The sequence below is a fragment of the Cornus florida genome, unplaced genomic scaffold (assembly GCF_030987335.1).
Source record: "Cornus florida cultivar Cherokee Brave unplaced genomic scaffold, ASM3098733v1 CherokeeBrave_3.0.0_Hap2_Chr07, whole genome shotgun sequence".
NCBI classification, from domain to species: Eukaryota; Viridiplantae; Streptophyta; class Magnoliopsida; order Cornales; family Cornaceae; genus Cornus; species Cornus florida.
The window spans coordinates 33,173,573-33,245,661 of record NW_026775577.1 but is presented as its reverse complement, the minus strand read 5'-3'; the positions used below and the strand labels follow the sequence as shown (position 1 = coordinate 33,245,661).

At 33.2% G+C, this 72,089-nt stretch overlaps 4 protein-coding genes and 2 pseudogenes across 5 annotated transcripts in view; 4 read left to right on the top strand and 2 right to left on the bottom strand.

The window, feature by feature from the left end:
• Positions 1 to 4,420, top strand: part of LOC132266970 (acyl-CoA-binding domain-containing protein 3-like) — a 5,476-nt gene extending 1,056 nt beyond the window's left edge. Inside the window, exons 1-5 of one of the 2 annotated variants that reach the window (XM_059768007.1) lie at positions 1 to 14; positions 1,356 to 1,461; positions 1,556 to 1,632; positions 1,752 to 1,827; positions 3,966 to 4,420. The exon at positions 1 to 14 is cut by the window's left edge and continues 1,056 nt beyond it. In XM_059768007.1, coding sequence (XP_059623990.1) covers positions 1 to 14; positions 1,356 to 1,461; positions 1,556 to 1,632; positions 1,752 to 1,827; positions 3,966 to 3,974 — 282 coding nt within the window. In that variant the 3' untranslated portion in view covers positions 3,975 to 4,420. Of the gene's footprint in view, positions 15 to 1,355; positions 1,462 to 1,555; positions 1,633 to 1,751; positions 1,838 to 3,965 lie in introns of both variants that reach the window. The other variant, XM_059768006.1, reaches the window with a different exon arrangement.
• Positions 4,421 to 7,347: 2,927 nt separating this feature from the next.
• LOC132316549 (protein FAR1-RELATED SEQUENCE 5-like) lies at positions 7,348 to 7,815 on the top strand. The gene has a single exon (XM_059815024.1). It carries the CDS (start codon positions 7,348 to 7,350, stop codon positions 7,813 to 7,815), a length of 468 nt encoding a protein of 155 aa, XP_059671007.1.
• Positions 7,816 to 9,809: 1,994 nt separating this feature from the next.
• Positions 9,810 to 11,347, top strand: LOC132316547 (protein FAR-RED IMPAIRED RESPONSE 1-like). Its single transcript, XM_059815023.1, has 3 exons — positions 9,810 to 10,292; positions 10,400 to 10,518; positions 10,630 to 11,347. Exons 1-3 carry the CDS (start codon positions 9,810 to 9,812, stop codon positions 11,345 to 11,347), a joined length of 1,320 nt encoding a protein of 439 aa, XP_059671006.1.
• Positions 11,348 to 49,198: 37,851 nt separating this feature from the next.
• LOC132267706 (U2 spliceosomal RNA) lies at positions 49,199 to 49,338 on the bottom strand (annotated as a pseudogene).
• Positions 49,339 to 50,145: 807 nt separating this feature from the next.
• On the bottom strand, positions 50,146 to 60,721 carry LOC132266969 (probable prolyl 4-hydroxylase 9; annotated as a pseudogene).
• Positions 60,722 to 70,025: 9,304 nt separating this feature from the next.
• LOC132316546 (uncharacterized) lies at positions 70,026 to 71,736 on the top strand. Its single transcript, XM_059815022.1, has 4 exons — positions 70,026 to 70,205; positions 70,291 to 70,631; positions 70,767 to 71,455; positions 71,576 to 71,736. Exons 1-4 carry the CDS (start codon positions 70,026 to 70,028, stop codon positions 71,734 to 71,736), a joined length of 1,371 nt encoding a protein of 456 aa, XP_059671005.1.
• The last annotated feature ends 353 nt before the right edge of the window (positions 71,737 to 72,089 follow it).

The window sequence follows — 72,089 nt, the reverse complement described above, 5'->3', positions numbered from 1 at the left end:
GCTCGTGCAAAGTGGTAGTAAGCTTCTCCTAAGATCTTTTTAGTATTAAGAATTATAAATAATCCACCAATGCATAGCCAAATGGTGTCTCCTCCTCCTCCCACATGAGAGTTGAGGGTTTGAGCCCCATTGGGACAATAGTGCGAGTGTGTGTCTTAGTTAGAAGAAGAAGAATCACAAACAATCAATTTATTTGCTAATTATGCTTACCAACTCTTACATTGAATGCAGAGAGTTCATGGGGGCATTAATTTTGTATGGTTGAATTAATAGAATGTCCATGCGAAGATAATATTAAATAACCACTACAAATCTAATCATGAAGGGGTAAAGGTGCTGGATTTGATTAAAACTTATAGAATTTTAATTCTGATAAGCTATTAAACTTGTAGAATTATGCATCACTGATTCAATGACTCCTGGGATTTGGATGAGCAAGCTCAAAAATTAAATTTGATCACTAATGAGGTCCATCATGGTCGTATAATCTTTGGCCTCACTAGTTAACTAGTTTGAAGATAGAGATGGATCCTATCTTGCAGGCAGAGCATTGAATGAACTAGACCTGTTGAATTTGTAGAGTTATAGATAACTAAATATTCATTAGCAAGAAAATGAGTTTGAATTTTTAAATTAACAAGTAGTTTGTGTTTGTATACACTATTAGACCAGAAAAATTAGTTTTATTTTATTTGTTTCATTTGTGACAACTGACAAGTAGTTTGCACTCTCTATACCACCATGATCAATTATGAAGTCTTAATTGATCCGTCTCTATACCACCGTGATCTTCGATGCCAATTGAATTGTAGATGGTTTCTATCCTCCCTGTGTTCTTTTGCTCTATTTGCCTCTTGTAAATGAGTGGAGGGGAAGAGAATGTTTAAAAGTAGTTTCTTTCTTAAGCTTTATAAAGCATTTTTATTCAGTTTTCCCAGTTCTATTCTGTAACCATCAGAGGTGTAAGAGTCAATCCTGTTCATTGTTTTTCCAGTTTTCAAATTCTTCTTCTTCCTAATGTTTCTATTGGTTATATGTCAACTTATATTTCTATTTTGAATGGAGGCCAACTGTTAGAGGAGTTTCAGTCTTCAAATACTTGTGGGTGAATTCAGGACATATTGTTTGTTCTCTCCCTCCCTCCCCCATCCCCCATTTTAGCTGCTCAAATATCTTAAGGTGTTAGCTTAAGCTTTATGGTATGACCAAAATAGACTTTGTCTATGCACTACATTAGGTCTAATTCTAAATTAGGTTAAGGGATACATATAGTTTGGCTGTTAGTTTCCATAACAGTGCTGACTGCTGAGAGATACTTTGTATAACTAATGAGGTCTGTGGTTATGTTGTGCTAGGAATGCTTGGCAACGTCTAGGGAATATGAGCCCTGAGGTGGCTATGGAGCAGTATGTTACCCTTCTTTCGGGGAAGATTCCTGGGTGGCTGGGAGATGATGCTTATGTAAGTATTTGTGTCTCAGATATGCAGGCCGCCTTACTTCTTCACTACCATAGAAAACATGGTGATTATGTTTCTCAAGTAACTCTTGCCACAGGGAGGCGAACAGGTTTTTTCAGATGTAAAAGCTTCTAGGACCAGTTTGCAGAAGCAACCTGATACTGAAAAAGAGAGGTAGATACTTAAAATTTTCCTCATTCTTGGTTTGACTATTGTTGATGATTTTGAGGTTTGCTTTTTCTCTGTCCACTTCTTTATTCATTATTGTTTCTTTCTCTCACTTATTCCTGCAGGAAGTTAGATGACTTGAAGCTTTTTGCTGAAGAATGTGGTGTCATTATGGTCGAGAGTTCGAACTCTAAAAGCAGGGTATGGATGTGTATAGTCCTTTAGTCATTCATGTTCTCTGATGAGATTTACTTTCTTACTGTCTTCCATATGACATGGATGCTGTTTGACATCTTTGCAATTCGGAAAGAAAAGATTATGACCATGATTTGCAATGCTAGTTATCCATGTGCTAGAAGCTGTTGAAAATGATTATTGCTGTTCCATCAGGAAAACAATGTAGGAACAACCGAGCAAATTTATGGATAGATCAGTCACTCAATAGGTTAAATAGGTGGACTGGTAGCATCTTCATTGATTATTGTCCACGACTCTCTCGATATTACCGATAATTTAACATTTTATAGTTTCAATGAAATTGCTTCAGGTAGGTCTGATACATCCGTGACCATTATGGCTTAAAACTCAGATTCTAGTTTTAGCGAAAATCTGCATCAAAACCAGTCTTTCAGTTCTGAAACGCAAAATGTAGTAAAATTGACATAAAAAAATGGATTTCTTTGTTGTATTTAATTATTATCAATTGTTTTTGTATCTTGTCTTCCATCCATTTTATTTGGTCATGACTCGTCTCAGTGGTTCTGTCGCCTGGCTGTCTCTTTCTCTTATTTCCTTTACTTTTTGTTTTCTTTCTTTCCTTCTTTGTATTTCGTCACTTTTACAATAGTTTGCACCAATGCCAATTTCTTGTGGGACACTAATAGCATCATCCAAACTGTGTCAAGATTTAAGATAGCAGATAACTGCAGGAAAATAATAATAGATTTTTGCTCCTCTGTGAGGTCTGTATAAAATTGAATTCACTTTGTAGTGATAATAGTGAATATATATTTGATTGAGGGAACTCGGGATTTTTTATTGAAATTGTTTCAATGACTTGCTCTCATGTAAAATATATTAAAATGTGGTGCTTCTAATTCCATTTATCCATGACTTGATGAAAAATACTAATAGACGAAGAAAAAAAAAATAAAAAATAAAAAACATTACTTATTATTAATCTGCCTTCATGGGTTCTGGGACCTAACGTTTTTGTTTTACTTTTAAGTACAGTAGCTGATTTCATACTCGAACACATCCTCACGCTTGTTGGTCCAAACTTTTATCAGTGCACCACACTTGTTTGATTAGGATTATATCTTTGCATATATAATTAATTAGCTCTTAGCACATGATGTGAGTTCTCTTTCCAGCCTCCATGAATGCTGTCTGTCAGGCTTCCATGACTCCTCCCTCCTCTAGTAGCAGTCACTGCCTGTCCCATGTTGGGCTTGGTGCATTCATATTAATCTGTGGTTTTGTATCTTCTCTATTTTTAACATGATTTGTGCCTCTGATCCATATGAGGCAATAAATAATTAAATTAAGATTTATACTCCTCTGAGTAGGCTATTATCTAAGCTCTACTTGTGAGTAGGCATGGGAAGTTGTGCCAAAGTGGTGGGCTCAGAAAATATGGTCAGAAGCAAATAGTCTTTCTCCCATTCTTTGTAAAACACAACTTGATGAAGCCTTTCTCATGGGCTTAGTTGCTCATAACCAAATTGTCTTGAACAATTGTTCGGAAGACAATGGTTTGGAAGAACCAACGAACAGACCAATTTTTTTGGATTCATCTTGTAAATAGGTTGTGCAGTTTTAGGACCATACTGACAAACCCACATTCTGAATTACCTCCATAAAGCTGCTCTCTCTCCCTCTCACACGCGCGCACTTGAACTGTAATATTAATCTCCAGATTCCAATTTTTCAACTGTTTCAAATTATGTTTTTGTTTTGTGTCTTATCAACGGTCTTCTTCTTGTGAAATAGAGAAGTTGATAGCAGACCTGAGGCTATCCTCTTTTTTCCTTTCGCGCGCGTGTGTGTGTGACTATGTGTATGGTTCGGGTGGGGGATTCTTAAGTGATATTTTTCAATGCTACTTCTATATTAATGCAATTTGACACTTCAAATTATCTCACTGGTACCTTCTACACAACAGAATTGCTCCCCAAGTAATTTTCTATTGCTGACAATGTCGAATCAGGCCTAGTTGTTAATTTCTACTCTTTTTCCCCTTCCATTTGTTCTTTTCATCATTCCTGATGCCTTATTTTTGTTGGTTTAATATCAAATTGACTGTTATTTAATGTAATTTGGTTTGGTTTAACACGCAGGACAAATAATTAAAACATTTCTATGCCGGTTGCTCCTCATGACCATCACAGCATCATTCTACCTCACCCAGCTGTAAACTGCATCATTTCGCCCCATGACCACAGATTAGGAACTTATTAGGAGATTGCTTCAAGGATTCAGAAGCTTCTGTTCTGGATATAGCAAAGTCTGCAATATGATGGTGTGTGTAAATAAAGAACTAATCGTATGTCTATGGTATATATAAGCATATTTACCGGATTTATTGCCCTGGTTTTTACACGGTTTAGTAATTGTATTTACTCATTAGGATTGGGCTGGTTTTTGATTTTGTTTATAGTCCTTGGAATGCAACGAAATTATGTGGTAGTTTGAAATCATGAATGCCTGATATTAGGATTTGTCTGTTGCATCTTGCAATAGTTCACTGATAAGAGTAAAAATTATTTTGAGTGGGTGATTGTCGAGCTCGTAATCTTTTGGCCACAAGTCCAATTGCCATAGCTGAGTCCACAGTGCAATTATTGTCTGCTTTGCATCCTTTCCGTTTGTTATTTATTGAGATTGCATTAGTTCTTGAAATGCAATAGAATTGTCTAATTTAAAATTTAATGTCAAACACGTTTACCGATAATATGAGACGTTATGGGATTGCATTAGTTCTTAAAATGCAATGAAATTGTCTAATTTAAAATTTAATGTCAAACACGTTTACCGATAATATGAAACGTCACAATCACATCTCCCTTCTCTTGGGATTCATCATCCCCCTCGTGGCTTGTGAAATAAGAGATTGGCATGTCACATTTGGTCTATAACACTTGCACCAGAATCCTCTTTTGTGGAACAGGAGAATCTGTTCCCTCCGGTTTTCATTGTAGCAGTGGTAAAAAGGGCCAAACAGTACTTTGGGTAAAAAAAGTACACAGAGACACATACGAACAATACACATACAAAAAATTATACATACATACATACATACACGAAATTTTTTCTATTGAAACTCATATTGAAGCGGCAAATTGGAAAATCCAAAACAGATTTAGCGCCTCTTCTAATCTTCTTTCTTCTTCTTCTCTCCCAATTTTTCCTCCTTCTTTCCAAATTTACAATTTCTTTCCAAAGGTTTTATTGAACATCGGCGGAGAAGAGGAAGGCACAATTACGAATCGGACCTTCTAAATTTCTAATCTTGTTTCTTCTTCTTCTCTCCCAATTTTTCTTTCTTCTTTCCAAATTTACAATTTCTTTCCAAACATTTCATTGAATGTCCGAGAAGAGGAAGGTACAGTGACGAAGGTATGTTTCTAATCTGCTTTCTTTTTCTCTCCCTAAATATAGAATGAAATAAATTCGTCTTTCCAAAAAAGTCCCAGCTTTCCTTAATTTTGTTCTTTCCAAAATTACAATTTGTTTGGAAAGGTTTGATTGAACATGGGATAGAGGAACCTTCAGTGTTGGAGAAGAGGAAGCTACAGTAACGAAGGTATGTTCTTAATCTGCTTTCTTCTTCTCTCCCTAAATATAGAATGAAATAAATTGTCTTCCCAAAAAAGTCCCAGCTTTCCTTAATTTTGTTCTTTCAAAAATTACAATTTGTTTGGAAAGGTTTGATTGAACGTGGGGAAGAGGAACCTTCAGTGTCGTGTGTTTGGCAATTCTTGAACTGTTATTAAACTGTGAAAAATTAGATGAGAAATTGTGAAAATTATATGATTAAATTGTGTAAAAGTTGTGATATTCAGTATTAGAAGTTATGTTACGTTTTAAACTTTAATTTAAGATGTTAGAATAAAATATCCATTGTATTCCTGTAATGCAGTGTTTTATTCGTGATAAATACTACAATATATTTGGGATATTCTTTATAATAAGAAATGGAGCTTTTTCATTTCCAATTTAATATGTTAGAATAAATTTTTCATTGTATGAAATGTTAGTTCCCATTGACAGTTATGATTGTTCATTATAAATAACTTAACTTGGTTGTAATGTTTCTCAAAATAAGCCCAAGACCTTCCCATCATTTCCCACTAACTAATGCTCCCACATTTCATCATTGTCAGTTAGACAAGTGGGAAAAGTAAAGAAACAAATAAACAATGAAGTAAAAAAAAAAATACCTCTTGACTAAATTAGTATATTTCAATATCTTAGAAAGTCTGATATATATATCAATAAAAGAGTGAAGGAGAATTAATGCAGATTCTTTTCACCACAACGTTCTGTTCTTGTTATTGTAATAGTGAATTGGATTTGAATAGTTGGCTTGTTCACGTCCTTTTGACCCTTTATATCTATCTTTCCCTGTTTCTTCATCTTTGGGAAGAAGTGGTCAGTGGGTTTTGAATTACAAACTCACTGTGTCACAGTGTGTGTGTATGTGTGAGAGAGACAGAGACAGAGAGAATGGGTTGTCTGGGACTTTAAGTTGCAAAGAAGGCAATGTGGCTCTATCTTTTCTGTCATGGGTTTTAATCGTTGAGAGAGATGGGGGCATTATGCTTGCTACTCCAATACATTTGTCTATGTCTTTGGGTATGTATCTTTCTTTAAAATAAGAGAAATAAAATTTTTATTTTATTTTTTTTCTTCTGATTATTCATTAATAATAATGCTATCTGGAGTGTTTTTCTTTAATCATGATCTTTGGATTCCTTTTCTTATTTTACTTAATTTACTCTGTTACTATCTGTGTGGTAGCTTTCATGATGTTCTCTAGTTATTTTTATTATTAGTATTATTCTTATTATTTTTTATGTATTTAGTTTTGGGTTAAAATTTATTATCTTTTTTGTTTTAAGCTGTTGGTAAAGTTATCTTTGGCTAATAACATGTGCACTTTCTACAAATGTTTTAGTTTTTTCCTATTCTCTCTTTAATATTTGTTTGTTGTTGGTTTGTCTTTGTTTGAATTTCTCAAATTAGTTGGGATGTTGTTTGGTTGCATGATTAGCTGCATCACACTACTACTCTTGGTTGCATGACATGGAAATGTTTTTCCAATTCGTATTGTTGTTTCTTCTTATACCCCTAACTTAACATGGTTGTAGTGTTTCTCAAAATAAGCCCAAAGAAGTTTGCAAGTTCATATTTGATTTGGAAAAAGTGAAATGAATAATTGAACACAGTTGTAATTTTTATGAAAATAGAAGGTCCAAAAAGGTTGGAAGTGCATGTTTGACTTGGAAAAAGATAAATAAATCATTTATTTTGTTATTTGTAGCAAAATTAAAATATGTGCAGTTGAGAAAGTTGGTTCCCTGCCCTGATACATTATACTATCTTGAATAATGGTAGTAGGTCAGAAAATATTTCCAATTAATAATCCATACCTGCAACACAGCCCTTCGTTCAAATGTATTTTTTATATATTGTAGGTTTCTGATTTTAATTATTAGAATGGAAGAGGTATTAAATAGCATCGAAGACACCACATATACAGAAAACGCTCCTATTGCAAGGGCAGGTGTCGTAGAATGGAAACCAAGAATAGGTATGAAGTTTGAAACTGAGAAAGAGGCATATGATTTCTGTAATTCATATGCCGGTCGAGTCGGTTTTAGTATCCACAAAGAGTATTTTAATAAGAGCAAGAAGACTGGTAAACTGTCATTGAGATTGTTAACATGCTGCAAGGAGGGTTTCAGGGGTGACGACATTCGGGACAGTAATACAAAGACTCCCAGGGCCGAAACACGAACTGGTTGCCCTGCTCAAATGCTTATACAAGTTTCCAAGTATACGCATAAGTTGGAAGTTACAAAATTTGTTGAAAGCCACAACCATCCATTGATGATTGATGAATGCATGCACATGCTGCAATCCCAGCGTAGAATTAGCCGTGTTCAGTGTTGTCGGTTTCCTTGATGGAGTCGCCACAACCAACAAAGCTTGAAGAGTTGTGAATTTAGGAGGTGGCCAAGTTTTACATTTATAGAAAGCCACTACTACCTTTCTCTATATAAAATATAGATAGGGCGAGTAGGGATCGTCCCAAGGGATTTGATGGTGTATCGAATTGTGAAACTATGGTAATTAGGGTTAGTAGGTCGAGTGATCACACAATTGATTGGTTGGTTGATTAAGCTAAATTGAATTCAACTAAATAAAATAATATGAAGTAAACAAGAGAGAGAGAGATCTTGGGGTGTAGAGATCACCACCAAGCAATACTTTTCTATACTACTAACAAGCGATAAATTGAGGGTAATGGATGTGTTGCAATATGATAAGGGTGTGTGTGCATTAGGTTGATTCAATTGGCAAGGATGACAAATCAAGCAAGTATTGTCTAAACATCATGTGAAGAGCACAATATATTTAAACAATAGAGCATATATTGTCTAAACAACATGGGGATAGCACAATAGATCAAAACAAGTCATTAATCCTTCATTAAGCTCACAATCCACATACAACACAATATTAGAGGAATATGCCATTTGGACTTACAAGCATGGAACATCAAACATCAAGAGTAGATTGTCCTCCCATCTAACATTACACTACCACTACACTAAATCTACACTACTAGCATGAAAATAAAGCTATCTAGACTAGGGGAGAGGCACAAACCATCAAGAATAGACATAAATCATCAAATGAACCAAAATAGCATTCATTAAGCATATCATCTTGATAATCTCTAGATCTATAGCATCAATACACATAGACATGCATCAAAAACACTAAATCTAGAGATAAGCACATGAATATCCTACTCTAGCATACATAGACATATGGATAGAATAGAATAGTCAATTGGAAGCATTAAACCATACAAACCATGAAATAATCAAGATTTATATATACATGAATATCAAGATGTATCATACAACACTAATCCCTCAATAATACACAAGATTAGAGTATAGAAAGCATGCTTGGGGCTAACTCTAGCCCCAAGAGGATGTCTAGCCACTCATGGTAGTGATGATCCAACCCTCAAGGGCTAACTCCATGGCTGCTCCTTGTTGGTGAAGATCTCCTCCAAAGGTTGCTCTAGCTTCCTCCCTTCTTCCTCTCCAAGAATAGCCTCCAAGATGATTTTCAATGTGTGACAAGAGACTCTCCCTCAAAAAGTGTATCATATTCCTTATATAGGTAGGTCAAATACACCCCATGATGAGCTGTGGTTATGCAAGGCATATTCTCCAATGATTGGATGAAGAACGGAATAAATGAGCTGGACTTTAACTTTTTCTCGCTGGAGGAAGTTCGATCGATCTAACCTTAACTTGGATCGATCGAAAATGGGTTCGATCGATCGAACTGCATCTTGGATCGATCGAAGTGGTCTGACTCCTCCGGATAATGACAAGGCTATGATATTTTCAAGATATTTATGGGGAAAAAGACAAAAGTGGTTGGTAGGCGTACAGCTGTGGATAAGATCAATCATTTGAATAGGACAAAATAGGGTTCGATCGATCGAAGGTTATGTTCGATCGATCGAACTTGGAATTTCAACAAAGGCCAAGGTTGGATCTATCGAGAAGTACTGTGATCGATCATAGATGTTCGATCGATCGAACTCTAAGTTGGATCGATCGAACTTTTCAGTTGCACAACTTGATTCCTTTTTGCTCCTTTCTTTCTCCACTTTGCTCCCTCCTTTGGTTTATCTCAGGATTGCTTCAATTAAGCTCTTATTTGGCTGAGTTAGCTCAATTTTGGGATTAGTGCCTGAAAATATAAATAACACGTAATAAGTCTAAAGCGGCAAAGTAAGATAGATAAAGGTACTAGAATGCTTAAGCTTAACGGGTTTAAATGCGCACTTTTCAGTGCTCATCATTCAGGCCATTGATTTGGAATTGGCTTCTGATTCAGGAATAAGCCCTCGCAATTCATATGAGTTGATGGGAAGGCAAGCTGGTGGAAAACAATCAGTCGGGTACATGAAGTTGGATTTACTAAACCATATAAGGACCCGAAGACAAACTGAGCTCGAATATGGAGAGGCAGCATGGCTAATGAATTATTTTGAGACTCAGTCTTGTGAAGATCCATCTTTCTTTTATGCATTCCAATTGGATAGTGATCAAATGATCACTAACATATTCTGTGCTGATTCAAAAATGATAGTTGATTATTGCAATTTTGGAGATGTTGTACGTTTTGACACAGCATACAAAGTTGTACATGGCAACCATCCATTTGGAAGTTTCTTGGGGTTGAATCATCACCGGGAGACCGCTGTGTTTGGAGCAGCGTTCATGTATGACGAGACTGCAAAGTCGTTTATGTGGTTGTTTGAAACATTTTTGAAAGCAATGTCCGGTAAAGCGCTAAAGACGATCTTCACTGATCAAGATGATGCAATGGGAAAGGCATTGACGCAGGTGATTTTAATTCAGATCTCCACTATTTGCAATTCCAAATTTTAATTGTGTAGTTGGGCGTGGTACATGTTTTTACATAGTTATATTACAGAAAATAGTGTTTGCAGGTGATGCCAGGGACAAAACATTATCTGTGTGTTTGCCACCTAATGCAAAATGCACAGAAGCATCTAGGGTTGTTGTTTAGACGTGCGCAAGGCTTTAAGAAGGTGTTATCAAAATTAATGTTTGAAATTGAGGAGAAGGAAGAATTTACCAGGGAATGAAATTTAATGATAACGGAAAATGGTGTTGTTGGTAACACATGGCTTACAAATCTCTTTGCTTTGAAATATAGATGGGCCATGGCATTTATTAAACATACCTGGTACGCGGGTATCCACAGCACACAACTGAGTGAGAGCTTCAACGGTTGCTTGAAGGCGTACTTATCCAGGCAAGTGATTCTTCTAGATTTCTTCACACACTTTGAAAGGCTGTTGTCCGATAAGCGTTACAAAGAGTATGTAGCCGAGTATGGGTTGCTCCACAATCTACCTCAACTGAAAATAAACTGTAACATATTAATAAAGGCGGCAAACCTATACACAAAGGTTATATTTAATATTTTCCGGGAGGAGTTTTTAGCAGCTGCTGCTAGTCAGATGATCATTGGTTGCAGTCCCATCGATGGCAACGGAGGTTGTGTTTATAAAGTCATTGGTGAGGATCGAATGCAACGCGACGTGAGGAGGACAGCAGAAGATGAATTGTTATGTTCTTGTTGTAAATTTGAAAGGGAGGATATTATGTGTAGGCATAGTTTGAAAATCCTAAAGGACTCCATGTTCGCCAATACATTGCCTCGTCGATATATATTTAAAAGGTGGAGTAAAACTGCAAGAGATGGCAGCTTGGAGGAAAATCTTTTCGATGAAGTGATTGCCGAAGCTGATCCAAAAATTGAGGTTAGGAGACGGCACGGGGTACTTTGTTGTATTCTGACTGAAATTTTGTCCATTGTATCGGAGGATAAGGACGGATACAATGATTTATTAGTGAAAGCCATGGAGTAGAAAAAAATTGCCCAATCAAGTTGTAGGCGTAGGTTTATTGAGAGGAATGGAATTTATACTGGTGGTAAAGGCAAAAACCAATATGTCGGCACGAACAGAAATACTGACAAAATCCCCAATGGTCTCAAGTGTAAAGATACACGGAAAGGAAAATTTAAGAGGTTAAAACCGACCATGGAGCTAAAGAGTCGCAATAAGACGAAATCAATGAAACAAACAGTTCAGCTTCAGGTACTTTTATCCCCTTACTGTTGTCCAAGTAGTTTCATAAGGAATACCAGTTCTGTGTATTAAATTATGCATACGTAATAATTCTCATAATTGTGTTGTAGAATTGTAATGAAGCCCTTCAATCAGGAGAGGCAGGTGGCAGTAGTCATAGTGGAACAATCCCCTACTACGTGTTAGTGAATGTGAGTATTGTTGCATAACTATTTTCAGCACGTTGCTTAACATTTGTTTTATGTTATCCCCCCCACCCCTAAATGATAGGTATGTATTGAATATAAACAAATAATACATGGAGAGAAATGATGGCATACCCTCATGAAAACAAAATATAGTCCTAGAAATGTTTCCCTCTCAAACACCTAAACTATTAAGCAATGGAAAGTTACAAAATGTCTTGGAGATGAACTCCCATCACATCTAAAACCTCCCATAAATTACATTTATCTAGATCCTTAGCTACTCTTGCAATCTTATCATGCAATCTGTTTGAACTTGTTTATAACTTAGGTAACACCTTGCTGCCAATGCAAAGGGTTGTTGTTGGAAGAATTCCTGACTAATAACTGGTCTTTGCATAACTAAGACTGAATGAATAGACGATGTAGCTTTACCCCCAGTCCAACATAAGGCAGCCCAATCCACCTTTTCAATTTTCTCTGTCGCAGCTTCCCATGCTGCTTAACATGTTCATTATGGTTAGAAGTTAATATATGGTCAAATGCTTTACAACATTTAGGGCTGTGAAATTCCAGTTGAATTTCTCAGTGAAGAAAGTTATGTGACGCCACCACAACGTGTAATGCATTACAGAAGGTTTTCGCAACCGCCTACTGAACTAACTACTCCATTAAATAACCAGGCAAGTTTGCTGTTAAGGTGGAACCAACATATAAATTGCAATATACAAAGTTGCATAATTCTTTAATTGAATGTTTATAATATATCCTGAAAAATATATAATGTTGCAAACCTTTGTTGCTGATTCATGCAATTCCAATACCAATTATTCACATGATGATTGCTTCACTGATGGTTTCAGAAGTAATAAGGTACGTAGTTGTCCTCATCTACACAATTCGTACCAGTTTAATTTTTTATTGAATTTTATTCTTTGTTGTCGTGGTATCTAATTTGATTGCATTTTGTGGCATGATCATTTTGAAAGATAGCAGATTTAAACAATTGCGAATCGAGTGTGAGGCGAACATCCCAAATGCCAATTGAAGAGATGGACCGACCAATTGAACGACTCTTTCATAGTTGACAATCATTTCTACTTGTATTTCACATTGTTTTAACTTATTTTGTTTATTTAACTCTGCTTAATTGTTGTTGGGTTTTATAACAATATGGGGAGGGGGGGCCGGGGGGGGGGGGGGTGTTGGGCAAATTTGTATAATTTTCTGTATTATGATAATGCATAATAAGTGGTTTTCATCATTTCTTATGAAATATTAACTCTTGACTTATGAGTGTGACTCAAGTATTTGAATTGATGGAAATGCATTGAAAATATTTGCAAGGGCCAAATTAATAGAATACAAATGCAACAATATTGTGATCCACTTATGCAAATACATATGTAGCATCTATCCTATTACTTATACACATATATTCCTTATAATTTATGACAAACATCCAAATAATTTTCTAATATAAGTCTGAACAGATCAATTTATGCAAATACATATGTTTTATTTATGGTTATATTTTTTTAGCTAATTTCGTTACCAGTTTATAGAAATCATCCAAATTAATTTGTAAGACAATTTCCAAACCCTAAACGAAAATCATCCAAATATAAGTCTCAATAGATCAATTTATGCAACTACATATGTTTTATTTATCGTTATACTTTTATAGCTAATTTCGTTACCATTTTATGTAAATCATCCCAATTAATTGGTAAGACAATTTCTAAGCCCAAAACGAAATTCATCCAAATATAATTCTGTATAGATCAATTTATGCAAATACATATGTTTTGATTATCGTAATATTTTTATAGATAATTTCGTTAGAATTTTATAGAAATCATCACAATTAATTTGTAAGAGAATTTCCAAGCCCCAAACGAAATTCATCCAAAAATAAGTCTCAACAGATCTTTATGCAAATACATATGTTTTGTTTATCGTTATATTTTTATATATAATTTCGTCAGCATTTTATAGAAATCATCCCAATTAATTTGTAAGACAAATTTCCAAGCCCCAAACGAAATTCATCCAAATATAACTCTCAACAGATCAATTTATGCAAATACATATGTTTTATTTATCGTTATATTTTTATACATAATTTCGTTACCATTTTATAGAAATCATCCCAATTAATTTGTAAGACAATTTCCAAGCCCCAAACGAAATTCATCCAAATATAACTCTCAGTAGATCAATTTATGCAAATACATATGTTTTATTTATCGTAATATTTTTATACATAATTTCATTACCATTTTATAGAAATCATCCTAATTAATTTATAAGATAATTTTCAAGCCCCAAACGAAATTCATCCAAATATAACTCTCAACAAATCAATTTATGCAAGTACATATGTTTTATTTATCGTTATCTTTTTATATATAATTTCGTTAAAATTTTATAAAAATCATCCCAATTAATTTGTAAGACAATTTCCAAGCCCCAAACGAAATTCATCCAAATATAACTCTCAACAGATCAATTTATGCAAATACATATGTTTTATTTATCGTAATATTTTTATACATAATTTCGTTAGAATTTTATATAAATCATCCTAATTAATTTGTAAGACAATTTTCAAGCCCCAAACGAAATTCATCCAAAAATAAGTCTCAACAAATCAATTTATGCAAATACATATGTTTTGTTTATCGTTATATTTTTATATATAATTTCGTTACCATTTTATAGAAATCATCTCAATTAATTTGTAAGACAATTTCCCAGCCCCAAACGAAATTCATCCAAATATAACTCTCAACAGATCAATTTATGCAAATACATATGTTTTATTTATCGTTATTTTTTTATACATAATTTCGTTAACATTTTATATAAATCATCCCAATTAATTTGTAAGACAATTTCCAAGCCCCAAACGAAAATCATCCAATTATAAGTCTCAACAAATCAATTTATGCAAATACATATGTTTTATTTATCGTTATACTTTTATAGCTAATTTCGTTACCATTTTATGTAAATCATTCCAATTAATTTGTAAGACAATTTCCAAGCCCCAAACGAAATTCATCCAAATATAATTCTGAATAGATCAATTTATGCAAATACATATGTTTTACTAATCGTTATATTTTTATATATAATTTCATTAAAATTTTATAGAAATCATCCCAATTAATTTATAAGACAATTTCCAAGCCCTAAACGAAATTCATCCAAAAATAAGTCTCAACAGATCAATTTATTCAAATACATATATTTTATTTATCGTTATATTTTTATATATAATTTCGTTACCATTTTATAAAAATCATCCCAATTAATTTGTAAGACAATTTTCAAGCCCCAAACGAAATTCATCCAAATATAACTCTCAACAGATCAATTTATGCAAATATATATGTTTTATTTATCGTTATATATTTATACATAATTTCGTTACCATTTTATAGAAATCATCCCAATTAATTTGTAAGACAATTTCCAAGCCCCAAATGAAATTCATTCAAATATAACTCTCAACAGATCACTTTATGCAAATACATATGTTTTATTTATCGTTATATTTTTATACATAATTTCGTTACCATTTTATAGAAATCATCCCAATTAATTTGTAAGACAAATTCCAAGCCCCAAACGAAATTCATCAAAATATAAGTCTCAACAGATCAATTATACAAATACATATTTTCTATTTATTGTTATATTTTTATACATAATATCCTTAGTAGTTTATTTGTCGTCTTTATATTTCGATTTATTTTTTTGGTAATTATTTTTCCAAAGTAAGTAATTTTTCTCTTATTCTCATGAATTGAACCATTTTCTTTCTAACGTGCTTTCTACCTAGTTTCATGGACTGAACAATAATTCACGTCCTAATAAAGTAGTTGTCCTAGTTAGTTAATTCACGTATGATACGCAAATTAAACGCGTACGTACGAATTTTGATAAAATACTTCCGTTTGTCGATCAGAGTTGAAAGATACGGTAAAATACGCGTTTATTTGCATCACCCCATATTTAACGCGTTTATTCATTTATTTGTTTTGGTTGGTCCGTTTAATTCGTAACCTAATTATTATTATTTTTCGTTTACGAACTTCACGTTTCTAATAGCGTATTTTTCTGAAACACAAATTATTGTCTTTTCTACTCTCTTTTGCTTGGTATAGCCATTATTTTTGAAACCATCAAAATAATGTTATTTATTGTGCAAACTATTGTCTTTTCTACCCTCTTTTGCTTGGTATAGCTATTATCTTTCAAGCCATCAAAATAATGTTATTATGAATGCAATCTCTTATTGATGTTTGTTTTGTATGCGTAGGTTTTGTAATTATTTTTATTCTATTTATTTGTCATCAAATACATATTTTACTTGTAATTATTTTTATGGTAATTATTTTTCCATAGTAATTAGTTTTTCTCCTCTTCTCATGAATTGAACCACAAGTATTCTAACCTGATTTGAACCTAGTTTCATGGACTGAACTGAATGTCACGTGGGAATAATTTACTCAAAACTGAATTACTGTCAAACTTCATTTATTTCATCCAAACAAATTAATTGCATTTAAGAAACGTCCTCCCTCCATGCCAGATTGCACTTAATTTTTTAAATGCAACTTACTCTTCTCACACCAAACAAATTAACATGGTAATAATATGTGGTCCACATTCACCTGGTTTTTACTATAAATAGCACGATCATGGACCTAAAACCACCAGAGCTTCCAAATATGTCATCAAGGCATCACGCCCAAAGTAGTTTTGCCTCACGAGGTCCCCGCAGAGGAAGAAGAGAGAACCCTCCTCTTCCTCTAGTGAACCCTCCTCGTCCTCCTCCTCCTCCTCCTCCTCCAACACCCGTTCATTTTGCCCCCGATCCAGAGTACTTACTCGTGAGGGTCAATAACCTATCGATAGAAGTGAATCAGCTATGGCGATTATGTCGCGCCATGAGACGAAGGATCCACCGCCTGGAAAGGGATTTCTAAGACGATTCCGACTCTGCCATAGTGGAGGTGTTGGGGGAAGCAAGTGACTCCAACGCCTCCTAACCTAAATATTGATCATTATGTGCTTCTCTCATGGTGCTCTTTGTGTGTGATATTCTGTTTAGTTTATGTATGTATGACATGTTCCATGTGTAGTATATCCCAACTTTTGGTCAATCTGTGGTTGTTCTGTGGTTCGCTTATGGTGGTCTCGTCATTTTATGGTTATGGGGGAGATGGTTTTTTGTTTTATTGGGCTCCCTGAGCCATGCAGGTGGTTTGGTTTAGGTTGTTTTGTACTTCTTCGGATATGTAAGACAAATATAAATCGGCAGTAATGGTTAAGTTACATATTATATGAAGTGTTAACTCTATAATGGGTAATGAATTAGTGTCAGTGTGGCAGTTTCCATTTAAAGGTTTGAAAAAGGAATGTATTCTTCAATTAATGTGTACAATGAATTGCGAATCGACTAGGTAACGAATTTCTGTCACTTACCATTTAATGGAATACAATATGGCGAGTACCATTTAAATGGTTACCATTTAAAGGGAAGGGTTACCATTTAAAGGGGGGTTACCATTTGAAGGAAGGGTTATCATTTAAAGGAAGGGTTACATATTTAGACGATTATATTTAACTTGTCTTGAAATTGGACTCCTCTTAAAAAAAATATATGTATTCAACAACTCTTATGGAGATAAAGATGGAAAATTTGATTCATGACGTCGTTGGCCAAATTGATGCCATATGTTTCAAGTATTACCATGACAAGTATGGGTGGTGAGTTATTTGTAAAATATTGCATTTGAAGTTTTGATGCCTGGTTTTTTACTATTCCGAGATTTAATTTATTTAGGGAAATGCAACAACTTGGGAATGCACCTTGGACCACTTCATGGGAACATTATGATGTAGCAGAGCAAATACTAGCAAGTGAGGGCCCACAGCATGTAATCGGAGAGAGGTGTATCTACTTACAACATTGTTTTGAGTGTAGGAATAATGATGCAAGGTTTATAAGGGGTGTGATACGATTTCTACCATTTTATATTAAATATTAATTTTCATCAATTAATACTTTAGAAACGTCTTAGACAAATATATGTTCGTGTGGTTGATGTAGGTTGAATGGATTGTGTACAACCAAATCAAAGGGTTGGCATTCCTGCGTAGAGGTGGACTTGAGTGTACATATGTCATATGTATTGCGTTATTGTTTGGAGACGAAGTACATAAAGAGGCTGGAATTAATTGATTAAATGTGCTATGGACAAATGAACAACTCAGGGGACAGTTGAAAACTGCTTGAAAAAAAATGCTTACAGTGATTCAAATGGGGAAATGCTGCAATAGTCGATTCTTTGAACATATCCCTCAATGATGTTAAGAAGGCAACCACATGAACTGGCGATGCTGGATTCTTAACGAAGAAGTCATTACTTGCCATCGTTGTTGGTGTGATTTCAATGTCATGGTGTTGCAAGGAAAGTTTTCAACTAATTATATTGAATCATAAAATTCGTTGTAAAAGCCCTTGAATGGTTTATGTGAAATAAATGTTATGTATTAGAATTGACATATAAGTTATGGTATTATTAAAATAAATTAGGGTTTGGAAGACGACATATTTATTTTGGCTTATTGTTTGTATTTGGTATACATATTGTTTCCCTCCAATGAACTATATTCAGTACTCATCAAAATGTCCATATGTCCTTACTATCCTCACTCAATACTGCAACCCAATGTATATGTAGAAATTATAAAATTTGTTTAAATTGTCAAGTGATCAAATTATGAGGTTTTGAAATGCAAAACTCCAAATGGGTTACCGTTGCGTGGCGGCTGTCAGTGACCGTTTTGGTACTTTGGTAACGTTACAAATACAAGCCCTATAAATTTGGACTTTCTTACATTAAAATTCCTAATTTCCCGGGCCATCCTTCTTCATCGTTGATGCGTCTTGGTGAAATACACCTTATCAGTTATTGGAATGTATAATCACAAAAGTACAATGGCTTCCTCATCCAACACTCGTGCAAGTCGAAGATATTTCAGGCCAACGAATGTATGTATACGGATCGACAATCTTCTTCTTTGCTTGCAGGCGTGTTTGTTTTTATTTTATTTTTTTTAATTTTGTTTTTATTTTTTTTTCCCATTGTATTGCTGTTTTTTTTACTTATGTTCAACTTATATTGCAGCCCATTAATTTCGTATTAATTTGATCTTATGTTTTATTTTCGACTTCCAGATGCCATCTTCCACCTAACCACCTACAAGACTTAAGGTATATCAATAAAAGTTGTTGGTGTCGAGATGAACATAATATGACAGACATTAAAGTCATAGGGAAAGAAGGCAAAAACAAAGGAAAACTGTATTATGTATGTCCGAAGGAACGCCACGAACGTTGTGGCTTCTGGAAATGGTGTTACCCTATTTCAACCAACATTGTTCAAAGTGCAACTTCAACTAACTCACGTGAATCACCATTTTCTCATTCCATGGGAGAAGACATAAATTTGGTGGATGATGTGGAGGATTTAAATTCTGAAACTCCAATGTATGCTTCAACTGTGAGACTTCTCGAAGCTAGCAATGCAAATGTGAAGCTACTAGCAAAGTTTGGGTATTTTATGACAGCCTTATGTTTTTTGTTAATTGTAATAATTTTTCTTCACCTGTGATGTGATTATGAATTTCTAGGTTTTACACTTATGGATGATGTAGATGTTCCCTATAAATTTGGAATAACAGTTTGTACAAGTTTATCAACATATATGAATCATTGTCCTTCTCAAGTTTTAGCAAACAACAATTACATAAAATTATTTTAATTATACCAGTCACATAAGTAAACCCTAAAGTCAATAAAATTACAAATTCAGTGGGATTTTTCTTACAAATTATTCACGACAATGTCTATATAACTATGACCATAACTTATACATGTGTATTTGCATAAGTGGATCCCTTCACTGATACATTTATGCAAATACATATATGTTTTATTTATCCTTATATTTTTCTAATTAGTGTCACACTACATTGATGAATCAGTTGAGAGTTATATTTGGACATTTTTCTTTGACCCTTGGACATTGTCTTACAAATTTATTAGGATGTTTTATATAAATTATTACGACATTAAAAATATAAGGATAAATGAAATATATGTATTTGTATAAATTATCAGTTGAGAGTTGTATAGGATTAGCACATAACGATAACACCCATAATCAAACCGGGTCTAGAACACAACAGAAGCAAAACAACAAACAATTGGATAAAATCATCCCAATAACAATTAACTGGCTTCCAAGTAAACAACAAAAATTTGGTTTTGGTGAATTACAAAATTTGTTAAGTACAAACATATTCTGGTCTATAAAGAAGATAAAAGACATATTCCAAAACTATGAACTGAAGTAAGCGTCCTTAGATTTTTGTCCCCATACAACACAAATAAGGTCTAATGATACTCTGGAGCTAACCCCAAATATTCTGGGACTTGTTCAGGATCAGTCCCTTATATTTCACTTCAAACCACTTCACGGCATCCTCCTTTCTGACCCTATGCTGGAATCGAACGATAGACTTGCACTTACGACGACGCCCACAGTCGATAACCTGGCCGTTCCAGGACAACATAGAAATCCATACCAAACAAATTCTAGTTGAAGGATCGTACCTGAAAGTTAAAGGTAGAAAATCAAACAAGAGTAAAAGATACAAACAAGTTGGTACATCTTTATTTCATAAAAAAGCATGGTTCTATATATAATGAGGCAGAAAAAACTCAACCAACCCAAAGATGAACTTTAAAAAGATCTTAACATGTTACAATCTGATTCACATTAAAGAATCTGGTTGCAGATTGACAAGATTGAGGAAGGAAGATAAGATCATATTATGCAAATTAAAAATGATGAAGAAAGAAAACTAAAAATATATGCATAAATACAGAAATCTTAGATATAGAAAGTGAAGAAGCCAACATAGACATCAAACTATAATTATATTAGGATACTAAATCCACAAGTTCATCTAAATAAAATTAGCGAAAGTAGACAAAGTTTGTATGGACATATTTAACGTACACCCAATATTGCGCCTGTTAAAAAAGGAAGAGTTGTTTGCCTAAAAGGCAAGCGACACCGAGGCAGACCAAAGGTTTTGCATATTGTACAATTCTATAATCTAGATTGCAACATTAACAGTACAAGGGCTGCCGGACTCAATATAATAGTAGAAGACAACAAAATTATGTTATTATCTAACCGTCGACACTCCAAAAAACATAGCTTCCATTATTCAGTAAGCTGAACCCCTTATCTTAGATTTCTATATTAAAATGATGTACCATCAAAAGACGAGCTGTAATTAACAGACACTCCATGGAAATAAGATGTCTAATAATCATATAATTCTTATGGATATGGATTAGCGGAGAGGGAAAGGAGATGGGGAGAAAGTCATACAAAGAACCAGTTTATTGAATTATGTGATGGTCCATTTTGGCATACAAAAAAACACACCTATACATAATCATGTGCAATTGAGCATATAATATTTGCCTTTAAGTTGATCAAGACATGCTCATCTAACACTATCAAGTACTAATCAAAAAAAAACCTTGCATTTTAGCTTTTCGATGCAACATAACATGTCATTCATTGAAATGATAATCAGTTAATTTGTAAGATCTGTTACTTAATTCCAAAACTAGGTAGCAATAGCTTGCACCATTCCCTCAATAACCAGCAACTCCTCCTCCAAAATGTACTTGGCAACACCCTGCACGATGACGCCATCATTTCTTTTGCTTACTTCAATAATATCAATTTAATGTAGGACACCATATTGGTAGTATTTCCTTCATGGATAAGATCAAAATCTGCTTCATACTCCATCAAAATGGTCACCTTACACATTTTGACAAATGAACAAGCAATTAATTATCATGAATGTTGTTGTATTCATTTGAAAAGCAGAGATATATTAAAAGAAATTCAAGCTTGTCTTTGTTGATGCAAAAAAGAGTTTAGTTCACAAGTTCATAATTATCTGTGTTCAACAAATATTCATTAGGTTAAGGCAATTTTTAGGTCTATTAATTTAATTTTTCCTATTGTATGTTCATCTATACTTAAACCGGAATATTTGTTATTATGGCAGTACCTGTGAAAGATGATGAGTTTCATGAAGAGTGTGAATTGTGTTTACCTACTTTCATTCCAAGCAACGCCTAAGTCACCCACTCTCAAAATCTTCATTATAAATACACCATTGACATCAATCATCTCCTTCTTCAACATTGGCAGCCTTATACAACTCCTCTCGAACTCTATTTCTCGGATGATCCAATAGTTACACAAGGAACTCAGAACACATTGGCTTGGACTGTACTTGCAATATAAAATAATGTTACTGCCAAACAATAGTATAACTTGTACCTTACATATTTTACACATACATATAAATAATAATAATAACACTACTTGCACAAAATTTCTCATTGAAGTTAGTGCCATTCCAGAACTGCATGTACCTCATAACCATGACACCACAAGTATTCCTGATATGCAAACAGTATTTAAGTGATGTACTCAGCAAGGGATAGTATTAGATTTAAGATACGATGAAAGAAAAAATAATTATGCACTTGTATTGAAATATATGTTTACATATGGATCATCCTGCCGAGGGATTTTATGGTCTGTCTTTGTTATGTAAGCTAGCCAGTTCTCTTCCCCCAGGGCAACCGCAATAAACTCATTCTGTCATACACATCAACTTGAAGTAAGTATGCATTTTTCATAAACCAAACTTTAACAAATCGGGTTGATTTCATTAGATAGATGTCTACCACACAATCCCCAAATGTTTTATATCTGTGTGGTCGTTCGATTCCACATAGGTAGTCCACTACTTTGTTGGGCCGGTTGACAACGAGTAGAACCAATATTTGTCAATGATTCTAGGGAAGAATACCTATACGGTAATGAACATAAAGTTATGGACAACAAAACATATTGGACAAAAATAGGACGATTCATTCATTCGTACTTAAAACATCTTCTACATTACTGTAATGCACAACAAATTACTGTAAAATCATTAAACTAACCAGCTCGGAATCCTTGAACACCGTCGAATCTTGAAGCTTACATACTCCTTTGTATTGTTCCCATACTTTTTTTTATCAAAGGCATGCGCTCCTCTGCAGTGTCATATTTAATAACATTGTGTTGATTCATAAACTGGACAATGCAACTATCAAAACAGTAGTGTCGCAACTTCGCTCCTTGCTCTTCGTTCAACAGCATTGCCTAGAATTTGACCATCTAAATTCAGAAATGAAATTGTCATAGGTTCATCATATCATAACCATAAAAATATATATCAAAGAATTGAAAAAGCACGCACTAATTTCGAGATCCAGTTTGGGTGAAACAACTCGTGTATGTCCGTCCGAGTAAGATGCATATCGTACATGGAAACCAGAATTTCACTACAAAATGTACATCATTCTTACAAATTAGTATACGTTTTGTAATACAATTGGTCTTAGTAAATAATAAAGCCCAAAGGACAATACAATGAACAACAATATATGGACTTAGGAAATTCAGAAATGTGGGTTACACTTACCCTTTATCTTGATCACCACCTCTCACAGCAGCATAACTCAATAATTTCTTCTGCTTTGGAGTCAATTGAATTTTCTTAGTATCCCTCGATACCCATGGAGAGAACAAGTATGCTGCGGGGTTTCTGCTCTTGCTACCTCTTCTGACTTCTCTAACTGCATCCTTCCCTTTACCATGTAAAGTTTGGGATGAAATATTAGTGGCTGGACAACTGAGAGTTATATGTGTTGCTCCTACGTTCTCCTCCAAAGCCATGCCCATAGTGTCATTCAACTCTGTCCTCTCATCCTCATTCAGTATGTCATTGCTGCTGGGAGTAAAGTAGTGATCTGTACCACAAAATTCTGGTGCCTCACCTGCGTCAAAAGGAGCGTCAAATGTTTCCCTCTCATCTTCATTTTCAGAATTTTGTGCCACATATTTGTCCTCAACGGACACTCCCCCATCTGCTGTACAAACACTCAGTTTTCCTCCGGCCCCTTTCGACTTTTTCCTCACCAATCTCTCCATTTTCTCCACCTTCCTCTTCAACGTTTTCCTGTTTTCTGCTTCTCTTTCCATTTCGTAGCGAATTTCTTTAACGCAACGCTGCATACAAAATTTTAAGGATTAAACACTGATCAATTGCATATTCACAATTTCATTCATACTCATTAACCGTAAAGTAATATATCGTTACCTCAACCTCACTTTTCGAACAACTACCGTTGTCTTTTTCACCTCCACAACACGACGATGACGGACAGTGGGACATATTCGCCTTGAGAGGAATTAACTGTTCCATATAAATATTTTGAACCAAATGTACGTAAGTAAGGAAACGGTGTCATATACAACATAAATTGGGAACTTTCAAATACTTGTAAAATTTAGTGTCATACCTCACCCATTCCAAAACCTCCCATTTTCAACTCCTATTTGAAGCATTCCCGTACTAGGGTTGTGTCCCAAAACTGAAGACTGCTTATTTCACCCGTGCTGGGATAACAGGGGTATTCCACGTTACACCTCATCAGATAAAGAAACTGAATTAAAAAGCACCGACTTTAATCAGTAATGATTCATAGTAATGACATAAATTATAAAGTTAATTGCAAATTATAAGTAGCTTATGTTATTTACCTGCAAGAAGAGCACGCATCCGATATACTCGTGCTTCATTTTTCCACCTCCTTCAGATTCACCCAAGTGAACCACCAAAGTTTCAAGCACGTAGGTACACCAGTTGTACGACTTGATTTCATTGACATTATCCACTGCCTTTAATTCTTTCACATGCGCACTATAACACCCATTAGGTGTTAGAAAAGCTGCACATGCAAAAAAAACAAAAGCTCTTTTGAAATCATCGTCAGGCTCACATTGTTGTACCCTTTCCATCAGATCATTTACATGCAACCCACTTCGATATGCACCTTTAGTTACCCAATCGGCTTTAAAAAGCTGACATGTAGGAACGTCCCTAATTCCAGCGGGTAAGCCAAAGATTTTCTGGACATTAATAGCATTTATTGGCAGATATTGATTATCTTCAAGTTGAATGCGCCATTTCTTGACGTCCAAATGCCCAATTATATAATCAAAGAGTGAGGTAGACAAATGGTCACATTTTAGGTTCAGCAAATTGCCAGAACCTATATCTGCCACATCCTTCCTCTTTTCGCCTCCAAGTGTACATACCGTGTTAATAAATTTAGAGAGTGAGCATTTGTTCCACCCACTTTTCACCTTGTATTGAACCTGCAACTTCCTAATAAATTTAATGTCACATTACAAATTTCATTTTACTAGCAGTAAGGAACCATCAATTGTATTCTTTTATACTTCATATTATGTTATGAAAATAATAACAAATTATATTAAAAATTTAATCAAACTCCCCAACTTACCTTCTCCTTCTTCTTTTTGTTCACTAGTAACCCTCCACGGCTTTTGAACTCCGAATCACGCAATCTTTTTTTGTCATAATATGAACGTGTCTCCACCATGGTCATACCATTCCATGCTTCCTTGCATTTCAATTCGGATATTTTTTTATCCCCACCCTTCACTGGCCCATGGACTTGTTGATACTCATTTATGAAAGCAGCCCTCTGACCGGGTCCTTCTTTTACAAGGGTCGCGATACCAAGTCAAGCTTGAAGAGTTGTGTGTGTTTAGGAGGTGTCCAAGTTTTACATTTATAAAAAGCCACTACTACCTTTCTCTATATAAAATATAGATAGGACGAGTAGGGATCGTCCCAAGGGATTTGATGGTGTATCGAATTGTGAACTATGGTAATTAGGGTTAGTAGGTCGAGTGATCACACAATTGGTTGGTTGGTTGATTATACTAAATGAGCTAAACTATAATAAAACAATGCAATAAGATAAAAAATACGTAAGAAGAAAAGGTCTTGGGGTGTAGAGATCACCACCAAACAATACTATTCCAAACCATAATCAAGTGACTGATGAGGGAGATGAATGAGTTGTAACAATGTTGTGTGTGTAAAAGACATTCAATTGGTAAGGGTGACTCAACAAGTGCAAATTGTCTCAATCAACATGTGTGAGGCCACAATACATCTATTGGTAGAGGAATATATTGTCTAAATATCATGTGAAGATAACAAAATAACAATTCAAGTCATTGAACCTTTCATTAAGCTCATAGTCCAAGCAATCCATAAGGATGACTTAGTTAAACATACATTATCTAATCATCATGTGAGAGGTACAAAATATCTATTGGGAGAGGAATAAATTGTCTAAACACATGTGAAAGATACAACATATCATAACTAATCATTAACCCTTCATTAAGCTCAAAATTCCTTTACATCACAAAATTAGAGCATATGCTTCTTGCATTCAAAAGCATGGAACATCAAAGAACAAGCATGAATTGTTTCCCCAACTAACACTACACTACTTAAAAGAGAAACACAATCCATCAAGGAATAAGTATGAACCATCTAGAGACATAACAAGAGCATTACATTAAGAACTTCATATTTTGGCAATCTCAAGATTAAAGGCATTAATACACATAGACATGCATCAATAACATTAAATCTAGAGGTGAGCATCTACTCTAGCATACATAGACATATAGATAGAGAAAATGATCAATTAGAAGCATCAATCCATAGAACTCAATGAATAATCAAGATCTTCATAAGTTCAAGAATCAAAATATGCATTACAACACACATCCCTCAAAATTACACAAGATTGGGTAAAGAAAGCATGTTTGGGGCTAACTCTAGCCCCAAGAAGATGTCTAGCCACTCATGGTAGTGATGATCCAACCCTCAAGGGCTAACTCCATGGCTGCTCCTTGTAGATGAAGATCTCCTCCAATGGTTGCTCTAGCTTCCTCCCTTCTTCCTCTCCAAGAATAGCCTCCAAGATGATTTTCAATGTGTGACAAGAGACTCTAGGCTCCACACCAAAAAGTGTATCATATTCCTTATATAGGTAAGTCAAATACACCCTATGATGAGCTGTGGTCGTGCAAGGCATATTCTCCAATGATTGGGTGAAGGACGGAATAAATGAGCTGGACTTTAACTTTTTCTCGCTGGAGGAAGTTCGATCGATCGAACCTTAACTTGGATCGATCGAAGATGGGTTCGATCGATCAAACTGCATCTTGGATCGATCGAAGTGGTCTGACTCCTCCGGATAAGAACAAGGCTGAGATATTTCGAAGATATTTATGGGGAAAAGGACAAAAGTGGTTGGTAAGCGTACAGCTGTGGATAAGATCAATCATTTGAATAGGACAAAATAGGGTTCGATCGATCGAAGGTGATGTTGGATCGATCGAACTTGGAATTTCAGCAAAGGCCAAGGTTGGATCTATCGAGAAGTACTGTGATCGATCATAGATGTTCGATCGATCGAACTCTAAGTTGGATCGATCGAACTTTTCAGCTGCACAACTTTGATTCTTTTTTGCTCTTTGCTTTCTCCACTTCGCTCCCTCCTTTGGTTTATCTCAGGATTGCTTCCATTAAGCTCTTATTTGGCTGAGTTAGCTCAATTTTGGGATTAGTGCCTGAAAATATAAATAACACGTAATAAGTCTAAAACGGCAAAGTAAGATAGATAAAGGTACTAGAATGCTTAAGCTTAACGGGTTTAAATGCGCACTTTTCAGTGCTCATCACACCCCCAAACTTAAATATTGCTAGTCCCTAGCAATGAACTAAGAAGTAAAGGAATGAAATGAACAACTAAACAAGTATAAACTGGAAAGCAAGTAAAATGATAGCGCCACTTTCGTAGGGAACACGATTGCATTTAGCATATGCAACAAGCCTTTTAAACCCCTAGGTTACCCCTAGTGGACGAGTAAAGTCTCGTGAAGGTTTCCAGAAATGGTACCCACAAACATTAAGCTCATTCTTTCAAAAGAGGCACCAATATTGCAAACAAGCATTGGGAGAAAACTACCTCAAGTATGCAATTTTTCAACCGTTTCTAAGCAATCTCCCAAAATTTCAATGTCAAGCAAGCAAGCATGGTCCTCCACACATCAAGAAAATGATCATGAAAATCAAAACAAGTCTAGAATCCATGTGAGAGGTCCGGCATCAAGTGTGTTGCTATCTTAGCTAACTAGAGAAGTAATCACATCCTTACCCTCAAACTAGCACACAAATCTAGTACCGATCATCAAGATAAGAGAGTGGACCTTTTATTAAAGCTTTATTGTTCTAGGTGCGCTTATTCTTTTCACTCTATTTCTTTTTCTTTTTTTTTTTATTGTTGAGGATCAAAGATGGAAGTATTGTGCAATGTGTTGATCTCTTAAGCTTTCTAGAAGATTCATGTAGCGAGCTTTAGGTCAATGACTCCCAAACCAGATGGCTTTAGGGCATTAGGTGTTAAGACACCCCTACGGACTTATAAACTCAAATCAACTAGGCTACAAATCAAGACGACAACCATCTAATCATTTCCCACTTCTCACCTTTTGGGAGAAGTCCTCACTTTTATTGCTTTTTGCAACTTCTTCTTCTTTTTTTTTTTTTTCTTTTCTTTCCTTTTTTTTTTTTTTTTTTTTTTTAATTCAATTCAATTATTAACCTAGAGTTTGGGCCCTCCACCTTTCGGCGCGAGAAGTTCACTGCTTAATGAGGCAAGAATCCTGGCTACTCAATGAAAAGGGGTTGTTATCCACCTTTATCAAGAATGAAAGCTTTCAATGCACTACTAGCCCAATTGGGATATAACCAATTCAATAATCAACAAAGCATGTACCCCACAATTGAATGCTAGCGTGCGCCGGTGCTAGTGTAGAATCCTAGAATAAATCTCAAAACAATCACAAAATCAGGATAATGTGGACCACAAATGCAAGCAAGATATCAATCTTTTGAAAACTTTACTCCTAAATGGCATCCTCAAGGCATACAAGGAGTATTGGACTCTCAAGTCAAACAATTTTAAAATTTTAAGCAATATAGTCCTCAAAAGATCAAAATCATAGCTAGAAATGGACCAAGTATAGAAATATCCCTCAAATACACAAGACATGCTCAAAATTTGAATTTTAAAGTAACACTGAAACATACACCAATACCCCCAAACTTAAAGTGCACATTGTCCTCAATGTGTGAAGAGAACAAAGGAAAGAGTATACCAGTGCTTTAGACATGAATGATTGGGATAGAAGTATCCAAAGTGGGTGGCATGGCCCCCCCAAACTTGGGATAAACTGTGGTCCTGAAAAGTTTGCACTCGGATACACTCATTAGATAACAAGATAGGATAATCAGTGCACAGTGGACATGCAAGTGTAAGATGGGATAAATAGAGAATAGAGAGAGAGGTGTAAGAGTGGTCCTGAAAAATTAGGCAGCACTCTCTCACTGAAGTCACTGTGGTGTACCTGATGGAGTCAAACATACAAATATGAGATACTAAGAGACATCCATAATCAAGAAGCAATATATAGAGAATATAAAGTGCAGGTACATCAATAAAATAATAAAGCCGACAGACCGGCCGCAAAGTATAATACAATAACAGTGATAGTATAATACAGATCCAGAATAAAAGAAATGAAAGCATAAAACAACTGGAAGTGGAGTCTCAGGAGGCCTGATCGTGAAGATCTGCAGTGGCTGAAGGTGCCGGCTGTGAGTTCGATCGATCCAAGATGCAGTTCGATCGATCAAACTTAGGTCTCCACTCTTAATGAATTTTTTTTTTTTTTTTTTTCAAATTTCGATCGATCGAAGAAAGATTTCGATCGATCGAAGAGGATAAAGAATGTACAAGTTTAAGGGTTCAAGAGTTGATATGTGCTGGAACCTTGGATCGATCGAACTTGGAATTCGATCGATCGAACATGAAAATTTTTGAAAAGTCCCGAGAGCATGCATTTTGGGGTTTGGATGCAGGTCCAAAATTTTTCTAAGTGTTGGGACTCATGATTGATCGAACCACATGTTGGATCGATCGAAAGGTAGTTCGATCGATTGAATTGGTTTACGATCGATCGAACTTTTGAAAATTTGGAGATCCCGAGAGCATGCATTTTGGAGTTTGGATGCAGGTCCAAAATTTTTCTAAATGTTGGGACTCATGATCGATCGAACCACATGTTGGATCGATCGAAAGGTAGTTCTTTCGATCGAATTGGTTTACGATCGATCGAACTTTTGAAAATTTGGAGATCCCGAGAGCATGCATTTTGGAGTTTGGATGCAGGTCCAAAATTTTTCTAAGTGTTGGGTGCAAAATGAGAGCTAGATCGATCGAGTCCATAGTTGGATCGATCGAACCAAAGTTCGATCGATCGAATCAAGACTTTGATCGATCGAAATTATGTCTAAATGCTCAAAATGACTTGAATGCTCATGCAATCCCTTACTCAGTTCCTTCCAATATATATGAACCACAAAAACAGTATCTAGACTTCGCAAGAATCAGAATGCAAGATAGAAATGAGGGAGGAATAGGGTTTTGACATCCTACGAATTTCGGTGCTAGTCTTTAACGTCTCTAGCAAGACCTAGGGTTCTTTTAACCCGGATCAAAGATCTTGCAATGCATCCCCTCCTTTTTGGGATGAGAGATGTTTTGAGTTCCACCCAACAAATGGTTCTTGGAAGAACTTGTTGGATTTAACTCAAAAGATGTTTTTAAATTCTTATCAAAATCTTCATCAATATGTTCATACACCGGGTCAATAAGATTTGCAGCCTCTAAATGTCTTTGAAAGACTTGGCCCTCTATATATGGTTTCAATCTTTGCCCATTTACCTTGAAGATGTTCCCCTTCTTCAAGTCTTGTATCTCTACCGCTCCATGCGGTGCAACCGAGATAATTTCATAGGGACCTTCCCACTTGGTTCTCAATTTGCCGGGAAAGAGTTTTAACCTAGAGTTGAAAAGCCAAGCTTTTTGACCGGGTTCTAAGAACTTCTTCACAATATGCTTATCATGGAAGGCTTTGGTTCTTTCTTTGTAAAGCTTGGCATTATCATAAGCATTGTGCCTTAGCTCTTCCAATTCACTCAATTGAAGTAGCCTATTCTCTCCGGCTTTGGCTAGGTCAAAATTGAGCTTTTTAACTGCCCAAAAGGCTTTGTGTTCTAGCTCAACTGGAAGATGGCAAGGCTTCCCATAAACAATTCTATAAGGGGACATGCCAATGGGAGTCTTATATGCCGTACGATAAGCCCACAAAGCATCATTTAGCTTTCTTGACCAATCTTTCCGGGTGGGGTTAACCGTTTTCTCAAGAATATGCTTAATTTCCCGGTTAGACACTTCAACTTGTCCACTTGTTTGAGGATGGTAGGGAGTGGCTACTTTGTGAGTGACGGAGTACTTAAGAAATAATTGCCTCAAGAAATGATTGCAAAAATGCTTTCCTCCATCACTTATCATAGCCCTTGGCATACCAAAACGAGCAAAGATATTGGATTTAATGAATTGAATGACCACGGAGTGATCATTTGTTTTGGTAGCACAAGCCTCAACCCACTTAGAAACATAATCAACGGCAAGAAGAATGTATTGATAACCATATGACATAGGAAATGGACCCATGAAATCAATGCCCCAAATATCAAAAATTTCAACAACCAATATATTGGTTAATGGCATCATATCTCTTTTAGACATTGTTCCCATCTTTTGACACCTCTCACACGACTTGCAAAAGTTGTAGGCATCTCTATAAATAGTGGGCCAAAAGAGCCCACTTTGAAGAACCTTTAGGGCGGTCTTCTTTGCACTAAAATGCCCACCACATGCAAGTGTGTGGCAAAACACTAGAACACTTGGGATTTCACTCTCCGGAATGCATCTTCTCACAATTTGATTGGGACAATAACGGTATAAAACAGGGTCTTCCCAATAGTAATTCCGGATGTTGGCAAAGAAACGATTTTTGTCGTTCTTTGACCAAGAGGTTGGAAGCTTGCCTATTGCCAAATAATGCACAATATCAGCGAACCAAGGCATTATTCCATTTGAGACTTGAAAAAGTTGTTCATCCGGGAAGGAATCACGAATTGGAGGACTAGGGAAAGGCTCTATTTGTAATCTGGAAAGATGATCAGCAACCACATTTTCGATGCCTTTTTTGTCCTTGATTTCAAAATCGAATTCCTGGAGGAGTAAAATCCATCTAATCAATCTAGGTTTTGTTTCCCTTTTTGTTAAAAGATGTCTCAATGCAGCATGATCAGAGTAAACAACAACCTTAGATCCTAGCAAATAAGAGCAGAACTTATCAAGAGTATACACTATAGCAAGTAATTCCTTCTCGGTAGTGGAGTAATTCAATTGAGCTCCTGAGAAGGTTTTGCTTGCATAGTATATGGCACAAGGGAGCTTACCTACTCATTGGCCCAAAACTGCCCCCATGGTATAGTCAGAAGCATCACACATAATTTCAAAGGGCAAAGACCAATTAGGAGGTTGTATGATAGGAGCAGATGACAATGAAGTGCGTAATTTATGAAAGGCGTCTAGGCATGCTTGATCAAAGACGAAAGGAGTATCTTTGGCAAGAAGATTGCACAAAGGTTTAGCAATTTTGCTAAAGTCCTTGATGAAGCGGCGATAGAAGCCAGCATGACCTAGAAAAGAGCGAACTTCCCTCACCGTTGAAGGTGGGGGTAGTTCAGAGATGAGTTCAACTTTCGCCTTATCTACCTCAATTCCTCTTCTAGATATGACGTGACCCAAAACAATTCCCTCTTGAACCATGAAATGGCTCTTTTCCCAACTAAGAACAAGGTTTGTTTCACGGCATCTTTTAAGCACTAAGTCTAAATTTTTGAGGCAAGCATCAAAGGAAGACCCAAAAACAGAAAAATCATCCATGAAGACCTCAAGATACTCTTCCACCATATCCGCAAGGATAGACATCATACACCTTTGGAATGTAGCAGGAGCATTGCACAAACCAAAAGGCATCCGTCTATAAGCAAATGTGCCAAATGGACATGTAAAGGTGGTTTTCTCTTGGTCTAATAGGTCAAGGGCCACTTGGTTGTAACCGGAATATCCATCTAAAAAGCAATAGTATTGTTGCCCCGCCAATCTCTCTAAGATTTGATCAATGAAGGGTAAAAGGAAATGATCCTTTCTAGTGGCGGCATTTAATTTTCGGTAATCAATGCACACACGCCATGAGTTGGCGGTGCGCTTAGAGATTTCCTCACCTTTAGCATTTTCAACCACGGTAATTCTTGACTTTTTGGGAACTACTTGTGTAGGACTCACCCATTTGCTATCGGAGATTGGGTAGATGATTCCGGCATCCAAAAGTTTCACTACTTCTTTCTTAACTACCTCTTTCATGTTAGGATTCAATCTCCTTTGGGCATCCCTAAAGGGTTTTGTATCCTCTTCCATGAGTATACGATGCATACAAATGGAAGGATCAATTCCCTTAAGGTCCGCCACACTCCACCCTATAGCTTCTTTGTTTTCTTTAAATACATTAAGTAGAGCATTTTCTTGGTCCTTATCTAGGCTTGAAGAGATGATAACCGGAAGAGTGTCGCGAGGACCTAGAAATGCATACTTAAGATTAGAAGGCAAAGTTTTTAGTTCAAGAGTTGGTGGAGATACCAAAGATGGAACCGGAGGAGTACTAGAAAGTGAAGGAAGAGGCTCAATTGGAGTTTTCCATGGTGGACAATTCAAACTTGCTACGGATTCCATTATATTACTTACTTCATTGATTGAATTTTCATTATCAAACCCACAACTCTCATACATTTTAGACATGAGGCAAGAGGATCATCGGATAAAAGAGATGAGAGATCATCCTCAAGCGGTTGTTTCATGATCATTGTGGGAATTGATTCCTCAACAACCTCATCTAACACATCAATAACATAACACTCATCTTCATCTATGGGATGTCGACTTGCATTGAAAACATTGAGTTTGACCATCATATTGCCAAAAGAAAGATCCATGATTCCGGACCTACAATTGATAGTGGCATTGGCGGTGGCAAGGAATAGTCTTCCCAAGATGATTGGGATTTGAGTAGTGGAATTAGCAACCGGTTCAGTGTCTAACACTACAAAATCAACCGGAAAGTAGAATTTATCTACTTTGACAAGGATGTCCTCAACCATACCCTTAGGTGTTTTGACGGATCTATCGGCCATTTGAAGCACCACCGAGGTTGGTTTTAACTCATTTAACCCCAATTGGATATACACAGAATAAGGAATCAGGTTAACACTTGAACCTAAGTCAAGAAGAGCTCTCTGGATCTCGTGATTTCCAATTACACATGAAATGGTTGGAGCACCGGGGTCTTTGCATTTGAGTGGAGTATTTTGTTGAAGAATGGAGCTCACTTGCTCCGTGATGAACACTTTCTTAGGACCTTGTCCTTTGTTCCTCCTCTTTTGTGTGCAAAGATCTTTCAAGAATTTGGCATAAGGCGGAATTCGCTTAATTGCATCTAAGAGGGGAAGATTTATGTTCACTTGCTTGAAAACATCCATCATGTCAAGTATTTTCCCATCTTGCCTCTCTTGAGGTGAGGTTTCTCTCAAAGCATAAGGGAAAGGAGCTTTTGTCTCATGACATTTTGGCACTTGAGAAGATGATGAAGATTGAGTATTCCGATTTGGAACATTCTCATCCAAAGAGATAGGTATGGAATTGGAATTTTGATGAGTGACAACATTTGGTTGCACCGATTCACTATCCTCCTTTGGCAACTCAACCTTATTGTCAACTTGCTTACCACTTCTCAAAGTAGTGATTGCTTGTGTTTGAACTTGTGAGGTATTCTCCGACGTAGAGTTTGCCTCCACACAAAATTGAGCTTTTGGGTTCCTCTCGGGTTGACTAGGTAACTTACCCACTTCCCTTGCATTCAATGCATTAGCTATGATCCCGATTTGGGACTCTAGCTTTGATATAGATTGAGAGTGTGAATGCAACAAATTTGTGTTCTTCTCTAGGCTATCTAAAGCCATTAAAACCTTATCTTCAAATGTAGAATTATTATGAAGTGCATGAGGAGAATGATGCTCCGTTTGGAATTCATACAATTGAGGATGTGAGGAATTATTCATTCTTTGATGATATGAAGGAGTGAACCCTTGAAAACTTTCATTTCTCTTGTGAGGTGGAATGTACTTATTTTGAAAATTCTGAGCTTGAAAAGAATTTGGATGTTCAATCCACCTTGGAACATAAACATTGGAATAGGGATGAGCAAATGTAGCATTGACTTGTTCATAGTGTTCATTATAAGCATGTCCGTGGGGACAATCAAAAGTAGTGTGCAAAACACTTGAACATGTCATACAAGGCTCATTCATTTGAAAGGTATGATGATAATGATGAGGATAGGAATTGTTAGCCGGTTTTTGATTTAACAAGAATTGGTCAAACTTTTGAGAAAGAGTTTTAATCTCGGCTACAATTCCCATTGAACTCTCTATTTGACAAACTTGAGAATTTTTCTTCTTCTCTTTTCGTTCATGGTCAATTTGAGAAGTATAAAAATTTTGTAAAGAGTTTTCGCTCATCTTCTCAAAGAGTTGCCAAATGTCATCCTCATGTTTCCCAAAATATGATCCTCCACATGATGTATCAACAATATCTTTATGAATGTCGGATAGGCTCTCATAGAAGGATTGAACTACTTGCCATTTTGGAATGCCATGATGTGGGCATTTCCCTAGCAAGTCATTCAATCTTTCCCAAGCCCCATGTAATAACTCCCCTTCTTTTTGAGAAAAAGTTCTAATTGAAGTACGCATAGCATTGGTCAAGCTCATGGGATAAAACTTTTTTAAAAATTCATTTTGCATTTGCATCCAAGAAGTTATAGAATTTGCTTCCAAAGTATTGAACCAATGCTTTGCCTTGCTTTTGAGGGTGAAAGGGAAAAGGAGTAGTCTAATCACTTCCTCCGGGACATTCATGTATCTAATGGTGGAACATATTTCAAAGAATTCATTTAGATGCTTATAAGGCTCCTCATCATTTAGACCATAGAAAAGTGGACACAATTGAATAGTTTCGGGCTTGATTTCATATTGATTTGTCTCAAAATTAGGCAACATGATACAAGAAGGTGCATGGTATGCATGGAGATCATAATAGTCACGAAGTACCATTGGAGGCATTGGAGCTTGAGCTCCGAGACGGTATTGATCGGGAGGGAGGTTTTGCATGAAATGCGGGTCTAGGTGGCCAAGATTACCCTCTAGGTTTTCCATGTGAATGCCTAGAGTGAATGATCAAGTAAAGACTACAAATCACAACAAAGCAATCAAACAAACACTTCTCCTCCACAACAAGTCAAATATCATCAACTTCCTCCATATACAATAATTCCCATACTCCCATGCTTTCAATGATATGCAATGCCACCACGTGGGCCCCCGATTTAACTAAGGAGATTGGGTAAGAAGGTCTCACAATAGTCCTTTAGCACTTCAATTCCAAATTTAAAAGCTTAGCTTAGCAACTCTTCATTTTAAGCATTTTTCCTTTGCTTTGCTTTGCTCCTTAGCTTGGAATTACTTTGCTAGCTCCTTGCTCAATGCACCTTGTTAATGAAGAACAAACTTAATAAGTAATCAAAAACAGAAAATAAAAAGAAAGTAAAGACACGATCAAAAGAGTACTAATCCTAATTGAATTTCACAATTCGACGTTGCCAATTTAAAATCCCCGGCAACGGCGCCAAAAACTGACCGGGTCCTTCTTTTACAAGGGTCGCGATACCAAGTCAAGCTTGAAAAGTTGTGTGTGTTTAGGAGGTGGCCAAGTTTTACATTTATAAAAAGCCACTACTACCTTTCTCTATATAAAATATAGATAGGGCAAATAGGGATCGTCCCAAGGGATTTGATGGTGTATCGAATTGTGAACTATGGTAATTAGGGTTAGTAGGTCGAGTGATCACACAATTGGTTGGTTGGTTGATTATACTAAATGAGCTAAACTATAATAAAGCAATGCAATAAAATAAAAAGAAAATAAGAAGAAAAGGTCTTGGGGTGTAGAGATCACCACCAAACAATACTATTCCAAACCATAATCAAGTGACTAATGAGGGAGATGAATGTGTTGCAACAATGTTGTGTGTGTAAAAGACATTCAATTGGTAAGGGTGACTCAACAAGTGCAAATTGTCTCAATCAACATGTGTGAGGCCACAATACATCTATTGGTAGAGGAATATATTGTCTAAACATCATGTGAAGATAACAAAATAACAATTCAAGTCATTGAACCTTTCATTAAGCTCATAGTCCAAGCAATCCATAAGGATGACTTAGTTAAACATACATTATCTAATCATCATGTGAGAGGTACAAAATATCTATTGGGAGAGGAATAAATTGTCTAAACACATGTGAAAGATACAACATATCATAACTAATTATTAACCCTTCATTAAGCTCAAAATTCCTTTACATCACAAAATTAGAGCATATGCTTCTTGCATTCAAAAGCATGGAACATCAAAGAACAAACATGAATTGTTTCCCCAACTAACACTACACTACTTAAAAGAGAAACACAATCCATCAAGGAATAAGTATGAACCATCTAGAGACATAACAAGAGCATTACATTAAGAACTTCATATTTTGGCAATCTCAAGATTAAAGGCATTAATACACATAGACATGCATCAATAACATTAAATCTAGAGGTGAGCATCTACTCTAGCATACATAGACATATAGATAGAGAAAATGATCAATTAGAAGCATCAATCCATAGAACTCAATGAATAATCAAGATCTTCATAAGTTCAAGAATCAAAATATGCATTACAACACACATCCCTCAAAATTACACAAGATTGGGTAAAGAAAGCATGTTTGGGGCTAACTCTAGCCCCAAGAAGATGTCTAGCCACTCATGGTAGTGATGATCCAACCCTCAAGGGCTAACTCCATGGCTGCTCCTTGTAGATGAAGATCTCCTCCAATGGTTGCTCTAGCTTCCTCCCTTCTTCCTCTCCAAGAATAGCCTCCAAGATGATTTTCAATGTGTGACAAGAGACTCTAGGCTCCACACCAAAAAGTGTATCATATTCCTTATATAGGTAGGTCAAATACACCCTATGATGAGCTGTGGTCGTGCAAGGCATATTCTCCAATGATTGGGTGAAGGATGGAATAAATGAGCTGGACTTTAACTTTTTCTCGTTGGAGGAAGTTCGATCAATCGAACCTTAACTTGGATCGATCGAAGATGGGTTCGATCGATCGAACTGCATCTTGGATCGATCGAAGTGGTCTGACTCCTCCGGATAAGAACAAGGCTGAGATATTTCGAAGATATTTATGGGGAAAAGGACAAAAGTGGTTGGTAGGCGTACAGCTGTGGATAAGATCAATCATTTGAATAGGACAAAATAGGGTTCGATCGATCGAAGGTGATGTTGGATCGATCGAACTTGGAATTTCAGCAAAGGCCAAGGTTGGATCTATCGAGAAGTATTGTGACCGATCATAGATGTTCGATCAATTGAACTCTAAGTTGGATCGATCGAACTTTTCAGCTGCACAACTTTGATTCCTTTTTGCTCCTTGCTTTCTCCACTTTGCTCCCTCCTTTGGTTTATCTCAGGATTGCTTCCATTAAGCTCTTATTTGGCTGAGTTAGCTCAATTTTGGGATTAGTGCCTGAAAATATAAATAACACGTAATAAGTCTAAAACGGCAAAGTAAGATAGATAAAGGTACTAGAATGCTTAAGCTTAACGGGTTTAAATGCGCACTTTTTAGTGCTCATCACCCTCATACACACAATATCATATACAATATCAGCAAATCAACATTAGCATTTCAATTCAATAGAGATGCTTGACAACTTATTTCACAACTTATTTGTGACGGCCCAAGTTTTGTAAACCCGGTGCGTCAGTGATGACCAAAAGATGACCCGATAATGGATCCGAAATGCGGAAGTGAAAGGTGAAACAACGGTCTCTAGAGATACAATGCGTCTCTAAGACACCAATGTGACCCTCAATGAGGTCACGGAACCCAAAGGAAACAAATGCAGAAGTGTCGTTTCAAAAACAGACAAAAAGAACCTAGGAGCAAAATGGTCATTTTGCAAAAAGTGGATTCAGGTGCTATTGAGCACACCGCTGGAAAGACAATGACAAATTAGTCAAGTTCAAAAAAAAATTTACTCAATTTGGAGTCCGAACGGGGGAGAAAGGTCAAAAACAAAAATAATATCGTGGCGGCCCAACGAGGACAACCCACCACTGCTGCAACTGAAAGTAAAAACGGGCATCTAAATGGACTTTTTTGGAAAAACTCAAAGAAGAAACCACCCCTAAAATCAAGTTTCCTACCTCAATAATGAACATAAACAAAAAAATTGCATTGTAAAATGCCCAGAATGCCCCCAAGAAAATCAAGTCAAGAGGAAAAAAACTAATCCGAGCTACTGCCCAAGTTTTGGAAATAGGGTTTCGGGAGGTTTTTAAATTGCCTAAGTTAAAAATGCAATCTTAAAATACACCCACAAGACCTCCAGAAGTTTCGGATCGGTCGTGACGATTTTCAAAAAAAAGTCGATGAATAGTACCAACTACATTTATACTAAAAATTTGCAAAACCTGGCAGAAAGGATTTTCTGGAAAAATATGGATTTTTGAGAGCCAATATGATGTTTTCTCGAAAATCACAAAAATAAACCCCCCTCAAAATCAATTTTTCTACGTGACTCGCGAGGAAAAATAAAAAAAATGTATTGTGAAATACCCGAAATACCCCTAGAACAGAATAAGGTAAACTCCCTAAAAATGCTACTTCGAGTTTTTGTTTCATCAAAGAAGATATTGTTTGCCAAAGTGAGCATGCAAGTGTTATAATATGATAAAATAGATGTGCTACAATGGCCTATGGCCTCATTACAATACATTTACAACATTTGACATGTCAAACCTCCAAGTTAGAAAAATTACATTTCATAAACAAATCATGAACATGCTAACACTTGCATGTGAACAAGAATGCTTCTAAAGAAGCTCAACTCAGCAAATCACCCAAGCAATTGCAATCTCCAATCTTGTATCCTATACCTGAAATATGCCCCAGTATCGTAGGGGTGAGTAACATAAAGCTACTCGTAGGAAATAAGCATGCATCGACCTACATTTTACAAGTGTACATGATTTAATCATTGTAGTTCATTCCACCTAACGTCTATGTCAAATGTGAGACTCAGGGAGCATCCTAACTACCTAAGATCATTTCTAGCATAAAACACATCCTTTATGCAATTTCAACAACACAAGAGCGTGCTACACATAGCAACAAGATATAACATGCTTACACAAAGCAACTAGTTAGAAACATGCTTACACAAAGCAACTAGATATAGATTCTCAAAGTTATCAACTTGAAATCTAAATGCTAAATCAACTAAATATAGCAATTTCGTATGGATGTACTTAACAACATCAAATCGTCAATAGCCAAAACCACAGTCACAATATAACATGATTGATAATTTGGAATTGAATGCGAAAACAAATAGTGGAAGACTTGGACATCACGTCACGGACTAAACCAAGAACAAATTGGTTATTTCGAGCATTAACCTGCTGGAAAGACCACCCTAGTGCGCACAATCTCAATTGGGGAGAATTCATACCTCCCGCACTAAAGCCGAACTTCAGCCATATCACAGTAATAATGTCCCAAGACTCCAAAATAATCAAATAAGTTCACAACTTATACGTAATTTATATAATGCACTAAGTCACCTTCCATGCACAAGTAGATTGTATCCACACAACACATGCTCTAAATCTACAACTACTATAGGATGACAATGTCGAATCTTCAGAGCGGGATTCATTACGCGCTATAATAACATCACATGTCGAATCTTCAGAGCGCGATTCGTTACGCGTTATAACAATATAATCTAATATTGAAACATAACTCATAAATCCATTATAAGTCAAAAGTTATACTTTAAACATACTATCAATGTCAAATACATGAGTTAATCAATAATACAATAGAAATGGAATTTAATCAATAAACTAATTAAATTCCCTAGGTTTCAAATCTTAATCAAATGGCCTCCAATTAATATATGATAAACAATATAGCATGGTCATTACATACACCACATCAAAACTCGATTAGGCCATAAGAACAATAAAGTGGAATTTAATTAAATCATGATAATCAAATCCTTAACTTCTAAAACAACATCAAATGGTTCCAAATTAACATATGCTAGAACATAAATCATAGTTATCACAAATATCAAGTTAAACACTTAATTAGGCCAATGGAACCCTTAATTAGATTTTAATTAATTATTTTAATTAAAATCTCTAGATTTTCATACTTGTCCAAATGCTCTCAAATTAAAGTATGTTAAACAACATGCCAAGACATAATTTAAAAGCATATCACAAGTCAATTTTATGTTAGGTACGGCCATGGGATTTAATCTTTCACAAAAGATAAATCTTAAATAAAATATGCAATTCTTATTCAATTAATCCCAATTTAATAGATGTTAACAAACATATTAAAACATGATTTTCTAGTATACCACAATTCCATTCTAAGTTATACACATTCTTGTGAATTAAATTTCATACAAAGAAATAATTAATACTAATTTTCTAGAATTGATACAAGGCATACAATTAAGTTGTATAATCATGCTAAACACTCAATACAACACACACAAAAGCCTAGAACATCCCCTACCTCAATTTGAGATGAAAATCTCAAAAGCCATCAAAATGGAATGGCTCCGAATCCGACGAAACTACTAGGTTTTGTTGGGGACAACGCCGTGAACATAACTCCCATGAAAGCCCCATCAAAATCATAACTTGACCTCAAAACCAAACTCAAAAAATGATCAAAACTGAATTCTAATAAGGAGGAAAGGTAGAGCACGGCGAGGGGAACAACAAACGTTAAGGCCGAAGACTTTCCATCAAGGAAAAGTGAACCAAAAGAGGAGAGGGAAGATGGCAGCACCCCTTGGGCTGCCATGGGAGCTCCAGGTCGTGCATGAAGAAGGGAGAAGATGAAAAATGAAATATCTCAACCCCCTTTTATAGAAATCTCAAAAAGTGCCCCGAACGGGCCCCGCCGGGTCCGAAAAAGTAAAATTTGAGCAAACGCGCTCAAATGGCAAAACTTTGTGAACGAAAAAGATTCAAAATGATAAAATATGAACAACGGAAGAAATAGCGTCAAAAACTGAGTCCTGAGCAGAAAGTTATGCCTAAAACAAGTTTGGCACAAACTAGGGCCAGAAACCCTGAAACTGGAAAACATCGACCAGGAGAAAATTCCAAGAGTACACAACTCAATGAAATGTGAAAATGAATCTCGTACGAGAATCCAGGCTCAAAACAAGACATTTTGCGATAACTTTCATTAATTACACAATGGCCCCTCCAAAAAGTGAAAACTGCACTTATGGCCCTGAATGAAAATATCTTCCAAAAATATTTTCTTAAAAACCCCTGAAATAAAATATCTTTAAAAGATATTTAAGAAAAACACCCCAAGAAAAGAAAATAATTTCAAAGAACTTTGCATCCATACCCCTATGGACACTAGGAGCAACCAGAGTACTTTTTTGCAAAAGTAAAGATACGTATTTCGTGGAAACCACTCAAGATGGAGATACATGAAGTCAAAAACCAACTCCGAACACAAGAAGCGTGGTTACGCCAACAAAGTGTCAAACGGGAAAAGACAAAATAGGGAAAAGGACGAAATAGGGAAAATGACGAAAAGTGATTAGTGTCGAAAAATGAAAAATGCGGAAACGACTCGGTCCTCAAAGGAAGTTGTCAATCCACAAAAAAGAGTCTCGGAAATCACTCCAGAGCACTCGAGACGACACTAAGCAAAGAGGAACTGAACTCAGAAAGGAAAGACAACGGAAAAGAAAAAATATATATATATATATCCGTGAAAATCCGAGTCATTACATTATTTGACAACTTATTTCATAACTTATCATTTCAAAGATAAACATGTTGCATCAAATATTTACTAAACTTTCAGACAACTGAAAATTATTTCTAAAGGTTTGATTGAACGTTGGAGAAGAGGAAGCTACAGTGACGAAGTTATTAGCATTTCAATTCAATATATATACTTGACAACTTATTTCACAACTTATCATTTCGAAGATAAACATGTTGCATCAAATATTTACTAAACTTTCAGACAACTAAAAATTGTATTTGTTCAACAGAGAACTATAATTAATACAAATGTTATTCTTAACATATTATTGACTGATGCGCTACTGCTTGGCTGCGCATCATCATTCTCTTCATCCGCCCGAACATTATAATCCTCATCACGAGTACGACTACGAGTACGAGTAGGACTAGATGATTTTTTTTGGGGGGGGAGGTGTACAACCCACAGAAGAAGATTGATTTCGCATCCTTTGCATCATACATTGAAGGGTAGGAGAAGGAGGCGGATCAACGACATTGTCCGTTTTTTTTTTTCCGTATAGGTAATTTTTTTCATAAAGGACCTTTCTTGCGAGCTATCGACTTCTTGCGACCCATATCTAAATCAATCTTTATAGCGCAGCAAAGCACACTCTATTATGCATAAATAACCTTTCCACTAATTGTCAGTCAACAAATTTTAAGAAAATTCCCCCAAATTTTAAATATATGCAAGTATAAATACACAGTATAATATATACATACACTAACATATACACTAACAATGTCAATAGACATGAGAAGATGCCCGCTTTCAAATCCAAATCACTGTTACAACCAACAACAACAGAAGGTTGTGGTGAAAAGAATCTAAATTCGTTCTCATTCACTCTTTTATTAATATATATATATATATATATATATATATATATATATATATATCTAATTTACTCAACAGGTTATTTTTTACTTCATTGTTTATTTGTTTCCTTACTTGTCCCACTTGTGTAACTGACAATGATGAAATGTGAGAGCATTACTTTGTGTGAAATCATGGGAAGGTCTTCGGCTTATTTTCAAAAACATTACAACCATGTTCAGTTATTTATAATGAAAAATCATTGCTCTTAATACAAACTTACATTTCATGCAATGGAAAATTTATTCTAACATATTAAATTGGAAGTGTAAAAGCTCTATTTCTTATTATACAGAATATCCCAAATATATTGTAGTATTTATCACGATTAAAACACTGCATTACAGGAATACAGTGGGAATTTTATTCTAACATCTTAAATTAGAAGTTTAAAACATAACATATAATATAGAATATAACAACTTTTTCACAATTTATGAATATAATTTTCACAATTTCTGATTCAATTTTTCACAATTTAATAACACTTCAAGAATAACCAAACAAAACTAATGAAACACAATGTCATACGATTCACAAATTCACTTACAAAACTAGTGCACTGTAGCTTCGTCTTCCTCAGCTTTAAATCAACCACATGACACTGCACCTTCTTCTTCCCCGCCGTTCAATCAAACCTTTCCAAACAAATTGTAATTTTGGAAAGAAGAAAATTAACGAAAGCTGGGACAATGTAAGAAAGATCAATTTATTTCTTTCTATATTTTGGGAAAGAAGAATAAAGAAGATTCAGAACAGGCGCTATACCTTCGTCACTGTAGCTTCCTCTGTAGCTTCCTATTCTCCGACGTTCAATCAAACCTTTGCAAAAAAAATTGTAACTTTGGAATGAAGGAAGACAAATCGGGAGAGAAAAATAAGAAAGAAAATTACATATTTTGAAAAGGTGATTCGTCACTGTTGGAAAGAAATTATAAATTTGGAAACAAAGAACAAAAATTGGGTGAGCAAAAGTGGCGCGAATAAATTCAAAGTCCTCGAATCGCCCCTCAATCGCTCCTCAATCGCATTTTCTAAGTCCTCCTTCCGACCTAGAAAATGAAGGATAATTTGGGATATTTTTGAATGTCAAGGATATTTCAGTAAATTCCCCTAAATTTTAAATATATGCAAGTATAAATACACAGTATAATATATACATACACTAACATATACAGTAACATATACACTACATACACTATAGTAATGACTGAGGTAACTTTTTGTGGGCTAAATTTTTTTAATTGACGTGGCCCAATCTGGGCCACACATCCGAACCAGCGGGAACAGGAACAGGAGAGGATTTACTCCCATAACACCTACACCTGATCCATGGCAAGAGGCAAGAACATATGAGAAGGATATTGGATTTCAATTTTTTGTACATTCATTCGTCTTGGTGTTTTGTATACAGGAATGGAATTGAAGTATGGATGAAATGAGCAGTCTTATTCTATTGTTTGGCTGTAAATATAAAATAAGTATGAATGAAATGATAATAAATCATTCTAGTATTTAGTTAGATCAATTTAAAAATTAGAATATAATGGAATGAATTTCAAATTGAATTTTCTGAAATACCCTCTAACGGATAAATAAACTAAATTAACAAAATAACTTTATTTTATATATTTTTTTTAAAGAAATGGCGATGACGATGGTAGAGGTGGAAAGCAGTAGTGCTGTAAGTGGTGGTGTTGAAAAGCGGTGGTGTAGGCGATGGTGGAAGGCAATGGTGTTGGTGGAAGGCAGTGGCGGAAGCAGTAGTGTGGTGGTCATGGTGGATGGAGATAGTGGTGCAGGTGGTGGTAGTGGAAACCAGTGGAAGGTAGTGGTGTAGGTGGTGGTGGTGGAAGCCAGTGGAAGGTGGTGGTTGTGGTGAAAGTTGGTGGCGGTTGTGGCAGTAAAAAGTGGCAATGGTGGAAGGTGGAGGTAAAAGTTGGTGGCGATGACGGTGGTAGTGAAAGGCAATGGAGGTGACGGTGGTGGTGGTGGAAGGTAGTGGCGATGGTGAAAGTTGGTGGCGGTGGTGTTGGTAATGCTGGTGGAAGGCGGTGGTGGTGGTGGAAGGTAGTGGTGGTAGTGGTGGTGGTTGTGGAAGGTAGTGGAGGTGACAGTGGTGGTGGTAGTGGAAGGTAATGAAGGTGGCGGTGGTAGAAGGCAATAAAGGTGGCGGTGGCAGTGATGGTGGTGGTGGAAGGCAGTGGCGATGATGAAAGTTAGTTGTGGTGGTGAAAGTCGATAACAGTGATGATGGTAGAAGGCAGTGGTGATGGTAGGGATGGTGGCAATGGTAAGGGCAGTGGCAGTGGCAGTAGCAGTGGCGGAAATCGATGGTAATGGTGATGGAGGTGCGATAATGGTAGAGATGGCAAAGGAAGGCAATGGAGGCGGTGGTGGTATGGTCATGGTGGAAGGCAGTAGCAGTGGTGGAAAGTGGCTGTGGTATAGGTGGTGGTGGTGGAGACGACGGTGAAGGTAATGGTAATAGAGGTTGTGGTGGTTGAAGGTGGTAGTGGTGGAGGTGGCGGTGGTCGAAAGTGATGGAGGCAGTGACGATGTGGCGGTTGAAGGCGGCAACAATGGTGGTGATGGCGATGGCACTGACGGTGGTGGAAGACAATGGATATGCTGGTGGTGAAAGGTAAAGGTGGTTGTGGTGGAAGGTGAATGCGGTGGTAATGGAAGGCAGTGATTTAGTGGTGGTGGTGATTTTTGGACTTGGAACATGAGAGTTTTATAGAAAGTTGATTTTTAAAAAAAAAATTTATTTAGGAATGTTATGGACATTCCAAAGGTTTAGTTTTAAAATGGATTTTCATTTCAATGGAATGGTCATTCCCACTTTAAATTGCATACCAAACAAAAGATTAGTTGGACTGATTAGATTCGGCATTCCATTCTAGCACACTAAATGCATTATTGTTAAATAATCGAAACGTCTAACAAATGAGAAAAATTACTCATTCACCCCTCCAGCCCACCCCCAAATATATATATATATATATATATATATATATATATATATATATATATATACATACTAGTAAAAGGCATGTGCGATGCATGTGATGAATGTTTTGTAACTTATAAAATTTATATTTTCATATATTTTTTAATTGTTTATAGTTTTATAAATAAATAAATAAATAAAATAGGCAAAACAATTTCAGGCCTAGAATGCCTTAGAGAGTAATAATTGTCACCTCAAAAGAAACAAAATAAGGTTTTCCATTGATGGATGAATGAAAACTATAAATATTTAAAAAATACATGAAAATAAAAATTTTATAATTTACAAAACATTCATAAATAAATACTATATAAAAAATATATATTATAAAATCCAAAAGGGTACCAACAATTTTTAGATTGTAATAATTATCACCTCAAAAGAAACAAAATATATTAGAAAATCCAAAAGATACTTAAAATGTACGACAAACTTTTTGAAACTATAATTTTATGAATTCCTAACTATAACTCTTTGAAGATAAAAGTATTCCTAAATTATTTATTTCTCAATCTTTATCTTTTTTGTATATCTCATTTCTTCATTAAAAAAATAATTGTCAAGTGTCAATTCTTTTAATTCTTCCAACGCAAAATAAGTTTTCACGACTTGTTGAGTATTGTCTATCTTTACCAAAAAAAGAAAAGATTTTCCTTTACAGCTTGTCACTTTGTTACTGAATTCATCCATGTCCTGCAAAAAGAACAAATATAATTTAGAACTATTGAGAATTTAGAGCTATTGAGAAATTCAAGTAAGTATTTTTTTTTATAAATAAATTAAAATTTTATGAATAAGGGTGAAAATTTACCTCAATTTGTAATTGTAGTAAATCATCTAATGAACAATTTATTAATGTTTGGGAACACTGTTAGTGTTACAAGTGTTGCAATAAGTTCCATACTTCGCACTTTAATTATCATCATGAATCTGCACACGAGTACAGACAAAGAATTATGTATTTTTAATATTATTAAATCATTGAAATAAATACAATAATAAGATTTTAAGATATAATAATACTTTTGAAAGCATTTTGGGTCTGTAGTGTTGCATCGAGGACAGTAAACTCTATTTTTTTTAATTTTAATTTTCTTGTTGCATTTCTCATACACGTTGTATATACCACAATTTTTAGATGCTAGGATCACGAAAGTAGCAAGTTACTCTAGTTGGCCCGATCCAAAAAAAAATTAGTACTACACTTGATCTTAGTCAAAAGGCCGAGAAATGTGTAATTAATATTTCTTTAGGTCTATAGTTTTATAAGAGGCTTCCATGTAATTCTTTATAACTCAAAACCGATGTGGGACAAGAAAAATGAATTTTATTAGGTAATTTGTAATTTGAATTAAACTCTTTAAATAAACTTTTATGAATTTTATTAGGTAATTTATAATTTGTAATTTGAATTAAACTCTTTATATAATTTTTAGGTAATTTTTTTTTTATAAAAACTCTTTCTTTATATATTAAAAAAAAAAAAAAAAAAAAAAAAAACAGTACTATACTTGATCTTAGCCAAAGGCCTAGAAATGTTAGGCAAAAGGCCGATAAATGTGTGATTAATATTTCTTTAAGTCTAGTTTTAAAAGAGGCTTCCATGTAATCATTTATAACTCAAAACCGATGTGAGACTAATTTTTATATTTTATTTGAATTTTATTAAGTAATAATTTTTAAAGTTTCTATAATTTGAAATACATATAGAGATTTTTTATATTTTGTTTTGAATTTTATTAGGTAATTTGTAATTTGATTTAAACTCTTTAAATAAAGTTTTAGGTAATTTTATAGAAACTCTTTTTTTTTTTTAGCGTTTCTATAATTTGAAATATATTTTGTGTTAGAGTTTCAATAAATATTTTATTTAAATTTTATTAGGTAATAATTTTTAAAGTTTCTATAATTTGAAATATATTTCGCGTTAGAGTTTTAATAAATATTTTATTTGAATTTTATTATTAGGTAATAAAGGTCGAGAAAAGTGTGATTAATATTTCATTAGGTCTATAGTTTTATAAGAGGCTTTTGTGTAATCCTTTATAACTCAAAACTGATGTGCGACAAGAAAAATGAATTTTATTAGGTAATTTGTAATTTGAATTAAACTCTTTAAATAAATTTTTATGAATTTTATTAGGTAATTTGTAATTTGAATTAAACTCTTTAAATAATTTTTAGGTAATTTTTTTTTATATAAAAACTCTATTTTTTATATTAAAAATATTTAATGCTACACTTGATCTTAGCCAAAAGACCGAGAAAGGTTAAATTTAGTGTTACACTTGATCTTAGCCAAAAGGTCTATAGTTTTATAAGAGACTTCCATTTAATCCTTTATATCTCAAAACTGATGTGGGACAAGAAAAATGAAATTCATTAGGTACACTTTGATTTGGCGGGTGCACCAAAACTTGGTAGTAGTGCAACACCAAGGAAATGCTAAGATCACCAAAGTAGCAAGCTACTCTAGTTGACCCAACTCAAAAAAATTTAGTACTACACTTGATCTTTAGCCAAAAGGTCGAGAAATGTATGATTAATATTTCTTTAGGTATATAGTTTTAAAAAAGACTTTCATGTAATCCTTTATAATTCAAAACCGATGTGGGACAAAAAAAATAAATTTTACTAGGTAATTTGTAATTTGAATTAAACTCTTTAAATAAATTTTTATGAATTTTATTTGGTAATTTGTAATTTGAATTTTTATTAGGTAATATGTAATTTGAATTAAACTCTTTAAATAATTTTTTTTATAAAAACTCTATTTTTTATACTAAAAAAATTTAGTACTACACTTGATCTTAACCAAAAGGCCGAGAAATGTGTATTTAATATTTCTTTAGGTCTATAGTTTTATAAGTGGCTTCTTTATAATCCTTTATACCTCAAAACCGATGTGGAACAAAAAAAAAAAAAAAAAAAAAAAAAATTATTAGGAAATTTGTAATTTGAATTAAACTCTTTAAATTAATTTTTATGAATTTTGTTAAGTAATTTATAATTTGAATTAAACTCTTTAAATAATTTTTAGGTAATTTTTTTTTATATTAATAAATAAATAAATACTGAAACTCTTTACACATTTATTATCATTTAATATAGATATATATATATATATATATATGTCTTCTTTAGTGTATATAGTGATACGCTCATTTTTGTTATACTGCACCTGAGAATATTATATGCTGTCAATTTTTTTAACCTCATAATGGGTATCAGATGACATTCTTTGATATAACTAAATGAACAGGTACCACACTAGGTGACAATTATAAGTAGAAAGGTGGTCATATAATGATTAACTATATATATATATATATATATATACACATATATTAAGTCGGGCAAATTAAAATTTGATTTAAGCCAACCACAGTTTGTCCGTGGATGAGAGATACCACCGTGAGCTACCTCATCAAACAAATTATGCCACCCACATTCCTCATCCATTGAGCAAGAAGGCCCAATTTGAACTCACCTCTTCCAATAGATAAACAAAAACCGTCACTGTTACTGCAGCACTTACACAACAAAGTTCCTTTGAAACTCAAATTTAAAATATATATATATATATATATATATATATATATATATTTAAAAACAAAAATTTTTAATGATGCCTACAGATCAAAGAAATGAAGAATGTATTGATTTGGGTACAACCATTTAATCATTTATATTCTTGATCCCTTATCCACTTTGTGGCTACCCATTTCTCCCCTTTAATTACTGGAGAGCTCCCATGTAGCGACGTCTGCAGTAGAGCATACAACCATGGCAACAATCAGAAGCTAATAAATAGTGGTGAATATATAGCAAAAAACCATGTTTATCATAAATCTCCCGGACATTCCCGATGTCCAGAACCATTTCCAGAGTAACACTGGTGATATGCTATCATTGTCAAACATTACGCTTATCATTGTCATTCATAATTATATACAGATGCACAAAACAGCAAAATGCACCAAGAGATGTTATACCCACTAATAGCAGTTTTCACCTCACTTTATTGCACCCTCTCCATGCAAAGGTAAGGCTACCATACATTTGACCCTCCCCAGACCCGCACAATGGCGGGAGCCTTGTGCACTGGGCTAGTCATTATATATTTCATGGCTTTCTCCACTCATAGAGATTGGAACAAGGGTCATGATCATTCACTTTGGATTTTTATACAAACCTACCGGTATAATTAAAAATATTACCAACTAGTTATCAACAAATTAATTATTTATTCAAAATGTTGCGAACTAGTTATCAACCAATTTGCAATTTTTTATTTGTTACTTTTACGATTAGATTGTGTGCAGTGATGGCAACTGCAGAAGTATTCAGATAAAGAGCATGACACTACCTTTTTTACTGTCAGTTTAAATGGTTGTGATGAATATGATAGAGAGAAGAAACACTCACCGGATCAATTGTACCATTTGGAGACACTGAATAGAAAAGAAGCCCATCCCCTCTGCGTGGCTTCACTTTCAAACCAATAAACTTGCGAAAATCATAGTTTGCATTCATGTTTAATCCATTCTGCAAAAACAAGCATATGGTGACCGCCTTTTATTTGCACACATATTCTTGCCCGCATAGATAGACACATACTCATGAAAAATGAAAAAGAAAAAGAAAAGTTGGGAAATAAGGGTCCGGTCCTACCTCATAAGGGAACATTGTTTCTCCACCTTCTTCAACATCAGATAAATATAACAAGAAAGAAGCAATCTGCATCAAAGTAAATTCGAGTTTGATGTTATAAATCTGCAGCAATCATTGGCTCATTAGTGATATGTTTAAATCATGGAAAAGAACTATGATGACAACTTCTACAATTCTATCAATAAGTTTTTACCCCATTAGATGACGGTTCAAATTAGTGATCCCAAAGGAAAGTTAACACAAACAAAAAATGCAACTATATCATAGAATTTAGTCACTTAGCAAAATTAGAATATACTTCTTCTCTTGTCCTCAAGACGAACTATAAAGAAGGAACTAAACATCATATTGCATAATACTTGCTGAAAAATAAAATCAACTTACTAACAATAATTATCTTATCTGACTGGTTACCTAGAAAATATAAAAAGGAACTTAGAATATATACATATATATATATATATATATATATATAAAGGAGATAAAAAAAACAAGTACTTCATTTATTGCTATGTGGGTGAAAGAAAAAAGTTTAGAAATCCTTGAACTAAGGAGAGATAACCAAGGTCAAGGATCTATATATATGATGATGCATTACACCATTGCAACGATAATTATCAAATGTCACAGTAAATTGAGGTTGGTTGAAATGATTACTGTTACTGTCACCAGAGTAGACAGTAAATCTTAAGAATGAAATACTCCTGCACAATTATATTAAAAACGACTATTTTCATTATAAATTTCCAAGCAAAGCATCAGGAAACAGATTGTTAGAATTATCATATGGTTCCAGGCTTCCTAAAAATCTTTGACGATCAGTGTGGATTATGTAACTTGCAAGCTTCTCCATCCAATCTTCAATATCAAAAAGACAAAAGTATTCAGTGACATGCAAGCAAATGTTAATTTCTAAAGAGCATATCAAATGATTCAAACTTACTATATTATTGCTTCAAAAGGAGTGAAATACCTACACCAAACACTATGTAGCATGAAATAGAAATAATAGATAACATGAATATATATAAATATATACACACACACACACATATATACTTTTATCAAACAAACAAAAATATGAATATTTAGCAATATCCATGTGTCCTTCTGTTCCAGAATTTGATACGTCTAGCGCTTGGATACAATACCAGAAAACTCCGGAAAGATTAACTGTGATGGTTTTCACTAGAGTGGGTGAATAACATGATGAACAGAATCTGGTTTAGGGCAGACGGATGGGTGGACTGTGGTGGGGTTTTGGTGGCAGTAATCAGGGTTTTGGTGGAGGTGAACAGTGGGTAAATACTAGGATGGTTGCGATGGATGGCAGCGGCAGTGGTGGCTCAGGTTTGCTTGGGTTTTAGGGTTTGGATTGCAGACGGCAGCGGCAGCTTGGGTTTTGTCTGGGTTGATTGTTGATGAACAGTACGGGTTTGATTGCTGTTATGAACAGTAGAGAAATCTATGGATCTTTGCTCTGATACCAATTGATGCAACAGTGGGTAGGGGCGATTCGAAATCAGAATTCAAGTAGAATAAGAAAGAGATTGAGAGAGAAAGGGAAGAAGAATAGAGGGAAGAGGAATCAGAAGAGAAGAAGAATTCAGAGGGAGAAGAACTCATGATAATTTCAAAATTCAATATCAATAATAATCATCAAAAGCTAACTTTCACAATGTCTGAGCCAACATATAAATAGATAATCAAAGAAAAACCCTAATCAACCTATTACCATAAATAAAACCCTAAAATTCAATAATAATTATAATAGCAGAATCCCTAATTCTATCTTTCCATCCCATGTCTCCAATAATAGGTGTGGGCCATATGGACTTCAAGCTCTCGGGCCAAGCCCGGTTCTTCATCACTAATCCATCATGTGATGATCGAAGAAATAAAAACTCAAATTTGATAGCAAAGGAGAGTTTCTATTCCTAAATAGATAGAAACCCCTTTCCTACCATATGCCATTAAATTTAAAACAACAATATTTCAAACATTACACTACTTATATAACTTATATGTATTCAAATGCATAGTACATGTCTACAAACTTTTGGACACATTTTTGCATTTCCTAGGATTTGGAATTAAGGGATGCCCAAGACTTGGACACACACCCGCACCCCATGTTCATACCCAAATCCATGTAACATAGTAGTTTTTATATGACAAATTTCCACATGCAGTAAGCAAACGATTTATTTTTATAGGAAAATTTCTACAATCAGTAAACACACAATCACTCAAAAAGTATCTATAATTTTAATTAACATTACCCTTTGGCTTTTTTGTTTGTGAGCAGCGCTGAACGTATCATAATGAGGATAAAACTTCTGCCCAACCTCGTAGCGCAAGACATTGAATGCCTGAAACATGATGACATCCTCAAAATTCAAATTACTCAGAAAAATTTTGAACCCCCCTTTACTAATTCAATTGAAAAGACGGTAATATAACTGCATATTTAGCGGAAAAAAAAAAAAAAAAGCTGTGGAAATATTTAAGTTACACCCTCTCCAACAGCTTAAGCCTTTGGAGTAGATGGCAATTAACATGGTATCAAAGCCAAAGGTCTCGAGTTCAAACCTCACCGTCTCCCTAATCAAAATTGAAAAATACATGTTGGACCAAAAAGAAGGCCACATGTGAGGGGGCGAGTTGAAGGATATAAATATTTAAGTTACACCCTTTCTGACAGCTTAAGCTTTTGGAGTAGATGGTAGTTAACAGAATGCAATAAAATGTGTAAGAAAATATGAATATTTAACATATATCCTCTCTAACAATGTAAACTATTAAAGGTATTAGTTGATAACAAGGTATTAAAGGCTTGCCCTCAGGGCAGTTGGGTTCACTATGAAGGACTACAAGGCTTGCCTTTAAATTTGATATCTGTTCTTGAGAACAATAGTTATAAATTCGTAAATAAGATACATGGTGGAATATCAGGATAGGCATATCAACCTTTCAAGTATCTCTTCTTCTCCTTTCATTTTTGTTTGCACAAGTTTACATGCATTTTTGTTTACCGCCAAATTGCTTCAACACGTGCAAGATGAGGATGAGGTCAAAGCAAGGTGTCAGAGCTTGAAATATATAAAATTTGGAATATTTCTTAACAGCTTAAGCTTTTGGACAACTGGTTGTCTAACATGGCATCAGAGGAGGACAACTGGTTGTCTAACATGGCATTAGAGCAAGGTCGACAACTTGAATCTCATCACCATGATGGATATGATTGATGCACATGCTTCGCCTACTCATGTTAGTTCTGATCACATGTCGGGTGGCATTTTACACAATATAAGCAATTAAGCTACAACCTTTGTAACTACTTAAACTTTGGGAAGAGTTGGTGCTCAACAAGAAGCATTCTTGACACCATAAACTGAGATATGCTCCATAGTTCCAACAGAAACTGTGACTCAAATGCTTACTGCAAATATAAACTCCATAGTACAAAAATCGACAGGAACAGACATTTAAATGCATTTCCTTTACTCAGTTTCATGAGAATAACTTTGCTACGTATGGAAAAGAGATTGTTGAAGGATTTAAATATTAAAGTTACACACTCTCTAACAGGTTAAGCTTTTGGAGTAGATGGTGTTTAACATGGTATTAGAGCCAAAGGTCTCGAGTTCAAATCTCACCGTCACCCTCATTAAAAAATTGATAAACATGTGTTGGACCAAAAGAAGGTCACACGTGAGGGGGCGTGTTAAAGGATTTAAATATTAAACTTACACCCTCTCTAACAGTTTAAGCTTTTGGAGTAGATGGTTTAACAGAGATCACAATTTTCCAGAAACTTAATCTTGACCTAAATATCATGTGATAAACAATCACCATCGACAAAACAAATGCATTCCTCTTCAAATGGACCACTGAAGTAGACGAATAACTTGAGGCCTGTGAACATATTTCTATGAGAAACACCTTCAATAGAACAATTTTACATAAGAAACTTATGTAATTCTATACTTGTCTCATAAAATTTCTTGGTTCTCATTTTCTCCGTATAAAAACAGCATACTAAATTATAATTTAAATATAAGAGCCGTTTACATAGTTGTTTTTTACATGCAATTGAATGATTAACAAAACATAGGTCGCTTGAGGGGTTTGCCCGGAAATGCTCTTTCCTTGTCATCTTGGTCAAGGCCCATTGAGATGTACCAAATCCCTAGCCATGCTATCATGAGCACTACTTTGAACTTGTAGAAGTGTCCAACCCTCATGCAACATATATAATTATTTATTTTTTGCATACTACCAAAGCTCATAGTTAATGTCATACATCAAGTCAGGATCATTGCAAGAAAATTGGAATTTGTTATATTGAGTTATGGAGGAAAATCCAATTTTTAGGTGTTGTTTGATAAATCTATTAAGGGGTGAAAACTGAAACTGGTAGTTCCTACATTAAGTAGGTCTCGGAATGCATAATTAGCTGCCGTTTAAATTGTAAATTGTACTTAAAGATAATCCAAATTCTAAGAGATCAACCAATCACCGAGTAATAAACACATTCAGTGGAAGATGCTATTAGTTTTAAATCTTAACATACAAATATACTTTTAAAATATTCAGTTCTGAAAATCAGCACCTCTAATTAGTAATTCAACATTGAAGTTTCTCATTGCCAAATTTTAATTTTTATCAACACCACCTAAGTCATGCCGGTAGGTTTATTTTCTTTCTTACTCTGCGTTTACAAGGACCACGAGTCATGCCGGTATGTTTTTACTTTCTTACTCGGGGTTTACAAGGACCACGTTGTGTGAAGGTCGCTCTGGTTGTGCATCTATGGTCAAGTATGTGGCACTTTGACTAAACAGCATATGAAATTGCATGCAATTTATGTTTGACAGCAAAGATGGGCTTATAAAAGCATCCCGACATTTTTTTTTTATGATGAACTCACAAAGAAGAATAAATATTGTAACCTAAATCTAAATCAGGGAGAAAAAGAAGTGGGACGGCGGAAAAATAATTTTTAACTGTATAATGAAAAGTACCTCTCCATGGCTTCTGGGAATCATTGTGGCCCTTGCAATTTTCTCCTCAATGACATTTAAAATCCCTTTTTTGTCTTGAGATGCCCGTATAGACATGCCAAAGCTGATTGAAAAGAGAGGTAAGAGCTAAAAGTATTGTATATCTATCTTAAATATTTTTTTTTTTTTTTTTTTTTGATAAGTGCATATCTATCTTAAATAAGTTACTTGGAGAAAATAGATTGAGTAAACACATTTAGTGTGAGAATATTTTTCCATCACACATGTACTCTAAAGAATGCAACATTTCAACAAAAAGAGAGGGACTAAAAAGAAAAAAAAGAAAAAAGAAAGAAGTACTTTGTGTATGCACCTGTGTGTATTTATTTACTGTGTATGAGATCATATAAAAACATTATGTACCTTGTCCTGATTCCCTTGATACTTTCTGCTGTTTGTCCCTCACAAAATGCCAAGCGCGATGGTGTAAGGTGGTTCTTTGCCATTTTAATTATGCTTTGGCATTGTTCTGCAGTTGCAAAATCAGGAAAGTACAGTGTACGTGGTTTCCAGCTTAAAACCTACATAAAGGGGGGACAAAAAGTTTGAAGATGGAGAAGTATGTGCGTGCGTTTGTGTATGCGTGTGTATATATATATATACCCCCTCCAACCAGCGATGGAGCCAGGAATTTTTATCCGGGGGCACATTGAACAGAATAGTTGCCCTTCAAACAGAATGTCACAATTCACAGAAAATTGCAGTAAATAAAAATTCAAAGGCATAAAATACAGACATTAAGTTCATAAAATTGCAGTATTAAATTTGAATAGGAAATAAAGGGAAAAAATAAAAAAATCAGAAAGTTATGAAAGCTGTGATAGCTTTTTGGGCAATGAAAGCGGCAGGGCAGAAGAAACATTATATCTTTTTTAGGCTTAAGGAAAGGGCATGAGAGAAAGAAAAATCTTGTTTCCGGGCATATCGATAAGAATAAGAGTAGGCGGTACGTCAGGCAATTCATTCCGGTAGCGGATGCTGGTGGATCAGAGTCAGCACTCTCTTTTTGGAAGCGAACTCGTAATTTATACCATCCAAAAGGCGCTCCAGCCCAAATGAATAAATAGAAATAATCGTTCTTTCCTTGCTTTTATGATAAGCAAGTGTATTAGTGCAGAACACTCTTTATTAAAGGCGAGATACTGGCAAGCATGAGTAGAATAAGAAAAGAAAAATTCAATGATTTTCTTTTCTTTTTTTTTTTGGGGGGGGGTGGTTGATCAAGGTTTGATTGAAGAAGAAAGAAAGAACTTGGGAAATTTTTAGAAAAGGGAGATTTTTAGGCATTCTCAAAAATTTCACATGGCAAGTTAGAAAAACGAACGGGGACTGTTTTTAGTTTAACACATAATGGGATAAAAGAGTACCATATAGACAACCATTTGGCGCTGGAATACATCTGAAGGGGTCAGATAATATATAACCACAATTAGATCATTGTACATGTAAGTTGTAACCAATCAGAGAAATGGCATTCTCTCTACAATCCCATTTATTAGTTATTTCATAACTTTGCCAAATTTAAAACAAGTTGATGCTTGATTAATGGACTCAAATCAGTATAAGTATTTATATCATGAAAATGATCTTTAATGTTTTAAAGCTACATTCCAATTTCAAAAAGTGTGAGAGCATAGAGAGCGAGGAGGGAAGTCAAAATACAGAATTAACTGTTCTAAATGAATGACTGAAAATTGCATTGAAACGCAAAGGAAAACAAAATGGTATTAAATCTGTGGGTATAACTTAAATATTATGTTTTGTGGGAGGGAAGAAAGGGGAGAAGAAGTGAGGAGAGGAAGACTGGAGTATGCTTCCATTGTTTGTTTGGTAGAGGGGGGAGAGGAGAGGGAGGAATGAAAGGATATGAGTCATCCTTCTGACGCCACCAATTTGCTTATTTCCAAAACTTAACGGGGAGGAAAAAATAATCAGGATATTTATTGGATAATATCCTGATTATTCTCCTATGACTTCATCATAAAGTGTAATCATCATACATTATGATGAAGTCATAGGAGATCGTTTAACAGACAAGGCAATTGCGTAAGGGGCTAGTCAAATTTCAAATATCGAACACGTTGAACTGCATAATTGTTGCATGGGCTTGTTGGAGTGCAAAATGTAAACAATTAATCGATCTTTCTAAGCAATGAACACTTCAGTGATAATGGATATGTAACAAGAAAAAGGGAGATGGGGGTGGGAAAGATGCATTTTCAGAACCAACCACGAAGTTGCAAATAGGTCACATTTAATTACATAATACTACACAATCAAAAGAAGCCGAAAGCTTTAACACATAATCAAGAAACCCACAAAACAATTTCATAGTTCAATTCACTGAACTCGAGCTGTAATTTCTGTCCAATGATGGGAAAGAAACAGGAAAACTCTAAATCTACTTCAAGAATAGTTTTAACACTATGCTCTTCTCACTGAGATAGATCATGGTCTGTTAAAAAACTACACTTTTTCAATTTACATTAGAACTATATCCAATAATTATTTTTTCGTGTAATTTTTTATGATAAAAAGTGAAACACGTACAGGGCTAAACTGCAACACTAAACAGGGGACTTCTAGCACGAGCACTGTTGTATCTAATAATTCTACACTTGCCACACTCTTTAAGACATAAAAAAATAATAATAATAATAAAAAGGCACTCCCAAACCACTTGAACTCAGCATACAACAATCGAGTACTTACAAATCATTCACTCCTACAAAACCACAAGCCCACAACAATATATATATAACTAAAGAGATCAAAATCAAACACCTGAAATGGGATCGATGTAATCGAATCTTCTCCGGTCTCACCGTGAGGCAACGGATTGAAACGTCTCTCCTCATTGACCGATTTCTGTAACCTTGGCATCGGCGGCAAATTATAGTCATGCTGTACATGATCAATCAATTCAATAACCAAACAATGAGATAAAAATTTACATATATATATATACACACACAACTATAGAGAGAGAGAGAGAGAGAAAGAGTACGTGTGACTTGAGAGAGAAGCATGGAACCGAAGAGGCCGGCGAGGAAGAAGAAGGAGATGGCAGGTAACCCTAGCTTGGTGCCGAACCTCCACCAAAGCTCCTCCTCCTCCTACCTTGCCTTTGCTCTTCATTTCTTTGATGATTGAATTAATTGAAACCAAAATAAAAAAAAAAATTACTCTCAAATATTCATCAATCAAATGAAAGGCTTTGCTTTTAAGCTCTTCTTGTTTGTTTGGGTTTGTTGTGTGCCGGTATGTGTTTAAGTAAATTCATGAAAAACATATGTTTGGCCACACCGGATCGGTTACTTTCTCCAATCTAAAATTTAAGGCACCGATTCGATATTATCAAACAAACATAAGTAAATTCATGAAAATATATAAATTTTCGTAACACCCTGTTCACTGTGTTAAAACTAGTCCTGCATCTACTTCAAGAATAGTTCAACAGGGTGCTCTTCTCGCTAAGATAGATCATGGTCTGTTAAAAAAACTAGTTCAAATTACATAAGAACCTTATCCAATAATTTTAGTTTCAGGTAATTTTTAATGATATAAAAAGGGAAAGAGGTACAGGGCTAAACTGCAAAACTAAACAGCTGATTTCTAGCCCGAGCATTGCTGTATCCAATAATTCTACATATGCCACTCTTAAAACATAAAATAGGACTCACAACCGCTTGAACTCAGCATACAACAATCCAGTACTTACATATCATTCATTCCTACCAAACAAAACATATTACATATGTGTGTGCGCGCGCGCGGTGCTGTATCTAATAAGTCTACACACAAGCCACTTGAACTCAGCATATAACAATCTACTTACAAATCATTCATTCCTACCAAACCACAAGTCTACAACAAAACATATCATATATATATATATATATATATATATATATATATATATCAAAATCAAACAGCTGAAAGGGGATCGATGTAATCGAATCATCACCGGTCTCACCTGATGCACCTGTTCACCGTGAGGCAACGGATCGAAATGTCTCTCCTCACTCACCGATTTCTGTAACCTTGGCCTCGGCCGCCGCAAATTAAAGGGAAACTGTACATCATCAATCAATCTAGTAACCAAACAATAGAGTCCCAAAAATAGAAAATAATAAAAATTAAAAAAAAAAATTATGACTTACCTGGTTAATCCAAAAGATGCAAATTAAATCTTAATTTAACTCTCAAATTGTTTCGCTAATATCTTAATATGAAAGGTTTTAACTTTTATCTTTCACAATTTAATATATAATACTTAAATAAATAAAATTCGAATTCACATGATTTGTGGTTTGATAGATGAACTTAAAATTTTTTTTTTCCATCCCTTTCTTATTTACCTTCGGGACAAAAAGAGTAACAGGAGGGAAGGAGATTTGGATCACACTGACATTTAATTCTAATAACCCCTCAAATTTTTTTATTTTTATTATTTTATATTATAATGACACATGTTTCATTAATTTTATGTCACATTAAGTTAAAATATGAGTATCAATCAATAGCATGGAAGAAAGGAAAACTTTCACGAACCACCATAATTATGGTACAAGTAACTTATAATGCAATTTATGGCTTTCATAACTCTGATTTATGCATGATAATAATTACTTTATAATAATCGAACTGGGCAACAATAAACAAGAGTCAACAACCGTTGATTTTGATTTAATTTTAAGTTAATAGAGTGAGCAACTGTTTAATTGAAGCTCACCAATCAAATTCTGAGAAATTGTTTCTTGTGAATATTGGTATAATATTTTTTAAATCAACAGTTCGACTCCATTCAACATATTCAATATATATTAAACGTATGCATAATGCGAAATATATATTGATTAGCTAAAAAAATTCAATCCAACAAAAGAAAAAAGAAAACTATAATAAGTTTATTTTAAAAAAAAAATATGCAATAAACAAAATTTAGAGAGAATGGAATTTGAACCTGCATAATGTTTTTGGCTCCAATATTTGGATAATTTTGAGACTGAAGAAAAGGAATAATGACTTATTTAGCTCTTATATAGTAGTTGATGGAGGAGAAAGTAGGTTGATATAGAAAAGGAAATTGAATTAGAGAAGTAGAAAAGGAAATTGAATTAGGGAAGTATACTTTATCCCAAAAAAAATACTCCTTATATATTAAATAAATATATAAATAAAGAAGAAAATGAAAGGGAAGATTTATGTTATTATTTATTTATTTTTTTATTTTGCCGTGCCCTCAATTGAAGTTACTTATGCTAGTTACGGACATCCTATATATGTATTGATATAGATTGGTAGAGAAAGTAAAATAGGCCATTCAAATCATAATAATTATTTATTTAATTTTCTACTTATATTTTGGGAGTTAATTTAAAAAATAAATAAATAAATAGAGAAGAAAATATATTGACAGAGAAAGAGATAGAATCAGCATATCTATATATATATATATATATATATATATATATATATATATACTATTATTAAACGTGCAAAGAGTTTCTATAAAACTCTAACACAAATTACCTAATAAAATTTCAATTACCTATATATATATATATATATATATATATATATATTAGGTCAAACTTATGGCGTGCATATTTTTTCTTTTCTCCTTAAAATTGGTCTCGTAATTTTTTTTCTTTACTTTTTCTTTTTATAAGCATTATTATTATGTTATTATTTTTTTTTCTCTTTCTAATTGATGTCTATGTTTAGAAGTTATTATTATGTTATTATTTTTTTTTCTCTTTCTAATTGATGTTTATGTTTAGAAGTAGTTGATTTGTTTTATTTTTATTTTCTCTTTCTAATTGATGTTTAGAAGTGGTTGATTTTTTTTCTTCATTTTTTTATTTCATTATTTTTGACTCATTCTTAATTTATTATTATTTTGAGTCATTACTGTTTTTTTTTTCCAGAACTATCACTCTTCTTTTTCCTTTAAATTTTTTTTTTATTTTACTCTTTGTAATTATACTTTAGATGGTTCAAAATTTGTTATTCTTAAATTGTTATATTGAGAAGGTTTGATTGTTAATTTTATTCTTTCCTTTTTATTTTTAGAAGCATTATTATTATTTTTTCTTTTGTTTTATTTTTGTTTTTCTCTTTCTAATTGATGTTTAGAAGTAGTTTATTTGTTTTATTTTATTTTTCTCTTTCTAATTGATGTTTAGAAGTGATTGATTTGGTAAGTTTACTTTGGATTGTGATTTTTATTTTTTTATTTTTGGTTCATTCATAATTTATTATTATTTTGAGTCATTATTGTTTTTTTTTTTTCTTTACTTTTTGTTTTTTAGAAGTATCATTATTCTATTTTGTTTAGTTTTTATTTTTATTGTACTCTTTATAAGTTTACTTTTGATTGTAATTTTTTTCTTTAATAAAAGTAAATCTAATTAGACAAGAATTATTAATATAAAAAATATTTATTAATTAATATAAAAAGAGTTTCTATTAAACTCTAACACAAATTACCTATTTAATTACTTATTATGAGTTTTTTAGTAAATAAAATTATAATTATAAAATAATTATTAATATAAAAATATTTTTTAATTGATATAAAAAATAAAATAATTTTTCTTAAACTCTACCACAAATTACCTTTTATTATGATATTTTTTAATAAAAGGTAATCTAATTAGACAAAAATTATTAATTTATAAAATATTTATTAATTCATATAAAAAGTGTTTTTAAAATATTTTCCATAAAACTCTAACAAATATTACCTATTTATCTATTTATTATGAGTTTTTTTAATAAAATAAAATATAATATAATTAGACAAGGATATATATATTTGAAGAAAATAAATAATTTATATAAAATTTTACCACAAATTACCTATTTTATTTTCACTGAAACTCTATCAAATTAGACAAGGATATATTAAAGAATTTCTATAAAGCTCTAACACAAAATAACTAAACTCTAGCACAAATTAACTATTTTATTTTATTTAAAACTCTATCACATATAACCTGTATTTATCTATTTATTATGAGTTTAATAATAAAAGGAAATCTAATTCGATAAGGATATATTTAAAGAAAATAAAATAATTTCTATAAAACTCTATTACAAACTACCTATTTTATTTTCTTTAAAACTCTATCACATTATAGAAGGATATATTTAAAGAAAATATATAATAATACATATAAATAAAATATAAAGGTGTAAAAAATTTTAGAATTTCAATATTTATTTTAGAATTTCAATATTTATTAATTAATATAAAAATAGAACTCTATCACATATTACCTTTTAATTAAAAAAAATCTAATTTTACAAGGAAATTTTAAAATAAAATAAAATAATTTTATAAAACTGTATTACAAATCACCTATTTTATTTTATTTAAAACTCTAACGCATTATAAAAGGATATATTTAAAGAAAATAAAATATAACCTAGGGTCTTCCAAAACATCACAAACTCCATATAATAAATTTTTATATCAATTTAAATCTAATGTATGATTAGTATTATTGAATTTCTATTTCAAAATTTAATTAAAAATTAATATAATTGAATTTCTGTTGTAAATTTAAAATTATACTAAATTTCAAATTTTCTAAAAAAATTCAAATTACAAATTACCTAATAAAATTCAAATCTATACTATTATATATATATATATATATATATATATATATAATTTTTTAAATATTACCTAATAAAATTCAAATTACAAATTACCTAAAAGAATTTATTACTTTGCAAAACTCAAATATTTCAGTATTAAAATAAAAAAATAAATTATTAATTAATAAAAAAATAAAATATAAATACTTCAGTATTAATATAAATATCTAAAAGAATTTATTACTTTACAACAACTCAAACTCTACCACCAATTTCAAAATATTACAGTATTTATTTATTAATATTAAAAAATATTTATTAATTAATATAAAAAGAGCTACAAAAATTACTATTTTTTGTAAAGTTTATTATTACAAGCTTCAAATCAACAATTAGAAAAAATAAAAATAAAAATAAAAAAATAAAATAAAATTATATATATTTATATATATGAAAAAAAAAATTAGTGCACGTGTTGAATGTTTTGTAACTTATAAAATTTTTATTTTCATTCAATTTTTTTAATTGTTGATTTGAAGCTTGTTTATTTTGTTTAAATATATTCTTATCTAATTAGATTTTATTTTATTAAAAAAACCCATAATAAATAGATAATGTGATAGAGTTTTATAGGAAAAAAAAAAAAAAGAAAAAAAAAAAGCTAATTTGTTGCAGATTTTATAGAAATTTTTTATTTTCTTTAAATATATTCTTGTTTAATTATATTTTCTTTTATTAAAAAACTCATAATAAATACATAAATAGGTAATATGTGTTAGAGTTTTATAGAAAATAAGATAATTTATATAAAACACTACCACAAATTACCTATATTATTTTCTTAAAAACTTTATCACATATAACCTGTATTTATCTATCTGTTATTAAAAATAAAATAATTGATATTAAAAATAAAACAATTTCTCTAAAACTCTACCACAAATTATTACTTAATAAAATTCAAATATGTGTTTTAGTATTTATTTATTAATATAAAAAAATATTTATTAGTTGAAAAACATATTACCTCAAAAAATTATTTCAAATTATCTTATAAAATTCAAATTACAAATTACCTAATACTTTTATAAAAGTGTTTTCATAAAATTCAAATTACGAATTACCTAAAAAAAATTGAAAATCCCTAAAAATTTATTTCAAATTACATAATAAAATTCAAATTAAAATCACCTAATAAAATTCAAATTATCTAAATATTTATTTCAAAATAGAAATAAAAAATATTAATTAATTGATATAAAAGAAGTTTTTAAAACAGTTTCAATAAAACTTTAACACAAATTACCTATTTATCTATTTGTAATGAGTTTTTTAATAAAAGGAAATCTAATTAGACAAAAATTACTAATATAAAAAAAATATTTATTAATTGATATAAAAAATAATATAATTTCTCTAATACTCTACCACAAATTACCTTTTATTTTGAGTTTATGAATAAAATGAAATCTAATTAGACTAGGATATTTTTTAAAAAATAACATAATTTGTATAAAACTATACCACAAATTAGATATTTTATTTTCAATAAAACTCTATCACATTATACAATGATATATTTAAAGAGTTTTTATAAAACTCTAACACAAATTATCTATTTAGTATTTTAATGAAAGAAAATCTAATTAGACAAAAAAAAAATTAATATAAAAAAATATTTATTAATTGATATAAAAAGAGATTTTAAAAGAGTTTCTATAAAACTCTAACACAAATTACTTATTTATCAATTTATTATGTGTTTTTTAATAAAAGAAAATCTAATTAGACAATAATTATTAATATAAAAATATTTATTAATTGAATTAAAAAATAAAATAATTTTTCTAAAACTTTACCACAAATTACCCTTTTTTTTTTTTATCTTTTTTCGTTCTTAGTTGGGTACTCACACACACTGTCTCTACTGAGGTTTGAACCCTTGACCAAGACCCACTATACCACATGCCTGTTAGTAGCACAAATTACCTTTTATTTGAGTTTTTTAATAAAAGAAAATCTAATTAGAGAACAATTATTAATATAAAAAGAAATATTTATTAATTGATATAAAAAAAGTTTTTAAAAGAGTTTCTATAAAACTCTAACACATTTGACCTATTTATCTATTTATTACGAGTTTTTTTTAATAAAATAAAATCTAATTAGATAAGAATATATTTAAAGAAAATACAAAAATTTCTTTAAAATTTACCATAAATTATTTTCTATAAAACTCTATGACATTATCTATTTATTATGAGTTTTTTAATAAAATAAAATCTAATTAAACAAGAACATATTGAAAAAAATAAAATAATTTCTATAAAACTCTACTACAAATTAGCTATTTTATTTTATATAAAACTTTATCACATATAACTTGTATTTACATATTTATTATGAATATTTTTGAATAAAATAAAATAATTTATACATAAGTCCACCTCAAATTACCTATTTTATTTTCTTTAAAACTCTATCACATGTAACCTGTATTTATCTATTTATTATGAGTTTTTTTAATAAAAGGAATCTAATTAAATAGGATATATTCAAAAAAAATAAAATATTTTTATAACAGAGTTTCTATAAAACTATACCATTCCCTATTTATGCATTTATTATGAATTTTTTAATAAAAGAAAATCTAATTAGATAAGAAATATAAATATAAAAAATATTTATGAATTGATATAAAAAAATAAATAATATCTCTAAAACTCTGCCACAAATTACCTTTTTATTATGTGTTTTTTAATAAAAGAAAATATAATTAGATAATGATATATTTAAAAAAATAATAATAATTTTTATAAAACTCTATCACAAATTATCTGTTTTATTTTCAATAAAACTCTATCACATTAGACAATGATATATTTATAGAGTTTCAATAAACTCTAACACAAATTACCTATTTATCTATTTATTATAAGGTTTTTAATGAAATGAAATATAATTAGACGAGAATTATTAATATAAAAAATATTTATTAATTGATATAAAAAGAGATTTTAAAAAAGTTTCTATAAAACTCTAACATAAATTACCTATTTATCTATTTATTATGAGTTTTTATATTAAAAGAAAATCTAATTAGACAAGAATTATTAATATAAAAAAATATTTATTAATTGATATAAAAAGTAAAATAATTAGACAAGAATTAGGCCAGCACATCCTGTGATGAACCGAACGTAGATCCAATAAGGAATCCAGAATGCGGAATCCTAACAAAAAAATTAAATTTATATTACTTAAGTTTCTTTTCTATTTAAATCTCACATACCCAATTATTAATAAGATAATTATATAAATAATTACACATTAAATTATTTATTTTATTTACAAAAATATTAGAATAAAATTAAGTATTTAACTAAAAAAAAAAAAAAAGCTTATATTTAAGCATTTAACTATATAATTCACCACATGGAATTAAGAAGGTTACACTTAGTACAGTGATTCATATATAACTATATAATTAAACACATTGAATTATATTTGCCCTAATTAAACTCATTGAATTAAGGAGGCTATAATAGTATAGTAATCCTACATGACTATATAATTAAATACATGAAATTAAGGAGGCTATACTAGTATAGTGATCCTATATAACCATATAATTAAACACATGAAATTAAAAATCTCACACTAGTTTAGTAATCCATATATAACTATATGGTTAAATACATTGAATTAAGGAGGCTAAAATAGTATAGTAATCCTATATGACTATATAATTAAAGACATTGAATTAAAAATCACACACTAGTATAGTTATCTATATATAACTATAGAATCAAACACATTGAATTAAGGAGTTTATACTAGTATAGCGATCCTATATAACTATATAATTAAACACATGGAATTAAAAGTTAACTAACGAGACTATAGTGATCACTGATCAATTGATAACTATATAATAATTGAACTCACGAGACTATAATAATCATTACTTTACTATTGAGACTATAAGAATGAACAGATAAGTATATAGTAATTGAACTTATGAGACTATAGTAATCAATAGTTAACTAATAAGACTATAATAATCACCAATCAATAGATAACTATATAGTAATTAAGTTCATGAGACATAGTAATCAATAGATAATTATATAGTAATTGAGAGACTATAGTAATCAATTGAGTTAGATAATGAAATATTTAATTAAGAATAATTGCTTACATTATAGGTAAAGAAATAAAAAATTTATTATTAAATTAATGTTGCTAATTCCATACACTAATTTTGTGACTTCACATCATCATTTAATTAAGAATAATTGCTTACATTTATAGGTAAAGAAATAAAATATTTATTATTAAATTAATGTTGCTAATTCTATACACTAATTTTGTGACTTCACATCATCACAAATTCACAGGTGCGAAAGTTGTTTGAATTTTAACTTTATATATAATATTAGATTTTATATCAATCAAAAGGCTGTTTGGGGGTGATGGCTTAGTCAGTCATTAAATGTTACTATGACATATTTTGTGGCTCAAAGCAGTGCACCATTCTTACACGCCACCATTTTCAGAAGAGCTTCAGCCACCTGCGCCATTCTCATCTTCTCTCTCTCTTCTTCCTGCACCTGCACCATTTTCATCTTTACTCTCTCTTCTTCCTGCACCATTTTTATGTTACTCCGACCTGTATATTTTTTATGTTGCTATTCTATATACTCTGATCTGCAAGACTGCAACACAAACAACCCTTGAACAGGTATATATATCTTCCCTCTCTCTCTCTGTATGATTATACAACTGAATCAACACATACTTGTATAATTTTATTTTATGCACCTCCAATAAATAATTTTATTCTTTTAAGTTTTCAGAATTTTTTTGATAATTTTATTCTTTTAAATTTTATTATGTTCATTATAATTTATAACAATAGGTATATATAACTTCTCTCTCTCTCTCTCATGGCAGAACTAGTAAGACATACAAAAAGAGGAAGAAGGTCATTATTCATAGAATCAATTGTCTGCCAATAGTCAGAAATCCGAAAGCCACCTTTTAGTAACTTGGGAAGGCGCCAGTTAGAATCAATTGTCTCTGCCAAGAATATAGTAACCATATATACTATTTCCTTTATGCATTCATTGGTTATACAACTGAATTAACTGATACAACTGAATCAACTAATACTGGAATAATTTTATTCTTTTAAGTTTTGAGAATTTTTTTTGATAATTTATTCTTTTAAGTTTTATTCTGTTCATTAAATATATCATGCATTTATATATACACTTGTGCTTTAGAGTTTGGATATAATGTCCTCTCAATCTCAAGGAAAGGCAAACATACGATCATCAAAAGCTATGGGGTCAGAATTTGATGACAAACCATTATGGAATCATGTGAAGGTTCTTAGCCTACCAGTACGTGGAGGTGGAAACAAACCTGGTCTTGTAATTACTGCAACAAAAAGGTTACTGAATCTTATTCAAAAGTCAAAGGTCATTTATTAAAGATTCCTAATCAAGGGGTTGAAGCTTGCAAGTCTATCAATAATGATGTATTTTAAGCATTAAAGAAGGAACATAGCCATTTTGAAAGCAAAAAAGCTTAAGAAGAATTGAATTTGAGAAAGAAGGAAGATTATTTGTCCTTGCCTAAAGGATCAGATTTGTTGCAATGCAAAAAAAGAAGGGCATCAGCTCCAGGAGTGCTGGAAAATGCATTTAATGTAGCACAAAGAGATATGGCAGATAAGCAAGCTGCTCGCATATTCTATGCGTCTGGTTTATCCTTCAACTTGGCAAGGTGCCCTCACTTCAGAAAATATTCACTCACATTAGCCAACAACAAGTTATCTAGCTATACTCCTCTAACATGAGAAAGCACATATGAATCGCAAGCTCCAACCGATAAAAGATACTTGGAAAAAGAAAGCCATGTCCCTTTGTTCTGATGGGTGGTCGGATAGACAACGAAGGCCACTGATAAACATAATGGCTGCATCAGTAGGTGGTGCAATGTTCTTAAAGGCAGTTGATGCAAGTGGCAACATAAATGATGCTAATTATGTAGCAAATATGTTCAAACTCGTGATCAAATAAGTGGGTTCACAAAATGTTGTTTAAGATTACTGATAATGGAAGTAACTTTAAGGCTGCTGGAGGCATAATTGAAGGTATATATCCTCACATATTTTGGACTCAATGTGTTCTGCATTGCCTAAATTTAGCTTTAAAAAGTATTTGTGAACCATCTGAAAATTCACCTCAATTTGCTAAATGTAAGTGGATTGCTGATTTGGTGAGTAGTGTGCAAAATATAAGAAATTCCATTGTTAACCATGGCATGGTACTTTCAATTTTCAACACTTACTCGGAATTGGGTTTGCTAAAAATAACGGAAACAAGATTTGCATTAAGCATTATTATGGCAAAACGCATGAGGGAAGTGAAGGATGCACTTGAGAAGATGGTGATGGATCCAAGTTGGAGAATGTATCTAAAATGAGATGGAAAATCAGCAATTGAAATCAAGGCTAGGGAAGTAAAAATTTCCATTGTGAGTGATAGTTGGTGGGCTAATTTGGAATATCTCTTGGATTTTACTAAGCCTATTGTTGAATTTCTAAGGTTAGCAGACACTGATGCTCCTGTTCTCCATTTGATTTATGATATATGGGACACAATGATTGAGAAAGTTAAATATAGAATATTTGGACATGAAAACCAAGATCTGCTCACTGGCCAATCTAATTTCTTTGACATCATTCACAATATTTTGGAGACAAGATGGAAAAAAAGCAACAATCCACTGCATTGTATGGCTCATTCATTGTTCCCTAAATACTACATTGAAGCTTGGATTGGAGGTGGAAGTGATGGAGTTCCACGGCTCTCACCACATGAAGATCAAGAGGTTTCTTTAAATAGAAGCAAATGTTTCAAACGATTATTTTGCAATCAAGATGATCTTCGAAAAGTTTATATCGAATATGGAGCTTTTTCAAGTGGATTTAGTTACTTTAATGAGCCTCATGTTATTAATGCAAAATTGTTTGAGGAACCAATTTCATGGTGGGCTAATCATAGTGCTTTAACACCAATGTTACAAGCTTTAGCATTCGAGTTGCTTTCACAGCCCGCATCATCATCTTGTTGCGAAAGAAATTGGAGTACATATTCTCTTCTTCAAAGCATCAAAAGAAACAGATTGACTACAAGTAGAGCTGAGGATTTGGTCTTTGTATATTGCAACTTCCGTCTCTTGTCAAGAAAAAAGAAAGAATACAAGGAAGGGTCAACAAAGTATTGGGTCTTGTGTAAGTTCATAAACTTACTTTTAAATTTAAATATCTTCAACAGGACTTTCATAGATATTCTTCTACTACATTTTTTGTTTTTTTATTTTTATATCACTATTAATTTATTTTGTTTAATAGGTGGTGATAGGTTTGATACTGATGATAATACTTTTGGGGAACTTGTGGAGCTTTCCATCAATGAGCCTGAGTTAGAGCTTATGACATTTGATGAAGAGTTTGAAAAGAGTACTACCTTAGGGACTGAACTAACTAAATTCCAACAAGGAATGATGGATTGAAGAAATGAAGCAAAAGATGAACTATACCTTTTGGATTTTGTTTTTCTTATGTTATCTCTTCATATGAATTATGATATAACTTTTGCCTTTTGTTTTAAATTTTTGGAATGTTGCCTTGCAAGTTGTTGGTACTTGCTGACTTGGTAGTTGGTGGCACTTGGCAGTTGGTATTGTTGCTATTGCCTATTGGTAATTTGTTAGTGTCTGACTTTATGATATGAATGATATAATTATGGACCTTATGGTTTAAAGTTTAAAGTCTTTGAGTTTATTATGAAATTCTAAACTCTAAAGTCCTAAGATTCCTAAGTTTCTAACATCTTTGTCTTTAATCTTTATACAGTTCTACTCAA

Coding starts and splice junctions, on each gene's coding strand:
- LOC132316549 (XM_059815024.1), top strand. CDS start 7,348: ATGGAAGAGGTATTAAATAGCATCGAAGACACCACATATACAGAAAAC.
- LOC132316546 (XM_059815022.1), top strand. CDS start 70,026: ATGAATCGCAAGCTCCAACCGATAAAAGATACTTGGAAAAAGAAAGCC. Junction 70,632..70,766: donor ATGGATCCAAGTTGGAGAAT/GTATCTAAAATG, acceptor TGAATTTCTAAG/GTTAGCAGACACTGATGCTC. Junction 71,456..71,575: donor AACAAAGTATTGGGTCTTGT/GTAAGTTCATAA, acceptor TTTGTTTAATAG/GTGGTGATAGGTTTGATACT.
- LOC132316547 (XM_059815023.1), top strand. CDS start 9,810: ATGGGAAGGCAAGCTGGTGGAAAACAATCAGTCGGGTACATGAAGTTG. Junction 10,293..10,399: donor TGGGAAAGGCATTGACGCAG/GTGATTTTAATT, acceptor TAGTGTTTGCAG/GTGATGCCAGGGACAAAACA. Junction 10,519..10,629: donor AAGGTGTTATCAAAATTAAT/GTTTGAAATTGA, acceptor TTTGAAATATAG/ATGGGCCATGGCATTTATTA.